The sequence below is a fragment of the Glycine max genome, chromosome 10 (assembly GCF_000004515.6).
Source record: "Glycine max cultivar Williams 82 chromosome 10, Glycine_max_v4.0, whole genome shotgun sequence".
Taxonomy (NCBI): Eukaryota; Viridiplantae; Streptophyta; class Magnoliopsida; order Fabales; family Fabaceae; genus Glycine; species Glycine max.
Window position 1 is genome coordinate 32,558,224 of NC_038246.2, and position 72,089 is coordinate 32,630,312.

The following is a 72,089-nucleotide window of genomic DNA, read 5'->3' on the forward strand; positions in this document are numbered from 1 at the left end:
ACGAAGGGAAATAAAAGAAAGTGTGTCTTCTAAAAAATAAAACGCGTGGAGTCACCACCAATGTTTATTTAAGGGAAAACGTCAGAAAAAAAAGAGTCATTAAGGCGTTTGGACCTTGAAACAACGTTTTAAATTGTGAAAAGCAGATGGAGTCGTTAAGGCGTTGGACCTTGAACGATCTCAAGTGATATTTGATAAAAATAAGTTTGGTTTTGAATTGATTTCCTTTATTTGTTTATTAGTCTCTAGTCCTACAAAAGAAAAGAAAACGATTTCGCGACACTTGTGGTCGGCTAGAATTAAACCTTACAAATAAAAATGAAATTACCAACGATAAAGGGGAGAAGATGAATACATACATAATATCAGAGAGGACTCATAAGGGTACATGGATTACATTCAACTCTTAAGAAAAGAAAAGAAAAGGAAGAAGAACTAACTAGCTGTTGCACAGGGTACAAGGCTAGCAAGAGAAGTGATGTAGGGAATGATCCTCGGTTGCGATTCGGTAGCGCCTCGGCTTCGCTTTTCTTCTTTTTTTCTTCCTCTCCCTTCGTTTTTCTTCCTCTCTAAACTTCTTGAACCCCCAAAACCCTTCCCCTACATGGCTATTTATAGAAAAAGCCATTTAAGGCAGGGGCAAATGTAATCCTGAAGGTATTAGCTCGCCCAAGTGAGCTAGTTACTTAGGGTTGAAGGAATTTCATGGCCTAGGCAAGCCAGATGCTAGCTTGGGCGAGCTTGGGCCTTGAAAATTCCATAAAATGACTATTTTGCCTATTTCCTTGTGGTTTTCGTTCCTAGACCCAACAATCGATTTGAGTGATCCCTCGACCTTGCGTTGCAATTGGTGTCAAACAATAAAAGCATTATGTGAACGAAATTAGGGTCTGACAGGGGCATACCTTCTTTTTCAAATGTTTTCTTTAGTCTCCTCTGATACAATTGATCATGGCATATCACATTCAACATTTTCTTCTCAAGGAGATTCAATTGATCGAATCACATTTGGGCCCATTCTGCTTCTTGTAACTCGACCTCAATTAATACTCATAAGGAAGGGATTTTGAGCTCAATTGGAAGGATTGCCTCCATCCCATACACCAAGGAAAATGGGTTACACCAATTGAGGCACGAACAAATGTATGATATCCATGTAAGGAAAATGGGAGCGTGTCGTGCCAATCTTTGTATGTCACCACCATCTTCTAAATGATATTTTTTATTTTCTTATTGGCCGCTTCAACTGTCCCATTCATCTTTGGATGATATAGGGTAGAATTATGATGTTGAATCTTGAAGTCAGCATACAACTTTGTCATCATCTTATTGTTCAAATTAGTTGCATTGTCGGTGATGAGTTTGCTTGGTATGGCATAGCAAAAATCAATTCTCTCTTGATGAATTTCACTATCACATTTCGAGTTATGCTAGCATATGAAGCGGCTTCGACCCATTTAGTGAAATAATCAATTGTTACTAGAATGAAGTGAAGTCCATTTGATGCTTTGGGTTCTATGGGCCCAATGACATATATTCCCCACATAGAAAAAGGTCAAGGATATGATAGTACATTCAACGACATTGGTGGAGCATTGATGTTATCAGCATATGCCTGGCACTTGTGACATTTCCTCACTTAATTATAGCAGTTTGTCTCCATGGTTAACCAGTAATATCTAGCCTTCAAGATCTTTCTTGCCATAGTGTACCCATTGGTATGAGTGCCAAAGGACCCTTCATGAACTTCTCTGAAGATCTTTTGCACTTCAATGACATCTACACATCTAAGCAACACCATATCATGATTTTTCTTATACAACACATCCTTGTTTAGAAAAAAAGCTCATTGCTAGTCTTCTCAATGTTCTTTTGTCATTCTCTAAGGAATTTGGAGGATACTCATGACTCTTGTTATACTCTTTGATGTCAAAGTACCCTGGTTTCCCATTAGATACCTCTTCTACCAAGTGGAAATATGTAGGTTGATCATGATGTTGGATCCTTATAAGTGGCATGTCCTTATCCTTGCTCAATTTGAACATGGATGATAAAGTTGCTAGTGCATCTGCCAATTGGTTATCTTCACAAGGAATGAGCTCAAACGTGATTTCATCAAATTGTTTCACCAATTCCTTGATGCGGGTTTGGTAAGGAATTAGCTTTGCATCTCGAGTTTCCCATTCACCTTTTAACTGATGGATCATCAGTGCTAAGTCACCATAAACCTCTTTTTCTTTTTATTCCACAGTCGCCTGTAACCCCAAAGTACATGTCGCATACTCTGCTATATTGCTAGTAGAATTAAAGCATAGCCTAATCGTGATTGGGATATACTGCTTCTTTGGGGAGAGTAATATAACTCCTATCCCATGGCCCATGATGTTGGAAGCACCATCAAACCACATGATCCATCTTCTTTCTTTTGACAAATCTTTGTTGCCAAACATTTCCATTATGCCTTCATCGGGGAATTCACATTGCATTGACTGATAATCTTCAATAGGTTGGTGTGCTAAATAATCTTCCAGAGCTCTACCTTTAACTGCTTTTGTGTCACATATACAATGTCATATTATGATAAAAAGAACTTGCCAATGAGCAATCCTTCCTTTAAGAGCAGGCTTCTAAAAAATATACTTGATTGAATCCATTTTAAACACCAACCAAGTTGTAAGACTCAACATATACTACCTAAAGTGATGACTTGCCTATGCTAAAGCATAACAAGTTTGCTCTAAAAATGAATATCTGGTCTCACAACCAATGAACTTCTTGCTCAAATAGTGTATAGCATGCTCTTTCCTTCCACAACCATCATGTTGCCCTAATACACAACCCATAGATCCATCAAGCATTGTTAGATACATTATGAGGGGTCTTCCAGCAACTGGGGGGACTAAGATTGGGGAACTTCACAAGTATTTCTTTATTTTCTCAAATGCTTCCTGACAATCATTATTCCACTCCAAAGGATGATTTTTGTGCAGCAATTTGAAGATAGGTTCGCATGTTGCCATTAGTTGGGATATAAATCGGGCAATATAATTCAACCTTCCCAGGAAACCTCGAATCTCCTTTTCTGTGTAAGGGGGCGGCATTTCCAACATTGCACGGACATTGTCAGTATCCACTTCAATTCCTCTTTGGTTGACGATGAAACCTAACAATTTTCCAGATTTGATGCCAAAAGTGTATTTGGCTGGATTTAGTCTTAGTTTGATCTTCCTTAGCCGCTCAAACAATTTCTGTATATGGACTACATGATCTTCTGCCTTTTTTAACTTAGTGATCATGTCATCCATGTAAACCTTGACCTCCTTATGTATCATGTCATGGAATAAAGTCACCATCGTCCTTTGATATGTTGCCCCAATGTTCTTTAGCCCAAATGACATGACTTTATAGCAAAAGGTGCCCCAAGGCGTGATGAATGTGGTTTTCTCCTCATCCTCTTTAGTCATTTTCATTTGGTTGTATCCCGAGTATCCATCCATGAAGGAAAAGAAAAATGATGTGTTATATTATCTACTAACACATCGATATGAGGTAATGAGAAATCATCTTTTGGGCTGGCTCTATTTAGATCTCAGTAGTCAACACACTTTTGAACTTATCCATCTTTCTTAGGAACTGGAACTATGTTGGCAACTCATTATGGGTATTTGGAAACAACTATAAATCCCACTTCAAGTTTCTTGTTAACCTTTTCCCTAATCTTTAGGGATAACTCTAGTTTCATTTGCCTTAACTTCTATTTGACTGGAGAACATTCTGGCTCCAATGGCAACTTATGCTCCACTTTGTTGACATCAAGTCCTGGCATATCTCAGTATGACCAAGCAAAGACATCAGCATATTCATGTAAGAGCTTTATCAACTTATTGCACTCATTTTCACTTATTAATGTGCCAACTTTAACCTTTTTTTTTCCTCATCTTTAGTCCCCAAATTAATTATATCAACTGGTTCTTCATTGGGGTGAATCTTTTTCGTTTCTTGCTCTACCAACCTTAATAACTCCGAAGAAATACCCTTTTCATCTTCGCTTTCTTCATTTGATTGATTATCGGGACAATAAAAAATGCTGGATGTGATACTAGCATTTTCAATTTCAAGCGTGTCATTTTTAAATCTCCATCATTAAAGTTTAAACAAGAATAACAAAGAGATTAAATGAGGTTTAAAGATGAGAGAAGAGAAACTGAAGAGAAGAAAGAAGAAATGCTCTTTTCTTAATATACTGAAAGGAAACACATGAGCCCTTATTCAATAAAGAAAATATCCTAAAGCCTTGGGCATGTAGAAGTAAGCTTCATGATGATGATGAATCAAGATTGATTCAAGTTGTTTTGATGATAACAAAGATGATGACAAAAACCCAAGAGAATGATTTTAAGATTGAGTCAAGAACAATTACCAAGAGAATGATTTCAAGATTGAGTCAAGAATCAAGAGAAATTTGATTTTAAGATTCAAGAATCAAGTTTCAAGTTTCAAGTTTCAAGAATCAAGAATCAAGAATACTCAAGATCAAGAAAAGACTCAATCAAGATAAGTACTAAAAAGTTTTTCAAAACATTGAGTAGCACATGAAGTTTTCACAAAATCCTTTACCAAAGAGTTTTTACTCTCTTGTAATCGATTACCAGTAGCAAAGTTAGTTTTCAAAAGCTTTCAAACTGAATTTACAACGTTCCAATTAATTTCAAAATGGTGTAATCGATTACAAGATTTTGGTAATTGATTACCTGTGTGTTTGAATGTTGAAATTCAAATTCAATTGTGAAGAGTCACATCCTTTTCACAAAAATGCTTTGTTTAATCGATTACAATGATTTGGTAATAGATTACCAGTGATAAGTTTTGAATAAAAATCAAAAGATGTAACTCTTCCAATGGTTTTCAAGTTTTTCTAAAGGTTATAACTTTTCTAATGGTTTTCTTGACCAGACTTAAAAAGTCTATAAAATCAAGACCTTGACTTGCATTTTTATAACTTTTGAAAAATTATTACAATCTTTTACAACCTTTGAATCTCTTTGAACATCTTCTTGAATCTCTTCTTCTTTTTCATCCTTTGCCAAAAGCTTTCTAAAGTTTTCTGGTTTTCTAAACCTTGAAAACAAAAGCGTGCTATTCATCTTTTTCATTCCCTTCTCCCTTTGCCAAAAAGAATTCGCCAAGGACTAACCGCCTGAATTCTTTTTGTGTCTCTCTTCTCCCTTTTCCAAAAGAACGAAGGACTAACCGCCTGAATTCTTTTGTGTCTCCCTTCTCCCTAGTCAAAGAATTCAAAACGACACAGTCTGAGAATTCTTTTTGATTTTTCCCTTTCCCATAAACAAAAGATTTCAAAGGACTAACTGCCTGAGAATTCTTTTGTTTCGCCATTCACAAAGTTTCAAAGGACTAACCGCCTGAGAACTTTGTCTTAACACATTGGAGGGTACATCCTTTGTGGTACAAGTAGAGGGTACATATACTTGGGTTGTTGTGACTGAGAACAAGAGAGGGTACATCTCTTCTGGATCAGTTCTAGTGGAGGGTACATCCGCTAGGTTGTTCAAAGAAAACAAGGAAGGGTACATCCCTTATGGATCTTTGCTTTTAAAGGATTTTACAAGGTTGAAAAGAAATTTCAAGGACCACAAGTCGCTTGGAGACTGGATGTAGGCACGGGTTGTTGCCGAACCAGTATAAAACTCTTGTGTTTGTTTTCTTCTTCCCTACACTCTTTATTTTCCGCTGTGCACTTTAGTTATCACTTTTACTTTTGGTTAAGTTTTATTTCTATTCTTTACTTTCTTAACAACATAGTAAAAGCCAAAGAAGGGTAAATTTTTAATTAGTAAAGGTTCAGTAATAATTAATTCAACCCCCTCTTCTTAATTATTCCGAGGCCACTTGATCCAACAGGGCAGAACAATAAGATTAACATTACAAAATTACTTTAAACTTGAATTCACAACTATAGGGAGCTCGATAATCTTCCAATTGTTGAGCTTGACTTTTGGTGGACAAGTGTGAACTAAGTTGAAAGACTTGTCTTCAGAAATGTCTTCCTCTGCAACAGTTATTGAGTCACGAAACTCAAACCCAACATTCCATAAGCTCTCTCATAAATCGTAGATGGGGAACCCCTTAATTCTAGGCTCTTTGTTTTTCAATTGGGCTAGTCTTCTTTCTCTCTTTTTAAGCATAACCCGCCTTTTATCAGCTTTTGATGGTTTATAGCCCAGACCAAATCAGTCTTTATTTTCCATCAAATCAAGCGATTGTGTAGGACCCTGCCTATGTCTTCCTAGTCCATGGCCATATCTATACCCATTCTCTAGCATAACTTTTTCTACTATCATGGAAGCACTTGACGGTTAGGTAGTCGCCTTCCCTTCCTTCGCATAAATAGCATTCGCAATTTCAAGCCCTTGGAATGAGGTCTCCAAGGCTTCCTTAGTAGCTTCAATATAAGGAATGGATGATGGCTTACTGGCTAGTAGATCCTCCTCAACAAAAATAATGACTAGTTTGTCATCAACAATGAATATCAGTTTCTAGTGCAAAGTAGATGGCATCGCTCTTACACCATGAATCCAAGGCCTTCCTAGAAGACAACTATGCATTGGCGCAATGTCCATCATATGAAATACTACCTCAAAGGTAATTAGACCAATCTGGATAGGCAGACTTATTTCCCCAATCACTTCTCTATGAGACCTATCAAAAGCACGTACTACCATAGTGCTTGGCTTCATGTATTACTCATTAGACGGTAATTTTGCCAATGTTGTCTTTGGCATGACATTCTACGAGGAACCGTTATCAAATAGAACTCTTGCCAAGACATGGTCCATGCATTTCATTGATATATGTAGGGCTTTATTATGCCCTGCTTCTTCTACTGGCATCTCTTCATTAGTGAATGTTAGGTAATTGCTTGCACTAACATTACCTACAATACCTTCAAATTTCTCCTTAGAGATGTCATGAATGACATGAGCGTCATTCAATATCTTCAACAATACCTTCTTCCTATGGGGTTCAGAGTTCAACATCAGGGACAAAAATGATATTTTGGTAGGGGTGCGATTAAGTTGGTCCATCACTATGTATTCATTTTGTTTTATAAGCTTTAGGAATTCGCAAGCCTCTTCATCAGAAATTTCTTTCCTTTGTTCCTCTGAACTCCTCACAACTTCTTCACCATTTGTTTCTTTATATGGTTTGGTCCTTGATTCACTAGGATAGTAGATTCGGCCGCTCCGAGTCATACTACCAATCCCAACAACATTTCTAATATTGGTAGCTTCTGAGCTGGCATTCTTGGATTGTTTTTCATCAGAACCATCAACACACACTTTGACTTCATATCTCCAAGGCACTGCTTTATTATCCTTGTAAGGAAAAGCTTTCAGAACTTGTATAGTGATGATCTTTGGTCCACTAAAGGCTAAGCTAGTAGTGCATTTTGCATAATGTACCACTAAGGATTTTGGAAAGTTCAAAATGGAGTCAACTACCGATACATCACTTTCGAAATAACCAATTTGCATCAATTGCCTATCCATCAAGTCATACAGGATCTGCTTGAAGTCTTAGCTTGCTTTAGGGTGTAAGTTATACCCTAATTTTTGTTCAAGGTGTCTTCAATCATTCCAAATTTTCTCATTTCCTAAAAAAAGTCATCCATTGGAGTTTTCACATCTTCTACTCTCATTGTTCTAAGTTGCTCTCCACCCTCTTCAATAACACTAACTAATGGCTCTCTATGCCCTGACAAAGGATTATTTCCTATGTTAGGGTTATCCTCCTTGAAGTTTAACCATCCTTCTTTAATTAAACTCCGCACTTTGAACTTCAAAGTTTTACAATTTTCCATGGAGTGGCCAATAAAACTTGGATGATAGTCATATTTGGCATTGGCATCGTATCCCTTGGGATATGGCGATTCTTGAGGTTGCATCGGGATTGGAACCACCAATGAGTTTTGAAGTAAAAGGGGCAATAAGTCAGTGTAAGGCATTGGGATAGGGTCAAATTGAATTAGTGCTCGATCTTGGGTGTTTTATGGTTTGGTTGGGGTAGAATTTTGGTTCCATGACTGATTGGTAAAAGATGGTCTTGCTGATGGTGTACTGGATGAAACTGGGTGATGGATTTGTGAGATGGCGGTAATTTGAGGAGTTTTGTATTTTTGGTGCCCCAGGAGAATGAAACATCATTACATTGGTGTTCCCTTCTTTTTTCTTCCTCGACCCGTGTTCGCAACCGGCAAGTATATCGGATCGCACAAGTAGTATAAAACGGTAAGAACCGAGTATCGAACTCTCGGGGAACTTATGTTATCTGGCAAACTATTTCGATAAATAGGTGTTTGGTATGAAAATATGACTGTGGTTATGAACAGGTATTTAAACTATCTAGGCAAAAAGAAAGAAAATCACGCAAGAGAAATATTGTGTAAAAACAAGTAGAGAAAGCGTTGGTCTTCCTCATAGGTTCCTGATGCTAAAAAGGATGTTCTCTATTTAACAATGCTCATGTGTTCCTATGTGGTCTCCTGGACTGCTAGACCCCGATTCCTCATGATAGCCTAGCCTAGTCCTGATCAAGCCTCGTCTGCAAATTCCTCTTGTAAGACTAAACTCACCCAAGACCACATTAAGACACACATACACAGCTAAGTTCTTGTACCCCGATTCCTCGTGATAGCACAACAACTTAGTCCTGTACTATCAAGGACTTTAGAATTTGACCAGTTCCCACTGTTGAATGACCCTAACAAAGCATGCATCTATGTGATCAAGGTAAAAGCATACTGGAATGAAAAGTAGATAGTACAGAGAACACACAAAGCATCATTACATAGATTGAAATATATTTACATCAGGTACCTACAAGGAAGATCCAACAGAGGATTTAGCTTTCCATAGTCCGGAAACCTCCTTTACAACAAAGAGAAGAACAAAATGAAAGACTGCAAAAACACAAGTGGTGAGGATGTCTCCTTCACCTCAAGGATCTCATAATCACTCACATGTTGGACCTTGTGGCCTCAATAACTTACGAATGGGTGAATTAATTTTCCATAGATATGATTGGCCTATTGTGAGCCAACTCTTGCAGGCTGTGCATGATAATAAACTGTCCTCAGAATAAGCTTTGTAGCATAGGAACTAGAGTTGGTGAGCTTTGGACGTCCTTTCCTCCAGTTATTGATGGAGGAGCTTGAGTGGATGATGAAGGGATGTCCTCCGTTCTAGCTCTTTTTCTTGGTTCCATCTTTAACTAAAAAGAACTCAAAATTCCTTATCCCAAAATCATTCAAGTTAAACAACAACAATAAAGGCTAAAATTAACAATAGGCGCTTAGCGGGATAAAGCTCGCTCAGCGCGCCCTGAGAAACATAACATGTCGGCTTAGCCTAAAAGTTGCCGTGATGAAATGCGCTTAGCTCAGGTAAACTTGGCTTAGCGCAAGGCTTACAACACAAAATTTGGTTGAGTTACCTGGGCTTAGCGATTCAGCCTCGCTTAGCCACAGGTAGTTCAACAAGGGGATGAGTGTTCATCTTCAAAAGATGAACTCGCTTAGTGAGTTCTTCAGATAACGCTTATATACAATGAGTATTGATGAACTCGCTTAGTGCAGCATTCTCGCTTAGCGAGTTCATCGCGTTTTCCAGTAAACGCATAAAACATAGCTTGTTTTCTCGCACTTTTCAAGCCTCTAAAAGACATATCAGACATACAATGTGTGCGTCATACTCAATTCAATATACAAGCGTACATAGCCCTAATCTTAAACTAATTCTAACAAAACATAAAAACCCTAAAAATCTAAAGCTACAGTTAAAGTTTCTACCCTTGAGTTAAGACGTGAAAAAGAGAAAAAAGATCAAGGAACTTACTTGGATGGTGTATGATTGATGCTTCAAAGTCTAAAATGCACAAAGAGGGTACAGATGCAAAATGTGCAAATTTTTGGAGAGAGAGAATGCAGAGGTGAGGTTTCTGTAATCTGGCAATTGTGAGTGTAACTGCTGTCACACTCACTTAAGCAGTTTTTCAATACCTTCGCTTAGCGGACCGTTGCGCTAAGCGAGTAAGAGAGACGTTTGGTTTCTCAACCAGGCTCGCTTAGCGAACGTGCGCTTAGCTGACATTTCAAATTCGAAAACAATTTCTTTTTTGAACAGAAACTCGACTTAGTGCGAGAGTACGTCCGCTTAGCGAGACCTATAGATTAGAAAAGTTGCAACTCTCGCTATGCTTGGCCCTGGCCAGCTTAGCTAAAATGATGCATCTTAAGTATAGAGGAGCATGCGCTTAGCTGAGAGGTACTCGCTTAGCACTCATATTGTCGCAAAGAATCTCGCTTAGTTGCCATGACTGACGCTTAGCATCATGGACCTCAATTAAGGCCATAAGGAATTGCGTTTGGCGACAATAGGTCCTGCTTAGCCACTGATAAATTGTCGCTTAGCGATCAGGCTGAAGCTTAGCTGAATTCATATCGAATTGAAGTTAGCTTAGCTCAACCTTTGATCGAGGCCGTACCCGAATCAAATAAACATTAAAATGCAGTATCTAGGAAGTGATCCTAGGTCGTCTCCCAGTGAGCAATGATCAACCAAATATTCATAACATATAATAATAAAACAGTAACGAAATGGGGGGGGTTGTTTATTTTTGTAATTTAAACAGCAAGAGAACTTGAATTAAAGAAATAACAGAACTAAAACATGTTGTTTCCCCTTGATTCAAAAGCAAGTCTCTTATCCTAGGTTACAAGAAATTTATCCTTAATCAGTTCAACCACTTAATCCAACCCGAAATTAATTTACTAAGCGAAAATTAACACAAGGCTGTCATTATATGATTAAGCAACACATACACCAATTAATCCCTCTCACATGTCCATTAAGCATCAACGTTAATTAAGCACAGAGACAATTAATCAAGCATTAAGCATGCATGGATTAATATCAGCAACAAATACATAATAATTGGTGAAGGGAAAAAACTGATCAGAATTTAATGTTAATAACAAAACCTCAAAGAGAGCTATGCTTAATCCTCAAGAGAAAACAACACTAGAGATTCAGTCTTCCATTAACAACAGAAACGAAATAGGAAATCAAAAGCAGAAAATGAAACTGGAATTTGAAGCAGAAATCGAAATCGAACTGGAATTTGAAAGCAGAAAATGAAACTGGAATTGCTACGTGAATAGTACCATGCGTGTGAACAGTACCATGCGCGTGAACAGTAACCCGAAAACTGGAAAATGAAACCTTACAATCTCCTCTTTCTCCGTGAACAGTAACCAGCCCCCTTAAAACCCTAGCAGCTGGCTCACTAAAGGTCCCAGGCCCCCAAAGCTTACAAATCTAATTTTAGGGCCCAATAAGGTCTGGTGGCCTAATTACAAAAATACAGCCCAAAAATGAAATAAAATAAAACTGGACGACAAATAAAATTGTCTGCTCTCTTCAAGTTCAAGCCGGTTCATCAATTCCGGATCCAAACCCAATTGCTTATAATTCTCCTCAAATTAAATTAAAACATAGAATTAGTCAAGTAAGCCCAAATGATAAAACTGCATAATTAATTTGACAATTAATGCTAATCAGTAATTAAAATGGTGAAAAAAATGGGTAAGAAATAAGAGAAAATAATGACACATCAACCTTGGCCAGCTTAGTTGACCAATTCAGCCTCAGATGCAAGGGTTGGGCGCTAAGCACTTGAGACTCGCAGCTTAGCGCATGAACAGAGATGTGCTTAGCGCGAGGCTTGCGCTTAGCGAAAGGACTGTTTTTTTTTTTTTTCCAGAAAATATTTTTCTTACTTATTTTTTTCAGTCCTTTTTCCAAGAAATTGAAACCATTATGTTAAACATCCAAAGATTGGCTGATATACTCCTATGTACAGACTATATAGCAAGTTCCAAATGACTTAAATGCATGAAAACAAAGATAACAAAATTTAAAACTGGGTTGCCTCCCAGGAAGCGCTTCTTTAACGTCATTAGCTTGACGAATAGCTTACTACCTTCAAGGTGGCATGAAAGTCACAAAGAACATATCTTCCTTGAAGTTTCACCTTTTAGCTAGAAATTTCATGAACTTCATATAATCTGGAAGGACATTCCAAATCATTTCAAGAAAGGTGTTAATTATTAAAGAAAGAATGGCACTTAAGGTTTCCTTATGTTCTCCTTGCCTTCCTTTCTTGTCAATCAGTTGATGAGGAAGGTTATTGGTTTGGAGAATATTTTCTTGTTGGTTTTCTACAGTTGAGTATTTCTCCCATTGTTGTTGTGCTTGTTCCTCATCTTTCTCCTCATCTTTTTCTCTTGACTCATGCTCTTTTACAGGGCTTTTCTTTTGAGCTTCAACCTCTACAAAGGATTTTTCTTGTCTGACCACAAATTGAGTCATTGCTTTTGCCAGCTCACCAACCTGGATTTCTACACTTTGGAGTGCTTGTTGAGTTGATTTAGTTGTTTCCATGAATTGCATCAACAATTTATCTAGATTGGATCCTCTTTCTGCTTCATTTTGATGGTAAGGTTGTAACTTTGGTCCCCCGTGAAAGTTTTCTATTGAGTAGCTCTTACCAAAATGAATTTCATGATTTTTCATTGAGTTTTGATTAGCTTTTGAGCTGGTATGGTATGCCATGAATTCCTCAAACACACTTTCAAGATTAGGAGTTCTTTCTTCTTCATATTGATTGTAAGGACTTAACTCCTGTTCCCACTCTTGATTGTGTGCCATCAAGATATTCATTTCACCCCTTAAAAAGCTCCAAATCTCATGGACTAAATCATCTGCAAAATATTTGCTATGTATACAAAGCACTAACAAGAGCAGCAGTCACCAAGTCAAGAGAAAAACAAACATAAACAAAAATAGAAATTCACAAAAACAATACAAAAAATAACAAATAAAGAATAGACACCTAAAAACGTGCTAACTTCCCAAATAAAAAGAAGTTCCCCGGCAACGGCGCCAAAAACTTGTTTGCAACCGGCAAGTATACCGAATCGCACAAGTAGTATAAAATGGTAAGAACCGAGTATCGAACTCTCGGGGAACTTGTGTTATCTGGCAAGCTATTTCGATAAATAGGCGTCTGGTATGAAAATATGACTGTGGTTATGAACATGTATTTAAACTATCTAGGCAAAAAGAAAGAAAATCACGCAAGAGAAATACTGTGTAAAAACAAGTAGAGAAAGCGTTGGTCTTCCTCATAGGTTCCCGATGCTAAAAAGGATGTTCTTTATTTAACAATGCTCATGTGTTCCTATGTTGTCTCCTGGACTGCTAGACCCTGATTCCTCATGATAGCCTAGCCTAGTCCTGATCAAGCCTTGTCCGCAGATTCCTCTTGTAAGACAAAACTCAACCAAGACCGCATTAAGACACACATACATAATTAAGTTCTTGTACCCCGATTCCTCGTGATAGCACAACAACTTAGTCCCACACTATCAAGGACTTTAGAATCAGACCAGTTCCCACTGTTGAATGACCCTAACAAAGCATGCATCTACGTGATCAAGGTAAAAGCACACTGCAATGAAAAGCAGATAGGACAGAGAACACACAAAGCATCATTATATAGATAGAAATATATTCACATCAGGTACCTACAGGGAAGATCCAACAGAGGATTTAGCTTTCCATAGTCCGAAAACCTCCTTTACAACAAAGAGAAGAACAAAATGAAAGACTGCAAAAACATAAGTGGTGAGGATGTCTCCTTCACCTCTAGGATCTCACAATCTCTCACGAACACATCTCAAGCTCTCAGAACTGCTTTCGCTTAGAACTCGCGTCTCTGCAGATCTTCACACAACAAAATCTCTCAAAACTCTTTGGAACTTAGACCTTTTTCTCTCTAGAACCTTTGTGCATGCAGAGCTTCTCAAGAAAAGTGCCAAACTCCCTTTGCAAATCTGATTTCAGGCTTAAATAGGTGGCCTTGTTCGTGCTCGTGCGCTTAGCTCAGATCTGAATCGCTTAGCGCGCATAAGTGGATTTTGGCTTAGCGCGCATAAGTGGATTTTGGCTTAGCGCGCATAAGTGGATTTTGGCTTAGCGCGCTTGTTTTGCTTAGCGGATGAGCTGAATCGGTGCACTTGATGACCTGGATCGGTGCGCTTAGCAAACTTAACAACTCATCTTCTTTTGGATTCTTCCTCACGCTTAGCCACTGAAGGTTGCGCTTAGCGAATTCTCGCTAAGCCAATAGCTTGGCTTAGCGAAAGAATGAAAAATAGCACTTTGCCAAAGTTGCCTATTTAACCTAAAATTGAGAGAAAATGATTATTAAACGCACAAAATAAAAGTATAAATTATCTATTACCTATATTTAACAAAAAGTACTTATAGTATTACAAAACAACCATAAATTGGGAAATTTTGATACAATATACACAGGTTTTATACACAAAAGTTAGTCGTATTCATCAACTAACAACACGCTTGGATTTGAATTGGCTACTCTAGGGGAATCAATCCTCCATTTCCTCATGTTGTTCTCCACTCTCTCCGCTATGATGACTTTATCAGAAAAGTTTCATGAGGTACACCCAATCATCTTGTCATAAAATGGATCACGCAAGGTATCGATAAACAATGTTGTGTTTTCTTTCCCCGATAAAGGGGGTTGCACTTAAGTTGCCATTGCTCGCCATCTTTGGGAATACTCCTTGAATGTTTCACATTCCTTCTTTGACATGTTCTGCAACTCAAATCTGTCAGGAGTCAAGTCGATGTTGTAGTTGTACTGCCTGATGAAAGCTTCACCTAAATCTTTCCATGAGCAAGTATGGGCTCATTTAAGCTGCACGTACAATTTTCAGGGCTGCTCTAGTTAGATTGTCCTGAAAGCAATGGATAAGTAGCTTATCATCTTTGGTGTGTGCCGCCATCTTCCTACAATAAATAGTTAGGTGACTTTTTATGCAACTAATTCCTTTGTATTTATCAAACTATGGTGCTTTAAACTTCAGAGGAATGATTACATCGAGAACCAAACAAAGATCTGCCGCTTCCGTCCTGCCATAATTACTACCCTCAACAACTTTGAACCTCTCCTCCAACATCTATAGTTGCTCATTTGAACAGACCACTGAGACTCCTTTTGTGACCTGTGTCATGTTATGGTTGATTGGAGGCGTGGAATGAACTGGTTAGTTAGTCAGGATTGAAACCTCAACCATTGGCTGAGTGGGTTCTATTGTGTCTGCAACGAGGGGCATATGATCATGTAGGAGACCATACAGGTGAGATTGAGCAAGGTCAGCATGTTGTCCAAGCGTATTAAGGTGCAAAGTGATAGGTTGTGCTTGAGTAAGGGTCCCCTCTGAAGCCTTCATTTTGAGAGCTTGTAATATCTCTAGAATCCACATCATTTATTGCTTCAATTGATCAGTGTCACTCCTTAGCTCTTCATTACAATCTTCAAACTCATCCATGGTCTTGGCTTGGGAGCGTGTTCTATAAGAATGTCAGGGAAAAAATTTTCCTTTTTGGTGTTTTACTTACTCTGTCAAGAGAAAACATGGTGAGCATAAAAAAGGAAAAAGAGACAAGTCACTAGTTAGAGAGATTTGATCGGAGTGTTCAATATGGAAGAAAATTCCCCATATTTTGGCACTAAAGGTATAATAATCTCTTTTAGATCACAAAGTTGTTGACTCTCATCCTAAGGAAGCATTTACTTCTCAGTAAAGGAGGTCATATGTACTAGCAATGTGATGCATCACCCACATTTTGCACAAGGATCAAAACATCTCGAGAATAAAATCTGGTTGACATTTATCCAAGAAAAGATATTCTCCTCAATAGATAATGTCTAAAATGTAAGCTTAAAAGTTGAGTAAAGCAAATCCTTTTATTTCATTCAAATTGCAAAGTACATCATTTATTCCAAAATGGATTAGATCTAGGCAATACTTCAAGAGTTTATAAATCTTCCAAGGAAGCTTTATTTCAGGATTTGCATTAAATTCTTTTATGGTAGCCACAAGATCTAGGTTAGGCAACTTGAAGCAACATGGTGATCCTTATGTTTCTAGTGAACGTTGACGCATTGCTAGTATGATTCTCCTCCATATTGAACATTGCTCAAATCTTTTTCTCTACCAACATAGCTACAATATGAGATATATAAAAGTGCCAAATGTATGCATGTATCTTTTATTTTGGGAGCGATGCATGTATACATGAATCCTTTTTTCTTTATTCTTTTTATTTTATTTTTTTATGAATGCATGACATTTTGTTTTATGCTGAATGATATTTTGTGCAAAATAAGAAATGCATGTGATGCATGAAACATATTACTATGTTTCTACACTAAATGTTAGGATGAAAAATGAGAAAAAGAAGAAAGGTATGTTCCCTATGTGTCCTATCAAGGTAGAAATCTAAGGTAAGGGATTTCTTGGCCATAACCCTAACTTGGTTGGTCACTAAGCTCATCTAGAAGCACAAGGTTCCATTGATGGATCTAGAATCCTAAAGATTTGTTGGTCTCCAGATTGCCTTTGTCCTTAGACTAAGATCCAGCCCATGACTTAGCCGCAAGTAGGGAAATTCCCTTTCAATATGACTAACCCATAGTACTAGTAACAATCTAAACGGTAACTGAACAACCGCCAAGTGAGCATGGAGCCCCTCAATAACAATCGTCAAGACGCCTTCTAGTCCTAGGCTTGCACAGGCTCGGGTATAAAGCCCAAAAATGTGTGAGGTCAAAGTGACCATGAAGTGTGTGTGGGGAACATACAAATCTCATAATCCTAAAACTACTCAAATTTGCAAAAGGAACAAACACAACAAACAAAACAAATATATTCGAAAAGTTTTCTATCCTAGAGTGACATATAATATTTATAAAATAAAAGGATAACCAAAATATATAAATAAAAGAACTCATACAATAAAGACACAAAATATACACGAAAAAAGGGTATCATAAATATTTATAAAATTATAATTTTGTGCAATTAATAATTTTAGGCCCGACTCTAAACAAAAAAGTTCCCAATGGAGTCGCCATCTATACTGGGATCACAGTGAGACGACATAAAATTTTTATTTAAAATGGAGTCATTACAAACATTTTACATTGAGGAAAAACATTAGAAAACCCTTGAAAAATCTCTGAAACCAGAAATGAGTTCGGGAGTCTATTACACATAGAGAAGGTATTAACACTCTACAGTGCCTACAGAAAACGATATCTCTAATTAATTGTGCAACATCATTAATTTTATAAATATTTACTTTAGCCTAAAAACCATATTCTTGAATCTTATTATAAAAAGTTCCTTTTTTATACTCTATTAAAACTTATCACAAGGATTTAAGCTAGCAAATGGTTAATCATCAAATTCTCACAATTCACAACGTTAAAGATAGACTCGTTATTCAATTAACGTCATAAATTGTTATTTAATAAAGTATTGTTTTTTTTTTATTATTTTTTAAATTTACTCTAGCACAAGAGTTTATGATAGCAAATGACTATTCTATAAACTCTTATGATTTGAAAACATTAAAGGTAGAATTGCTATCCATTAATATTATCAAACCATTGCAAGAAGTAAAAAGATATTTTTTTTTATTTGATATTGCAAATATTATAAGCAATATGAATTAATCAAAAGGCAGAAAATAAGAATATCTTTTTATTTTGCAATGAACGAATGAAACATAATGGCTACATCCTAGACCCTAACCTTATGTACAGTACTACATACATACAAAAATCCAAATAAAATAGTGTACACAATTTTGATCATTTCTTTGTTATTTCATAAATGAGCAAGCTAAAAATCAAAGTAGAACTCCTAAACATTGAGGTCCTGGATAAGCAACACGTCATGCAGATATCAAAGCACAAAATGAAACAAATATTAAAAAAAGAATAAAAGAGAGAAAAAAAATCTTAAAACTAAAACTAGCATTCCTAATATCCTATTTTCTAGTCCTATGCACACAAACAAATAGTGTCACATTACACCCGCTGACCCACATCACGTTACATATAAGAAAAAAAATGAATTGAAAAAAAAATGAATGATGGACACAAAACTTTGATTGCAGAAACACAAATTTAAGAGAGAGTGAGAGAATTGTGTATCTTCATCGGCAAATGCCACATACATTTCTATTTCTATGTGTTACAAAAGAAAAAGGATAAAATAAATGAAATGGTACAAAACCTCTAAAGATGACTTTTCATTTGTCTAGAGCTTATAGAATTTTGCCAATGTATAATAGGTTTGTGCAAAAAGAAATTTTTGCTTCGCTTGTGAGAGTATTTTTTTTGTTATGTAAGTGTGATTTTTATAGACCTATTCGATATTTTTGTTGTGACTACTTAATCCCACTCATCCCGTATTCCTCTCCACCATCCACTACTACGCAACTAACTTTGACTCTGTCTTCTCTTCTTAACTGACCATTATTTCCTAGAAAATCTTCTTTTTGTATTTGAAGATATCTTCTCATGACCTAATCTTCTCTTGTAACTATCTCTTATTTTTTATATTTATTTCATATCTTAATAATATTAAAATATTCTTCTAGATAAAATTAGTTATTCACAATTAATTATATATATATATATATATATATATATATATATATATATATCATTAATGTAAAAAAATTATAAAAGTATTAGTATATAGCTTTTGAAATTTTATTATAATTTTTTTTAGCAAACTTAATTCAATACATTCTAATTAGAGAAAAAAAAGAAGATCGTGTACTTACATAGTTAATTAGTCATAAATTATCATGTATGATATATTTATTAACTTTTAAAAAATTATTTTAAAAGTCATATTAAGTACAATCATTTTACACAGTTATCAAATTCTTTAAATTAAACTCTTAAATGGGTTATTATAAAATCAACAATTTTTTTAACTATTTCATAATTTATAAATGATTAAAAATACAAAAAAAAATTACACTGTTACATAAATTCTTTATAAAAGAAGTTAATTGTACAATTGGTTGCATTCGATTCTCATGATAATTAAAATTTTCTTTAACCAGCTGCACGTGGCAGAGCATGAGACATATGTGATCTCTTACGTAGGATAAAAATAATTATGCAATTGGTCTATTAAATATAACTAAAAGTTCAATTAAGTTCTTTAATTATTTAAAACACTTCAATTGAGTCACTTAATTATTTAAAGGTTCAATTAAATTCTTTATTTGTTTAAAGTACTATAATTAAATTTTTAATTATAATTAAGGGGTTAAATATATAATTGAGTTTTTTCTAATTGGGTGGGTTAGAAACTTCTTTTACATGGTCTCACAAAAACATGGGATGACCACCCATCTTTGAGACCTTGACTCGACGATATTCTTTACTTTCACCCGCAACTATTTTTCTTTTCTTTTCTAACTGTCCCTCACTTTTGGTCTTGTATCCCTTTTTAGCTAAACCATTGCAACACAAACAAGTTCCCCTTTCTTTGCTTATTGTGGTGGGGTTTTTCTCTTTCCTTGATCCCTTGCTTTGTTATTCTTTTCTTCACTTTTTCTCTTTATTAACAAAAAAAAAAAAAGCAAAATTGAATTTAATATTCTAAAGGTTATTTTTTTATTCTAGAATTTTTGTTTCACGCAACCACATGCATGTTCTTTTCGTGTTTGTCTGATCTGGATTGGATCACTAGGATCTTTGCCATCTGCACTTTTTGTTTGGTACTTGAGGGGTAGTAGTGAGTGGTGTGGTGGGTTTGTGTTGTGAGTAACACATGATATGAATCCCTGAACTCTTGGGCAATCATATTCATAGGACAAAGCAAACCACTGAAGAAAGGAACAAGGTTAGTGTGTTAACTTAGCATCTTCCACACCCCCTTTTGAAATATGCTTGATCTGGGATCCCACAAAATGCTTTTCTTTGATTTCTGATTTTCTCTTGTGCTTATGTGGATCTGATTCAAAATGGGTCTTTTTTAATTTCCGATTTTGATAGGGACCCTTTTGCTGTGTTCTAGAGGGGAATTGTGAATAAGGGTCTGTTTCATTTGTTGCATCCAACGTTGTGGTTTGAGTGCTGGTTGGTGGGTTGAATTGGGGCAAGTGGGGGGTGGGGTACCCAATTGAGAAAAGTTTTGATCTTTGATGGTGGCATGTGTTATGCTTGTGAATTGTGATTGATAGTGTGGGTTGGTGGTGTGTTGCTGTGTCCCTTGTGCTGTTGAGGAATGGCGGGGATTGATGCTACAAAGTATGGTCATAGTCCTGTGCACAAGGCCATAGTTTTGAAGGATTATGGTGAACTCAGGAGGATACTTGCTGGCCTCCCACGACTGTGTAGCACGGCCGAGATTTGCACTGAAGCGGTTTCGATTTTAGAGGAAGAGAAGGCTGATGCCATCGCTGCTGTGATTGACCGGCGTGATGTGCCGAACCGGGATACCCCTCTTCACTTGGCTGTGAAATTCGGGGATGAGGTGGCCACCGAGTTGCTTATGGTTGCTGGGGCAGATTGGAGTTTGCAGAATGAGCTAGGGTGGAGTGCTCTTCAGGAAGCTATTTGCAGTAGAGAAGAGGGTATTGCCAAGATAATAATTAAGTATTACCAGCCTCTGGCTTGGGCGAAATGGTGCAGACGGTTGCCTCGCTTGGTAGGGACTATGCGGAGGATGAGGGACTTCTACATGGAGATTACATTCCATTTTGAGAGTTCTGTGATTCCTTTCATCTCAAGGATCGCTCCTTCAGACACATACAAAATATGGAAGAGGGGTGCAAATCTAAGGGCAGACATGACTTTGGCTGGTTTTGATGGTTTTAGAATTCAGAGGTCAGATCAGAGCATTCTTTTCCTTGGTGATGGTTCGGAAGATGGGAAAGTCCCACCTGGGTCACTCTGCATGATCTCGCATAAGGAAAAGGAGGTACTCAATGCTCTAGACGATGCCGGCTTTCCAGCAAACGATGAGGAGGTTCAGCAAGAAGTGGTTGCAATGTCTAAAACAAATATATTTAGGCCCGGGATTGATGTTACACAGGCAGTTCTTTTGCCTCAGTTGACTTGGAGGCGACAGGAGAAAACAGAAATGGTAGGGCCTTGGAAAGCTAAGGTGTATGATATGCACAATGTAGTTGTGAGCATAAAATCTAGAGGAGTTCCTGGAGCCATGACAGATGATGAGCTCTTTTCTTCTTGCAATGAAAATGAAACAGAGAGTGAAGAGCTCAATGATATTTTGACCGAGGATGAAAGAAGGCAATTGGAAGATGCACTAAGGTTGGAGTCGACAGACTTGAACAATGAGAGTGATGAGGTGATCATTGGGCATCGTCACAGCTGTTATGAAGAAAGAGAAATTCCTATTGAAGATGGAAATTGTAACAAAAGTGGAGAAAATAAGCAAGAAAAGAAAGGATGGTTTGGTGGATGGAGGAAAAAGGATTCTAAACCTGAAGCATCAAAGAAGATTGCTCCACCGAGAAGTTCTCTCTGCGTAGAAGAAAAGGTGAGTGATTTATTGGGGGATTCTCCTTCAAGAAATCAGAGTAAGCCAGGAAGACATTCTGTTGAGATAGCTGTGAGGGGTGATGAGTCACGGAGGAGAAAAGATGCCAAAGCTTCTTCTGCAAATCCTGATAGCAGAAGTCGTCAAAAGGATGGAAATCGTGAAAATGAATATAAGAAAGGGTTGAGACCTATTCTCTGGCTTTCCCCTTACTTTCCACTAAAAACTGAAGAACTCTTGCCATTGCTTGACATTGTTGCAAGCAAAGTTAAAGCAATTCGACGTTTAAGAGAACTCCTTACAACGAAACTTCCAATGGGAACTTTTCCTGTTAAGGTCTGTGCTCATCTTCTTTAATTTAAGATCTATTACTAGAAATATGAATATTCTGGGCATATGCCAAATTCTTAATTTGCTTCCATTTTATTTTCTTCTGCATCACTCACTAGGATGAATTTTACACTTGCTTGTTTACTCTACTTATGCTGCTGTGTGCTGCACATCATGTATTGGTCTATGGATGTGGAACACGTAAGGAAAAGAGAAAGAAGGGAGGAAATTGAGGGATAAATGGTTAAGGGAGAAAAATCGGAGTAGCAGTGAAAGGAGTGGCAGAATAGGAGTCAGGAATAGATCCAAGCTAGAAATAAATCACATCAATATTCACTATATAGCTATGTTTAAAGGGAAACCTAACTTGATAACCAAGCAATCATAAATGAATCAAAACCTAATTTCCTAAATAGAACTAGTTTTTTTTTTTTTTTTAAATACCCCACATCATGAAAGTGTGAGATAGTGATTCTTTGTAAACTGATAGTGTTGATGATGATGTCTCTGTCAATGATAGCTTAGATGTCACTGCTGTCATTATTATTGTTGTTATAAAGTATAAAAAATGTTTATGCTAGCTAATTATATATCAATTGTTTTTGTGACAATTAGTAATGTTTTACACATTACAGTTGAATTTCCAACTAGTGAGCTTGAATGTTCAAGTATCTTGATTAGTTGACTGCATTGTCATACTGTTTTTCTTGGGAATTAGGATTAGGTTGGAACATAAACAAACTACAGCACTTTACTATTCATGGTGGTTGCTTACAACTACTTTCCCTGCATTTCTTTTTTTTTTTTCCTTTCCCTTTTGTTTTTGGGGTACAAAAGAAATCATGTTTTACTTAATTCCAGACTTTCCACTGTCCACATCTATTTAGTTTTAGATTAATGGGATGTCTGTATGATCTGCAGAGAGATTAGACTTCATTGTTTTAATATAGATAGTATGCTGAGTTAATCTTATGTCTTGCTGTTTCTATTTTGCTTTGATGCCTTATCTTCTATCCACGAAGGTTAAAACATAATTGATTGGTTATGAAGACAACATTCATTGTAGCTCATGATGCACCCTGGCATGGACACATTGTTTAAGACCACTGATTTCTTTATGTTTGGGTTGTGGTACTAATATGTAATATATGCTTTTGGGAGGATTTTTAGGTTGTTTATATTGCTTTCTTAGAGGTTTATTGCTGTGCCAGTGAGGGACTGAACACCAGTGTTGGACAGTGGGTTTGTTTTGGGCTGTCTCTTACCTGCAACCTTCTTTTTTTTCTTTTTCATTGACTCTTCTGGTTTTGCATAATGGGCAAAGACATCAGTTCTTTCAAAATGTGGCCAAGTCATAAACAAGTTACTAGTGCATCTGATTCAACATGTTAACCGGAGCTGTTATTTGGTCAATTCACCAGATCACCACTTGAGCCATCCAGTCCGGTTCCAGTTTTCTAAAATTGCTCGCTATAAAGAAATTCTATAGTTGACATATCCGAACTTGTTTTATGTTAATGATCGGATCAGAATACTTGTTGGAAATTGCTGTCCAGGTCCTCTAAACATTCTGAATTTGACTTACTGTGGTAGCAGACATTCCCTTCTCTCTAGACTTATGATCCTTGGGAATAGAATTCTCATTCAGTTTCATGGGTTTGATTAATCTGGATGGGTTGGCCTGAACTGATTCATTATCCTCGTCACTGGTGCTTGCCTATCTGTCTTTTTTTTCTAATTAATAAAAACTGAACTATTTATCTAGCTTCTTCAGAAAAGGGAATTGTAATCCCTCTTCTAATATGATGTCAAACCTGTTCGCTGAAGTCCTGAGTTATTAATTCTTTGACTAGAAAAATCTAGCCGCAGAACTTGGATTGGATCTTGGATCATTGCTTATTTTTGTTGCTATGACCATGGATCTTGTTGGAAGCCACCTTAATTGCAGTCACCCCCAGCCTGCCTTAGCTATGGCTTCTTTGGGGGCTGCCTCAATTGCAGCCTGCCTTAATAAGATGAGATAGGCCATAAGACCAAATTCTAAGAGATCTTTTTATCAACCTTTTCTTCACTTGTAGTTAGTTTAGATTTTAGAAGCACTAATAATGAACTACTGCCTTAAGGTTTGCTATTCAACTCTTGAATTCAGTATTGACTGATATGATAAAGAATCTTTTGAATTCGTTACATGCATCTTTGTGGTTGTGGGTAGGTCCTTTGATCCCTAAATCTAGGCTGATCATATTGAAGGATATTCCTTTGGACTGAAACCCAATTATGTTAATCCTAGCTTGTCACTTAATTGCATCTCTATTGTACATCACTGGATTACTATCTTTGTTGGCTTTTCTTTTTCTCTTGCATGTTTTCTTTCTCTTTGTATATGATGTTAAATCCATTTCCCCTTGTATATCCAGGTTGCCATCCCTGTGGTTCCCACCATCAGAGTATTGGTTACTTTTACCAAATTTGAAGAACTAGAACCAGTAGATGAATTTGCAACGCCACCATCGAGCCCATCTGCAGCTGGGCAAGAGAGCCCTGCAGCATCTCACTTCTCGGCATCGTCTTGGTTTCAATGGATAAAGGCTCCTTATCGCTCTAGTACTTCTGCTCCAGGATCCAGCAGTCGGATAGAAAATATTCAAGACCCTTTTGCAATTCCATCTGATTATACTTGGGTGACTGCTGAAGCAAAGAAAAAGAAGATGCAAGAGAAGAACAAGTCAAAGAAAGGAAAAAGTCATAACTGATTATGCCACTTCATAAGTAAGCTCCACACTTGGAAGGACTTTGGTTGTTTAGAGAACTTGGGCCATTTGTCTGGAAATTGAATTCGAAGCTATCTTTCATGTAGGAGTGAGTGAGTGATTCTCCAAGGAGTTGTGCGTTGACCATTTGGGGCTTGTGGCATAAGGAAAAGACACATTGTGATTCTTGCAATAATTGCTGGAGTTTTCAACTTTGCACCAAAGAATTTGTTGATTGTGTTTCAATATATGTGGAAAACCATTATCTCTTGATAGTTGCAATCACAGTGAGCAACTTTTATATTCATGATTGCAGTTTAAATTCACCTATGTTTGGTTATATAATTCTTTCCCATGATTTTATTCATGTAAATAAATTGAAGAATTTGTTTACTAGCTTTGGGGGCTTTATCATAGTACGTTCTATTATATTTTTCAGTAATGATATTGATGAAATTTGGTATAATTTATCATTGAACTTGCCTTATGCTCTTGACGTGCAATTGGGCTTGTGGAAAAAAGAGGCATGTCAAATGTTTAAGGTGCATTTGGGCTTCACCCTTATTTTGTGGTAATTGCTTCTTGTGCCTTTTTAGGGATTTTCCCAGCATTTTTGAAATTCTACACCCAGCATTTTTTCATTAATTCTAAGTTTATCCTTTTTTCATTCTTATTCATTTGTTCCTGTTTGGTTTTGTTGTTACACCATTCACCGGTTTGTTGGAAGTTGAGGTCATTGTTCCGTTGTGGCTGATTTTGTCGATGTGCATTGTTGCGATGGTTGATTACCTGCTGCATTGAAGTTGTGGTTGTCGTGGTGGTGGGTGTAGTGATGAAAACGACAAAGAAAAGGTAAGTTTTTTACATCTGCGACAAATTTGTATACGGATTGGTAATAATAATTTATATATAGATTGGTAAGTATACCCTTTCTTTAACATTGAAGTTTTTTAAAATAAATAGATTTATTTATAAATAATTAGAATTAATTAAAAGTAATAACAATTCATATATTTTATTAAGAGATAAATTATTATTATATGTATATAGAGGTATGAATTATTATATGTCAATTCGTATAGGCTATACTATGAAATTTCATTAATTGTCGTTAGTTTGTCATTGAATTTTTTTTAATGTTTTGTTAAGATGGACAAAGATCAGTTGATATATGAGAGCATTATGTCTGAAGAAATTAATATGAATGAAGAAAATGGAGAGGAACCTATTGTGCTTAAAAATATTGATTGTTCTTATATCTTTAATACTTCTCATGTATTTATATGATTTTGTATTTGATTAAAGTAAATGAATGTCCTAAGAAGACTAAACATGTATTATCTCTTTTGTAGGTGTTTGCTACCTGTGAGGATGTATTGCAATGGATATTGATTGTGTGACTAGGATAATGAGGTCAGACACATCAACTAGAAATAGAGGAAAGATTTCATTTGTTTTAATTAGTTATGAAAAGAGTGAAAATTATAGAACATACAAGAAAAATTTAGTACGAACTATGACTAGTCTTAGAAAATGTGGGTGTCCCTTTAAGCTCCAAGCAAAACTAGTCTTGGGAGGTGAAGGTGGATGGTTAACTTAATATGTGGAAATCATAATCATGCATTGACTAAGTCATTCACTGGACATCCATATGTTGGTGTACTAATAGAGGATGAGAAAATTATTATTGGTAATACGACTAAGTCAATGGTCAAACCAAAGAATATTTTTCTTACTTTGAAGGAGCTCAATGTCAACAATTATACAACAATGAAGCAAGTCTACAATGCAAGATATACATACCGTTCTTCTATAAGAGGCAATAGTAGTGAAATGCAACAATTAATGAAGCTACTTGAATGTGATCAGTATATTCATCGACATAGATTGACAGATGAAGATGTTGTACGTGATATATTTTGGACATATCCAGATGAAATGAAATTAAGCAATGTCTGCCATTTGGTATTCCTCATAGATAGTACATACAAAACAAACAAATGCAGACTAGCTTTACTTGACATTGTTGGTGTGACACCTACTGAATGATATTTTCAGTTGCATTTGTCTATTTGGAAGGCGAGCATGTAAACAATGTTGTCTGGGCTCTTGAAACGTTTAGATCTATTTTTATGAGACGTGATGCAATTCCTCAAATTATTGTTAGTGACAAAGATTCAGCATTGATAATTGTAGCCAAAACTGTGTTTCTTGAGGCAACTAACTTGTTGTGTCGATTTCATATTGATAATAATGTGAAGGCAAAATGTAAAACCTTTGTGGGTTAAAAAACACATGAGAATATGTGATGGAAGCATGGGGGAGTCTTGTGAATTGTCCTACTGAGATAGAGTATGATGACCACCTTATGAAGTTTGAAATTGTTTGCTCACCATGACCAATGTTTGTTGATTATGTGAAACAAACATGATTGATTCCCCACAGACAAAGATTTGTTAAAACAAGAACGAATAAAGTGATGCATCTAAGAAACACAACAACTAACATGTATGAAAATTGTAAATGTATATTAGTTTTAATATGAACGCAGTAATGGATAAAAATAATTGTTTGTGTTTTTCAAATACTGGGTTGAGTCTGCACATTGGGCCTTAAAGATATTACTATAGAATAGCTTTGAAGACATATGTAGTGTTTGGAAAGCCATGAACAACAAGATCACTTTGCAACACACTGAAATTAAAGCATCTTTTGAGACAAGCACACATGTGGTCGAACATATCTTTAAAGTTACCTTATATAAGAGACTAATTGACATGGTATCAAGATATGCGTTAAACCAAATTACTGCTGAGTTTGAGCAAGTTAATTATGTTGGCATTGACACAATCCATATGTTTTGGAGAAGGTTAAGTTTTTCAAACAAAGGTTTATCTGAACCCAAAGTCTACATAACCGAAGAGATGGAAGTCATATACAAGCGGTTTGAAGATCTTGATATATGTGGCAAAGTGACTCTAAAGAGTAAACTTCGGGAAATTGCATACCCTGATCAAAACTCAATGTGTGCTCCTCCTAAAAAGGTCAAAACAAAATGTGCTCAAAAGAAATAGATGACCAAACAAGAAAAATCAACAAAGCGTGATCCGTCTTACTGGGAGTATGCAGATGAATTACATTTGGTGCAAAATAGTTCATCCACACTAAAACGTTCTGCATCATCATCTAAACAAACAAAACCGAAAGGAAGATGCCAATGTTGGATCAATTTCTTCCATGCATTCAGGATCTTATTGAAAATAGTATCCATGTCGAAGCTAATAGTAATTGTGGATATTGTGTAATTGTTGCCTTATTAGGTATTGGCGAAGATTCATGGTCTTTGGTTCATAATCATTTGCTGAAAGAACTTGGACAATGGTCTGATAAGTATATAGACTTGTTTGGGGGCATAGATAGACATGAGCAGTCCCTACTTGTTGATGGATTATCCATGGTATATAAGTTTTTTTGTTATGTATTCATGAATAAATGTTTTTTAATGATACTAATTAAAATTGTTACATGCAAGTAACCATGAATAAGTGGATGAATATTACCAATATGGGTTATGTGATTGCATCAAAGTATAGTGTTATTCTTGTTTCTCTTTCTCTCCAACAAAGCATGTTATTTTTCCCTCTTAGAAGTCAACCATCGAGAGATAGTTTTGTTCGTCACATTATATGTATTAGTCATGTGTAGGATAATCATTTTTTTCCAGGTAAAACAATGTTAACGACATTCATTGATTTTTGTATTATAACATGTGTTATGAACATTTGAATGTGTATTTGTCATTGTAATAGATATTTCTAAGAGATGGTTGTCTCATGCCGCCAACAGCTTTGTTATGGTCAACAACACATTGTCATTATCAAGCAAAACAATGATCTACTCCTTATATTAGTTGAATGCACCAATATATTAATTATATAAGGTTGACCACACAACATGTTGATTTAGGAGAAGATTGAACATTTTGTTATTGTTTACTTGTTTGCAACTTACATAGTTGTAATGCCATGGATAATGCATGTAACACTTTCTAATCATATTTGTTTAATGAACACAGTGTTTGTTTTCAATCGAACATAATAGTCAAATACAAAATAAAGGCATATGTTAACCATACTCATATACATATTCAATCAAATAATACAAATATTAAACAATGTTCAGTCATAGTGTGTACAAATATTAAATAGTACTCAGTCAATCCCAACTATCATGATTCTAGTCCACCACGAGCTCTGTCCTGTGTATCCCTCCTTCATCTTGAGCGAACGTAAACATTTCCTTGCTCAATGACAGCCCTAGCTAATGTTAAACAGTTCTTAGTTATAGCGTATGCATCAGTTCTAGTAGTGGTCATCCTCATATTTATCATGTGTTCCAAGCTTTCTGCTATCTTTTGGCAAATTGCCTACTGTTGAACAAATGGCCTCAATAACTTAAGACGGGGATGAATTAAGTCTTACAAAATTCTCACTAACAAACTTTTAAACCCCTTTTAAATGATAGACTCAGAATGTAGAAGAAGAAGCAACAATCAATTTAATAATGTTCTTTTTAAACATGCAAGACAAAATTGATTGCAATAACATAAATGAGATAAGGGAAGAGAGAAATGCAAACTCGATTTATATTGGTTCGACCACTTCCCGTGCCTATATCCAGTCCTCAAGCAACCCACTTGAGATTTTCTACTATCTCTGTAAATCCTTTACAGACTTTGAACACACATTGGGATCCTTCACCCTTGTGTTCAAAGATTCTCCAAGAGACAACCCGTCTCTTGATTACAATTGACTTTTTGAGATGAACAGAAAGATTTCTCTCCTTTAGAGTGGATGATACACACTGAAGTTCCTAGAGGAATTTCTCTCTTTTAGAGATGATAATACAATTTGAAATTCTTAGAAGAATTCTCAATAGATTTGCAAGTGTTTGCCCAAGAGTTGTTGAGAGAGCATTTGGCGATGAATTTTTCTTAGAATATCTCTCTCTTGCTTTTCGAAGTCAGACACACATATATATAGGTCCTTTGTGCCTTTTCAAAATGGTTTGAAGAGATGCGTCTTTTCAAAAAGCTTTTTTTGAAATTCTTCATTGGTAATCGATTACAGGTTTCTGGTAATCAATTACACAGTTATATTTTGAAGGGTCATGTCTATTCAAAGTGTTTTCTGAAGTGTCGTTGTTGGTAATCGATTACAAACATCTGATAATCGATTACATGATTCAAAATTCAAATTCAAAACCCTTTTTAAAAGTTGTTTTTCAAAATTGTCTTCTGGTAATCAATTACACTACTTGGTAATCGATTACCAGAGCCTTGATTTCTTGGAAACACTTGTTTTAAGGCAAAAGCTTGATCTTGAATTAATCTTGAAGCAATGCTTGTTTGTTGAAGCAACCTTGTATTAATCATGAAGCAATGCTTAACCTTTGAATATTTGTTGAAGTAATCTTGAAAGCAGCCTTGTTTGATTATTCTTTGGCATCATCAAAACCATGTATTCACACATTCATATTCTCCCCCTTTTTGATGATGACAATCATTATCAAGTGAATTCTTTTCAGCATCATCAAAACCTGAAACTTACATGATTCACAATTACAACATTAACAACAACTTCAATATAATTACCTGAATTATGTAACAAAAAAGTATATTAGTGGAATTGTAAATATATTACACCATTGCAAGTCGAGGCATATTTGTATCAATAGCTACAGTTGTAGTTGGTTATGGCATAGCTATTGTGTGAACGAGCAACACAAATCGATCTGTATAATATATGTATCATCACGCACCATGGGTGGATGTCTAGGAGGCTCCCCAAGTTGTGGCGGACTCATGAATGAGTGAGATATCATATAAAACCACTCTATGTAGCTTGTTGCACATCAACCAGAAAAACTACAAAACTCTCCAACCGGTGCAAGGTATTGAGAAAACTGAAGCCATCTATAGTCAATTTCCTTTGTGGATAGAGATGGAGTAGTAGGGAGTGGAGGAATGGACTGAACATAACCAAATTGTCGTAATACCCTCTCCGGTTGGTGTTTAATAATAGATAAATCCCATTTGATATGTCTAGAAAATAGTGAAATGAGCTCAAATTCTTTGAAGGCATAGTGATCACCATAAGGTACGCAGTAAACAACATTTGGTGTCAGCCTATCCAAGTACTTACGATAGGTCGTCACTAGTAATGCCTTCCTACACTTCCAACGACAAGCATGTGATTTCCTCTCATGGTAATCCTTATCAGTAATAATATTTGCAATTGTAGGGAAATGCTCGTAGACTACACATATTTAAAAATACCAATAAGAATTATAATCAATAGTACATATAAAGTTTAAAACAAATAACAATGATAAAAACTAATATAATTTACCTGCAAGAGAGTGATATATCCTACAAGATGTTTAGTCAAATGCTTGGACGCTGCATTTAGATTCTTATACATATGGACTAGTGCAGCCACTTCCCATGAAAACCCTCCAAATTGATTAAGGTCATGAAATGCATCCAAGAATACCACACTGATATGTGTAGCACTCTTGTTAGCAAATAGTGTGCAACCTATAAGATGCAACAAATATATTTGAGCTGCTAGTGTCCATTGTCTTCATCACATTTGTTATGATAAATGTTTTGCAACGAAGCTAGGCGAACATATGCCCCTCTACCTTGCTCAGTCTTATCTTTTGCGTCTTTTCTACTCACTTCAAGCAACTCAACTAACAAGTCAACAACCTACTCTACATTAATTGCATTAAAGGTAGGAAGGCACCTATAATGGGTAGATGTAATAAGGATGCCACATCATCAAGGATTATAGCCAGCTCTTTAATGGGTAGATAGAAATTGCTAGTTTCCTCGTGCCACCTTTCCGCAAAAGCATATAAAAGTCCCCTGTCACCTGTCACCAACAAACATGCAATAAAAGAACTTAATCCTGTAACAGTCATTATGCCTTCAATCTCAAGTGCAGGCCTTCCAAATTTCTCCACCTTCCTCCCATGAGAGGCCAACTTCAACTCAGTACGTTCCTGAAAATAATTAAAATTATTTACATAAATTAAAATGAAAAATGCTTATTTAAATAAGTTTTAATTTAAACAAATAACTACCTCTTATGCACATACTTTGGATGCCACATGATAAGCATAATTCGTCAACACTAATGTATCTTGGGATCTGTCTGAAAAACATGTGAATCACCACCTAAATCCTCTGTAACTGGATCGTAAGGCTCCTCATGAGACTCATTAGCATCATTATCCACATTCTCAACATCCTCTACAGTAGTAGTAGTTAGCTATTTGTTGTCTATGTGCCAATGTTGTTGGCCTTCAACGCTGAGGGACTTCTTCCTCATCACCACTAGCTTGTCTACCAAGGCTTTTCCTAAAACTCTGCCTAAAGCTCAACACACTCCTCTTATTATAATCATAATTTACAAATTTAAACAGTAATAACAATTAATGTCATCATTCAAATAATAGTTGAGTTTCATATTTCATAACAAAAATGTTATCATTTTGTTACTCAAAAACTAACTAAAAAAGTAACTAATAAATATTCTAAAATCCTACAGTATTATTAAATGTAGTATATTTTAACAAATGTAATAAATAAAATTTAAATTAAATTTAAATGATTAATCTAGCAAACTAAAATATATCATTAAAATAAAACTACAATTTTATTTTAAATATTTTATAAATTACTATTTAATAATTCATAAATAAGTATTTAATTATTTTATAAATAACTATTTTAATACTTTTATATATTCATAAATCAATGTAAAAATTCATTTTTTTTTATTTTTATACTTCAAATCACTATTTCTAGCAAACTAAAATATATGATCAAAATCAAAGTACAATTTTATTTTTAATTTTTTATGAATGAATATTTAATTATTTTGTAAATAACTATTTTAGTAAGCTTCTATATTTATAAATGAATGAAGAAATTATTTTTATACTTCAAATCACTATTTATATAAATATTTAATAGTATTAATGTAATATTATTTATACAAATATATTAATAAAAAAAATTTCTTATACAATATTACAATTTTTGTTTAAATAAATTTTAAAATAAATACATTATAAAAATTTGGAATTTTTTTTTTAATTATTTTATAAATAGTTATTTTAAATATACAAAAGTATTAAAATAGTTATTTATAAAATAATTAAATAACAACAAAATTTATACATGGATTTTTAAATAAACAAAATTATTATTTAAATTATTTATTAAATAAATAAAGTATTTAAAATTAACAAACATACAGATTCATACGGATTGCAATTTTGCATGTTGCATACGGATTGTCAATCCCTATGGAATTAACGGAGTCCAAAAAGTAAAAACTCACCATCGATGACAAAATGCTACTCACGGCGGTAGAAGAGAGGAGACTCGCGAAGGAAGCACAGAGGAGGAGAAGAGGCAAAAATATGAAAATATTGGGTGTACAGTAGCAGCTGGTGTATATAAGCTTTTAAGTGAAGGCCAAATTTGGAATTTCACATAAAATGTTGGATTTAGAAGAAAAATAAATGGTGCAAAAAAAATATCCTGCCCTTTTAAGCTTCTAAAAAAAGGGTTAGGTGCCTTTTTAAGCTTCTGATAAAAGGATCAGGTGCAGGAAACAATTGCCTTATTTTGATTGAGTCATTATTAAAATATAGATATTTCGCCCATTTGATATAACTATTGTGGGCGTTGCTAGGTGCACCTAGCACTATTGTTGGTGCACCCAACACTTTTTAAAAATATCAATTCGACCCCTTCTTGTTTTTTATTTAAATTGGCACTGCTTTCATTTGCGTTTAAAGCTTTGTATTTTTCATTGCGGTGTGGTTTCTGTTGTTGGTGGTGGTTTTTGCAAGTGTTGAGAGAGGCAGTGGTTCTTTGAAGGTGAAACTGTTACCAGTGGTGTTTTTGTTTCGGCGGAGGTACACATTTTATGGCTTTTTTGGGTAACTGGTATTCTAGTAGATCTGTTAAATTCGTAAGTTGTAACATATGGAAGAAGTTCTTTCGTATTTAGTAATTTACACTTATGGAAGAACTTCTTTCATAAGTGTAAATTACTAAATACAGAAGAACTTCTTCCGTAAGCTTTTTTATTTTAATTTTTTTAAGATTATTTTTAAATTTTTGAATAATTTATATTTAATAATATTATTAATATGTTATATTTTTTATTACATATTTTTGAGATTGTGGATAATTGCTTTATTACAAATGATTTATAATGAATGTAAAAGATTAAATAATTTAGGTATAATAATTATATTTTGTTGTAGTAGTAAAATTTTAAATTAGTTGTTAGTTATAGTTTTATATATTTTTATTGTTAATTAGGTGCAAAATTTGTATTTATTTGAAGTATTTTTTTGACAAATTAGATGTTTCGTAAAATTTATTATTATTGAGTTTTTGTAGTCCGTATTGTGTAATTTGTTGTAGAAATTAAAAATTAGTTAGTTATTACAAATTAAATATAGTATAAGTCAAAATTGAAATTATTTAGGTTCAAAATTTCTATTTAGTTTAAGTAAATTATTTAGTTATAAATTTTGAATGTAGTTGTATTAGTTGGTAATATGTATGTAGTTATTATTTTTTATGATATTTATCATATTATGATGTTAAGGGCTAAATAAAAAGTACTACGAGGGACTAATTTTAGTTTTGCTAATATTGTGTGCACTAAAAGATTATGTAGACTTGTGTATGATGTATAATTTTGATTTGTTGTTAAGATGGACGAAGATCAATGGACGTATGACAATACAATGTCTGAAGAAATTGATATGGATTATGAAAATAAACAAGAATGTGGTGTGAATGAATCACATGTTAATTGTTCAAATGCTTTTAATACTTCTCAGGTAATCATGTTCATTAGTATGAGTCATTTGGTTGAATGTATGTTTTGTATAAAAAATAAATTGTCGGGGTTGCGTTGTAGGTCTTTGGTGCCTGAGATGATGTTCTGCCATGGGCTCGATCGGTTGCCCATGAAAACGGATTTGTTGCAGTCATTATGAGGTCTGACACACATACTGGTAGTAGAGGAAGAAGTTCATTTGTGTTAATTGGTTGTGAAAGGAGCGGTCAGTATATGTGTAGGAATAAAAAATTTGTTAGAAGAGACACTGGGAGTAGGAAATGTGGTTGTCCCTTCAAGCTTCGTGGGAAACCAGTGATTGGAGGGGAAGGTTGGATGGTGAAGTTGATCTGTGGGATTCACAATCATGAATTGGCCAAGTCCTTAGTTGGACATCCATAAGCTGGGCGATTGACTAAGGAGGAGAAGAATATTATTGCTGATATGACAAAGTCGATGGTGAAACCAAGAAACATTCTGCTAATGTTGAAGGAGCACAATGTCAACAGTTGCACCACAATCAAACAAATATATAATGCAAGAAGTGCATATCGTTCTTCCATTAGAGGAAGTGATACTGAAATGCAACATCTAATGAAGCTTCTTGAACGTGATCAATATATTCATTGGCATAGATTAAAGGATGAATTTGTGGTATGTGATCTGTTTTGGTGTCACCCAGATGTAGTGAAGTTATGCAATGCATGTCATTTGATGTTTTTCATAGACAGTACCTACAAAACAAAACAAACAGGTACAGACTCCCACTACTTGACTTTGTTGGGGTGACACCAACGAGGATGACATTCTCTGTTGGGTTTGCATGGGTTTTCAAAAAAAAATGCTTGGGAGTATGTCATGGATGCCTGGGGTAGTCTAGTTGATTGTCCTTCCGAACAACAGTTTGTTGAGTATCTTCAGAAGTTTCAAATGGCTTGTTCACCTTGGTCAATGTTCGTTGACTATGTTAACGAAACATGGATAATCCCACACAAGGAAAAATTTATTACAGTCTGGACGAATAAGGTGATGCACCTAGGCAACACAACAACAAACAGGTATTAAAATGTTTCAGTTTTTCTAGTAATGTTTATTAATTCATGGTATATAATTGTTGTATATTTTTACTGTTTTTTGTGTATTTCAAATGTAGGGTTGAATCTGTTCATTGAGCTTTAAAAAGAGTATTGCATAATAGCCTTGGAGACCTGTGTAGTGTTTGGGATGCGATGACAACATGATCACGCTACAACACACTCAAATTAAAGCATCCTTTGAAACAAGTACACATGTGGTAGGACATGTATTTAAAAAAACCTTATACAAGAGGCTTCTTGGAATGATTTCTAGGTACGCTTTAAATTAGATTGCTGCTGAGTTTGAGCGTGTACATTATGCTGGCAAGAATCCCTCTTCTTGTGGTTATGTGATGAGAACCACGCATGGTCTTCCTTGTGCATGCAAGCTATCTAGGTATGCTGTTGGCAACATCCCACTTGATTCAATCCATATGTTTTGGAGGAGACTTAGTTTTTCAGATCAAGGGTTATGTGAAGCCGAAGTCACCATCAAGGAAGAGATCGAGACCATATCTAAAAGATTTTAGGAACTTGATGTTTGTGGTAAAGTTACTCTCAAGAGTAAACTTCGAGAAATTGCATACCTTGATCAAAACTCTATGGGTGCTCCTCCGTCAAAGGTCAACACTAAAGGTGCACCGAAGAAATCGATGAACAGAAACTAAAGATCCACAAAGTTTGATCCATCTTATTGGGAGTATGTTGATGCTTTTCATTATGTTCAAAACAACAACTCTTCAGTGAAACGTAGTGCATCATCTTTTGACCTGTCGAAGCCAACAAGGATCATCCCGATGTTGGATCAATTTGACCCATTTATATAGGGTTTCATTGACCACATTGTGGATGTGAAAGCAGACGATAACTGTGGATATCGGTCCATTGCCGCTTTGTTAGGTATGGGTGAAGATTCTTGGTCGTTGGTGCGCAACGAATTGATTAAAGAACTTGGCAAATGGTCGCATGACTACATCAACCTCTTCGGTGGCACAGAGAGATTTGAAGAATTAAGGTTATCCCTACTTGTTGATGGGTTTTCCAAGAAATGTTGTTTAGGTTTTTTTTAAGAACAAACTTTAAATAACTTATATTTGTATGTTTGTTTCATTCAGGTTAGTGTGGACAAGTGGATGGATATAACGAAGATGGGATATGTCATTGCATCAAGGTATAATGTAATCCTTGTATCATTGTCTCGACAACAAAGCATAGCATTTTTTCTCTTAGAAGTCAACCACCACCAGATTCTTCTGTCCACCGCATCATATGTGTCGGTCACGTGTTTGGAAATCATTTTGTTTAGGTACACTGAAGATAGTTAGTCTAATTTTTAGATTTATGCAATCATTTGTGTTCATTTGAGTTAATAAAGTTTGTTCACGTACAACAGGTTTATTTGAAAGACAATTGTCCTTTACTCTCTCGAACATTGTTGTGGTCTAGGAATTATCATCCTCAGGCAAAGCAGTAGCCAACTCCATATATTAGTAGAATGCAACAGTACAGAAGCTTCATGATGTTGAAAAGAGACTATGTCGACCTAAATGAAGACTGAACATGCATCATTGTTATGGACTGTGACACTTGTTTATCTCATTTTATTCATTATGTGATATAATTTGTTGTCAGACGTTTATCCATTATTATTAAGTAATTGTTGCGTTAAGAAATAAATTTTTTGGTGCAACTAAAATGAATTATGTGTGTATGATACATCGTTCTCAGAATTGACAAGACATAGTCAAATGCATGCGTATCAAAGTTTGAGCGTGACACGACATTGACTGACTTGGCAACACATTCTGATGCACGATATAGCTTGACACCACATTGGTTTAGTTGGAAACACAAAGACGAAACATCTACACGTGTCTCTATTTTTTTTAAAAAAAGTGAAGCAATGTTAGTGAAAACCATCTATATATATGAGACACGGCAACACGGTAATAAATCACACATTCTCTCCAAATTTTTACAACAAAATATGACATTTTTAGGAGAAACTAGCAGTCAGATGATTGTGAACTCAAGGTTAGGTTTCATTTTTCCAAATGGATCGATTATTCACAACGATAGTGGTGTTTACTTTCAAACTTCCACTCTAGTACCCATTCGAGTACCAAACACTTGTGATTTGGCAATGCTAAAAATCAGAATACACAATACCCTTCAGCTAACCGACAAATAATTTTTGGATGAAATTTACTACCGGCATCCATTCACAGATACAGGTAACCAATTTCGCTTTCAATGTATGCAATTGAAAAATGATGACGATGTTAACACAATGTTAATATGTAATCATCAATTTTCGTGTGTTGGTCCGATTGAGTTATTATGAACCATTGGTAGAACACTAGATGGAATATTAAACTTACTTGAACGCACTATGACCCCTACTCATGATGCCCTTCTATATTACAACGAGAGGTGGAACATGCCACGCCAAAACAACTTTGTAGGCTACGCGTTCACAAGAAAAAATCCAAAAAGAATTGACATTCCTTCAGGATGTACCATCGATGAACTGAAGGATTTGATAAAGCAAGTTGCACCTCAAGGGATTCCCCCTCATGGTATTCATGAATCACAAATGGAAAGGCAATTGTTTTTTTTACAACTAGTTCATTTTGAATATCCAGACAAAGTTATCAAAATTGAAATTATTGAGCTGAAAACTAACAATGACATGTTGAAGGTCTTAGTAGAGTGTAACTATTGGAAACAATTTGGGCCAATAGAAATTTTAGTTGTTTTTGGTAAACAAGTAATGGAAATGGAAGACGACGCGTCTATGTCATGATATGATTGAATGCAAGTTTTATTTCTGAGTTTTTCATGCAAATTTTATTTCTTTCCATTATGTTGAAGTTAATGTAATGTTTGAATTCGAGAAGTTCTTCACTAGTTTTTCAACTAAGTAGTTCACTATTTCTTCGGTACTTGTTCAGTAATTATTTCCATTATTTGGTTTACCCATGACTATTGCTTGTGATTTTAGGAGTAAAAATAACATGACATGGGGACCACAAAAAGTGTTATGGGAACCAAAAACATGATTAAGAAATTCATATAAAAAACCTGTACTCAAGATGCTCTAAGCTTAAAACAAAAAGTCCTATGGAGTAGGGGCATGATGTAAAAATGGAAACGAAAAAAGAAAAAGAACAGAGACAAGGAATAGGACAGTTTAACTTCAACATTTGGTACAAAGTTCTGCGATTTGTAACCATGATTCCTCATGAGTGCATTAAGCTTGCATGTTTCACATGAACTTGCATTTAAGAAATGTATTTAATATCATGTTAGGTGGCATTTAATAATTTAGTCACCACGAGAAAATGTAACCAAAGAAAAGTAATGATACATAAACACTTTAAAGGTGAATGTTTTGCATGTACATGTTTAAGATTTTTAAGGTTTAAGATGTAGGGAAGATCCCAATACCAGTGGGCGGCAAAACACATAATTTAACTATTTTTTGTTAAATGAAACCAAATGATGTAATGAATAGTGAAATTTCCAACTTGCCCAAATTATACCATGGATTGGATTAGATCATAAATGTTTGAGAAATTGACCACCTAAAAAAAAGGGGCTTTGATTAACCTAACATTTATTTTGACCACCAAATTACACCTTTTTATTTTATTTTATTTCTATTATATACTTTTTTACGTTTTATTTTTTAAGATAATTTTATCATCATATTATTATTTATTAAATTTATCAATTCTGGAAGGTGTGTGATATACAGTGCACAAAAATTAAAATAATGTAACAAATACTTTCAATAAACATTATAACCAAAATAATGTAACAAATACAAAAGTTTTGTCAAATACAAGACATAAAAATGATCTATGAATGATTTGTGCATCGTCTTCGTCGCGCCCTAACATACACATTTCCATCTGAGGTGACCATCCTTAGGTTGAGCACACGCTCCAATCTTTCTGCGATTGCTTCACAAGCATCCTATGACATTCATAAAAGCATATTTATTACAACATTTAAAATAAATAAATTTTATAAAACATTAAAGCAACTAATCTTACCATTGCATGTCTAGGGGGATCAGATGCCTGTGACGGTCCACCTTTTGCTACCATTGGTCCGACTCCACGTATGCCTCATGTTGTGGGATAGATAGATGTCTGGGCTGATCACCTGCCTGTGTGGGTGTGATGAACGGATAAGATATCAGGAAGAACCACTCCATGTAGTCTCTTGAAACCTGCCTAGGCACAAGACAAATCTGACCAATGAGTGCTAGATGGTCCGAGAAGTGCATCCACCTGTCGTCAATATCCTCATATGACAAGGTCACACTAATAGGCAGTGGAAGGATGGTTTGAACGTAGCCGAACTGTCGCACCACCCTCTCTGGTCAAAGTGTGAGCATAATAGGACCCCATCTAAGCTAACCCTGGAAGCATGAAATGAAGTCAAACGCCCTAACTCCTTGGTGATCACCATAAGGCATCCAGCACACGTCAGTGATCCTCAAAGCATCTATACGTGTCTGGTACGGTGATGCTGGTAATCCCTTCATATAAGCCTTCGTAGTAAGCCACTGGCAGGCACGTGGGGACGTCTCATTGTAGCCATCATCAGTGACACAGTCATGCACACTGGGAAAGTGCTCGTATATCCAACACTACAAACATGAGATGAACATAAAATCAATATCAAATACACATAAAAAAAACATATTTACATCATAATCCAATTTAACATATTACAAACACAAAATTTATCTGTAATAAAGTAAGGTACCCAGCAATTTGTCGTGTAGTGCTCTGAGAAGCTTCATTTAACTGGTCATACATAGGCACTAGCGCGACAGCTCCCCAAGCATAGCTCCCACAATGAGCCAAGTCTCGAAAAGCGTCCAAATGCACTACATGAACATGTGTTGCACTTTTGTTAGCAAAAAGAGTGCAACCAACCAAGTGTAGAAGATAAGCACGAGCTGCAACAATCCATTGTCGGGCCTCGCATCTCCTCTGATAGATATCTCGTAGCCATGACAGACATACATATGCCCCATGACACCGTACAGTCTCATCTCTAGCCTCCTCACCCGAGACCTCAAGCAACTCCACCAACATGATGACCGCCTCGTCCACAAGTAGAGTCTCAAAGCTGTGGAAGGCGCCTATGATCGGTAAATGGAGGAGTGACGCCACATCATCCAGTGTGACAGTTAGCTCTCCTACTGGAAGATGGAAGCTGCCAGTCTCCCTATGGCACCTCTCAACAAAAGCAAATATAACTCCCAGATCGCCAGTCACTACTGAACACGCGATCAAAGGAGTTAATCTTGAGGCAGCGACTAGCCCTTCAATCTCGGGCCCTAGACTCAAAAATTTCTCAACCTTCCTTCCGTGGGAGACCAACTTCAATTCAGGACGTTCCTGAACTGAAGCACAGATGATTCCAAATAACAGTATATCAAAAATTAATTATCACAAACAACTCAACAATAACAAATAATTAACAAATAAATTTACGTAAAAATTATAATACCTGTCCAATCCATATGTTATGTGCAACATGCTAAGCAAACGAAGTCAGCACTGATGGGTCACATGGCCCACCTGGGAATCCCTCAGCATCATCAGCAGCTGATCCCTCAGCACCATCACCAGCTAAGCCCTCTGCACCAAGGTCAGGTACGTCCGCAGTCATCTGAGGAACATCCTCAGCAACAGGGGCAGCTACCCGTTGCCTACGTGCGGATGCAGTAGGCCTACGCCGCTGGGGAACATCATCTGCATGATGATCATCCTGTCTACCCAGGGCTCTGCCTATAACCCTACCTAATGCATGACCTAAACCTCTAGTTCTAACCTTAATCTGTAAATTATGACGAACATCTATTTTTTTGGTCAATTTCACTATTCAAATAATTATAAACCTACATAACCCTAAGTCCTCATCCATAGATTATAAACCCTAATCACACTACCCTAAACACTAACGCCTACGCACTACATAAACTAAACCCTAAGCACTACCTGATGGAAGCTTGCTTGTGGAGCTTCTATGGAGGCTGGATCTTTGGAGCTTCAATGAGGTCCTTTAATGGTGATTTTCCATCATGGAGATGCAGTGGAAGACAAAGGAGAAGAGGTAAGAGGCGGCGCCATCCACTAGGGAATAAGCCATGGAAGAAGGAGCTTCACCACCAAGATGAGCCTTGGATAAGAAGCTTGGAGAGGATGCTTCAATGGAGGAAAAGAAAGAGGGAGAGAAAGAGAGAGGGGGGAGCACGAAATTGAAGGAAGAAAAAGGGAGAGAAGTTGAACTTTGAGTTGTGTCTCACAAGACTCTCATTCATCAAAGTTACAACAAGTGTTACACATGCTTCTATTTATAGACTAGGTAGCTTCCTTGAGAAGATTTCTTGAGAAAACTTCCTTGAGAAGCTTCTTTGAGAAAACTTCCTTGAGAAGCTAGAGCTTAGCTACACACACCCCTCTCATAACTAAGCTCACCTCCTTGAGAAGCTTCCTTAAGAAGATTCCTAAAGAAGCTAGAGCTTAGCAACACACACCTCTCTAATAGCTAAGCTCAGCTCCTTGAGATGAGAAGCTAAAGCTTAGCTACACATCCCCTATAATAGCTAAGCTCACCCCCATGACAAAATACATGAAAATACAAAAAAAAGTCCCTACTACAAAGACTACTCAAAATGCCCTAAAATACAAGGCTAAAACCCTATACTACTAGAATGGCCAAAATACAAGGTCCAAAAGAAGGAAAAAACCTATTCTAATATTTACAAAGAAAAGTGGATCCAACCTTGACCCATGGGCTAAAAAATCTACCCTAAGGTTCATGAGAATCCTAGGGCCTTCTTTAGTAGCTCTAGCCCAAGCCTCTTAAAGTCTTCTATCCAATACCCTTAGGGGATAGGATTGCATCACTACCTAGCTATAATTTCTAAACCTACCAATAACAAACAAACAAACATATATATATATATATATATATATATATATATATATATATATATTAAACCCTAACATCTAAACTAACCCCTAACCTAATCCCTAATCAGTAAACTAACCCTAACCGCTAAAAAAATCCCTAACAACTAAACTAAACCAGAGCCTCAACCCTAACCACTACATATCTACCATTTCTAAAACTTAATAACATACCACCATATATATATATATATATATATATATATATATATTAAAACCTAACAAGTAAACTAAACCATAACCTATCTCTAACAAATAAAATACACCCTAACAACTAAAATAAGCCTAAAGCTCAGCCCTAGCCACTAGAATAAACCCTAACCACTAACCATACCCATACACATCTACCATTTCTAAAACTCTCAATAACATAACAACATATATATTAAACCCTAACGACTAAACTAAACCATTAGCTCAACCATAACCACTAAAATAAACCCTAAACCAAACCCCAAGCTCAACCCTAGGCACTAGAATAAACCCTAACCACCAACCCCACCCCTTTACATATCTACCATTTCTAAAACTACCTACCAACAACATACCACAACATATATTAAACCCTAAGCCCCACACCAAACCCTAATGCCACCCCTAAGCCCTAAACTAAACCCTAACTACATACCCTCATAAATATTAAACCCTACGCTCAACCCTAATCCCTAACATAAACATTAACCTCTACCCCCTAACCCATACGCCCTACGCCCTAACCACATACAATCAGTCCTAGGCCCTTAACTAAACCCTAGCCACTAACCCTAATATCTATTTTGATGCAAATATATTAAACATCAAAAACAAAAATGTTACCTAAAATATAGTATTAAACTTTAAATTTTTTTCCATACCACCATGCAATCATACATATTTTTTTTATTAAAAAACAAAACATACCTATTTTTAATACAAAACAAACAAATACAACTAAATTTATAAAAAAATTAACGAAATTGATAAAAAAAAATTGCAAACCTTCTTACGGAAGAAGTTCTTCCGTATTAACAACCCTAACGCCATTCCTCCATGGATGCAATCCTAAGCTCTAAGTCATCTACCCTATAACAATAATCATAGAAAAAGCAATTAAAGGGTAAGAAAAGGAAGCTAACCTCGATGCCGGAGAATGTATAAGGAAATGCAAGTGGAAATGGCTGTGCAGAAGACGAAAACGGAGAAGACGAAAGGGGAGAAGCTGCAGAAGAAGAGGAACGAGCAAGAAGATGCGGAAGAAGGTAGTGACGTTGGGTGTGGGTCTCGCTTTTTTATTTAAAATTAACCAAGGACAATTTTGTCCATTCATTAAAGTGTTGGTGCACCTAGCAACACCCAACTATTGTTTGAGGTTGAATTGTAGCATTTAATGGATTTGTTGCATTTCTTGCCACTACATTGTAATCAAGAGTGAGAGGTTATCATGTTTGTCTTAAAAAGTAGTGTCATGAATTTATTTATTATTTTTTTTTACAGTAAATTTGTTCTTCTTTGGTGAATTTTGATGAAGTAATTTTTGGCATGGGTGGCAACTTAAATTGGAGTTCCTGATTAAAACAACATATCTTGATTTTTTTATTTTTTTTCATTTTCCTTTGCCGTATTTGTTAAGCTCATAGAGAAATTATGACCAAACAAATTAGATATCAAATAGAGATGGTTTTCAACTTTTGGATTGCAATCAAGGATATCTCCCAATCAATAGATTAAGATGAATTCTTTTTGAGATATAAAGATTACCAAAATGAGAAGGTTTTTTTTCACATGCACAATAAAAAAATTGAATTTCTACTCGCATACTTTAGGAACTTAATTATTTAGTAATTATGTTGTACAGGTAAAGAGAATAAATCAATTTTTCATTACATCAAATCTATATGAAGTGTGACTATTAATCGAAGGTATCTGGGTTCAAACCTGACACTTGTTATATCAAGATGAAAAGCAAATATTAAAAATGAAACTAAATAATATTAAAAGTCTCTTTGAGAGACACCTACCTTATGGGTTTTTAGTCCATAGCTTTTATTCATTATGCCAAAATGGAATCAACAAGTTATTCAATAGCCTGACCTGATTTAATTTAGTATGGCCGTGCAATGGAGCAATGTCTTGTCACCTATTCTCTCTTTTGATTACACTCCCAGCTAAGTTTTCACTTTTGATTATACTTAACTTTTGTAAAAACTGTGCTAACAGAATCCATTCTAGTTTCTACACTTTTGACTTGATCTCTTACTACAAATTTTCATAATTTTATAATAAATTATTAGGCTTAAATATGTTTAAGGTCTCTAATAAATAATCAAATTTTATTTTAAGTCACTAATAATTTTTTTCGTTGTTTTGAGTCTACGATATATTAAAATTTTTGTTTTAAATTCTATCATCAATTAAGTGATTATGTGTCCTTAAAGTAAGAACTTAGATATATTAGACCTTAAATATAGTTAAGCCTAATTATTAAATCAGAAAGAGAAACTACACTATCTTAGTCCATTGATTTTAACCGTTGAACGTTAAATTTTAAATGATTAGAAAGTTGACTAATATAGTTAAAAAAAAATACTTAACGAGGGATTAGAACCATGGTTCTTAAAATAAGAAGTACACTCTTTTATCATTATACTCAAGTGTTCATTTGAATATTTGGTGCAAAATATAATATTAATATAAGTTTTATACAAAAATAATTCACAATTCAAATTTTATTCTTTTATAATTTATCATATTTTTATAATCTTATATATTATCTTTTAAAATATAATATATATGATTAAATTCTATTTTAACATAAATTAGAATATGCATACTTATATAAGTTTTATTTTAATTTTATATATTATATTTTTATAATCTTATGTATTTTTATCACATTATTCAAAAATTATTTTATAAATTAAATATATAATATAGATTTTATCTTTAATGTATCTTTTTTTACATAAATTATAATTTCATAAAATGACAGTATTTTATTATCTTTTTAATATTTATATATGTAATTTAATGATAGTATTTTTTTACCTATATTAAGATATTCTTGTTATTTATTATAATAGTATTTTTATTTATATTTAACTTCATTTAATCAAGTATGAAATATTTTTAAAAAATTAAATTATATAGTAAAGATACATAATTAAATAAAATGATAGTATTTTTAATTTTTTAAAATATTATGTATGTAACTTATTGAAATTATTTTTTAATATATATTATAATAAATAACATGAATATCTTAATACAGATAAAAATAAATTTATTATTGAATCAAAAGTATTATTTTAAAAGATAAATATAATATATAAAATTAAAACTTATATAAATATACATAATCTAATTTATCTGAAAATAGAAATTTATCTTATACATTATATTTTAAAAGATAATATATAAGATTATAAAATATAGTAAATTAAAAATGAATCAAATTTAAATTTTGAACTATTTTCACTTAAAACTTATACTAATACTATATTTTGTATCAAATATTCAAATGATTACTTGAATGTAATGATAAATAAAGTGTTTTTTTATTTTTATTTCAAGGATCATGGTTCTAGGTTGTCTTTCAATATTTTTTAAGTTCTTACTATGATAGTATATTTTGAAATATAGAAAAACTCAAATAATAAATTAAAAAATAGAAAGATCAATTTAGTGTAATAAATAAAATAAGGAAATAAATTTTACAATTAAGCCTAAATTATAAGAGAATATATGAAGATAGAGTATAGGAAAAGAGAATTGTTAACTTCAAAAGTTTTTTTTATAAGATCTTTGTCATCAGTCTCTCTGTCCAATAAATGTGTCCAATAAATGTGATAATGTATTTGTTAGTTGGACATGTCAATAATATATTTGCCGAAATTAATCACATGGCGTGTCACCTAGGATTTTTTATTTTTATATTTAATTTCTTAAAAAAATGCCAACACCCATTTTTATTTTATTTCTCTCCCTTCCTTCTTCCCCTCTTCTTTTCTTTTCTCGTTCTTCCTCCTTCTCTCATGATCCCAAAACCGCAAACACCACCTTACTCCAAGCTTACCCATCCTTTGTGAAAGCCAACCACAACCACTCAACAACAGCAGCTAGAAATCTAAAACCTATACAATCCAAATCCGAAATCCTACACCACCACCAACAACAATATAGCTGAGTCAGAGATAATCTATTTATATAATTTTTATTTTGCTAACAGTTGAAGTTGGTGTAGAACAGGATCTCCAGATAAGAAATATTCCTGCACCACTCTCATGATCGAGATGTTAAAATTGTAATTATTGAAACATTAAATTGGCGGTATATATCTAGAAGTTGGGCATTAAAAAAAATGAAATATCAACCAAAAAAATGTCTGTACATTGAAAAGCATAAATTTTCTAATGGATCAAAAGGAAGAAATCGAACAACATTGGATGTGGAAGCTTTTGCAGTGAAGAGTGATGTAGTTTACTTGGTTTACTTCTTCATCTTCGTCAGAATCACCGCTCCTTGGCATCACCATTCATGTGGTTGGACTTCTAAGACGTGCTTCACAACAACTATGGGTACCGCCATGAGTGCACCGTGACTTAATGTCAGAGTATTTCCTCGTCAGACCATTGATGTAATGGTGGAGCAACTCAGATGGAGAGATGGAGGACATCTCAGATCTGAAAGGGGAGGAAGAAGAAGGGATAAAAAGAGAGAAAAAAAAAAAACCAGGGGAATGTCCGGAAAGGGGGGGAAAAAAAAAAGAGAAAAAGTAAAAGAAAAAAAAAGAATAAATTCACGGTACATGTCATGTCACTGATATCTTCTATGTGACTATATATACTTGTATCACTGACATTATGAGAAAAAAATAATTTAAAGATCAATTACGAAATTCATATATATTTTAAGAATTTTAACATTGAAGTCTTCTTTTGATTTGAGATGGACTAAATTTGATTTGTTTTTTAAACATAGCTTTCTTGTGTGATGTGGCGTGTTCCATAACTAAAAGTAGGGTTACAAAAAATAACCTAATCTAGAGTAAAAAGGGAAATAAAATCATAAAATAAAGACTAAAATATTTCATTCATTCATTGCTTTTGATTTCCCTGAAAGAGAGATACATTCCTATAGAATCAATGGATATATTTATCCATATATCAACATCTCATTATTTATAATAAAACTATAATAATTTATAATATCAATATCTAACTATATCCTATATACCATTTAATTTTGAGAGCATATATTTGAGCCTCCGTAGGCCATCCTAACATGGCCTATCAAAAATTAAAATTTAAGTTTGAATTTATGTAGTTTAAGCAATAGTATTTGGTAAGCATTAAAAATACAAAAGTTAAAAATTAAAGACTTAAATGAAAAAAATTGCATTTTTTAAAATGTTATCGTTACTCAAATTTTCAATACAAAATAGACAAGAGGAATGAAAATGATTAGTTTGGTGAACTTTTAAATTTTAAATTTTATCTTAAAAAAGATTAAAATAAAAAATGACATATTATCAATTTTTGTAATAAAAAAATACTTTGATAACAATTTATCTTTATTTTGTTTAACTTGTGCTTTGGTTAACAAGTGAGTGCCTGTTAGGTGAGAGAGTTGTCTCAGCATGTCAATATTCAGGATTTGTGGGAAAATGAATTCAGTAATTCTAAGGAGTGACTTTCCTTTATTTTAATCCATTAGATTAAATTAATAGCTTAGATTTTGCCACTTGTTTTATAAGATATTTTTATTAGTTTAATTATCAATTATGTTTTATTTTTATTTTTATTTTAAAATTTCCAGAAATTATCTGACAATTTCTAAATTGCCAGAAATTGTTTCTATAATAAAAAAAAAGTCTCTAAGTGATTTAGTAATCGTCAAAATATTCTTGGTGATTTTACACGCTTACAAAAATTTCTTTACAAGTACAAAAATCTTGACGGTGAGATTGATGTGATGACTTATAAAATGAGGAAAAGTCTTTTCTTATGGCATCACTCTATTTAAGGGAGTTATTTTGTGAACCAATAATATTTCTTGTGCATCCAACAACCTTTTGATTTGAAAATTTGGTAATAACCCCTCCCTTATAATTTATTCTTCTTCTTTTTTGTTTTGAAAATTCGGTAATTACCCCTCTCTTATAATTTCTTTTTCTTCTTTTTTGTTTTCCTTCTTCATGCAACATTTCTTTTTCTTTGTTTTCACCTTCATTCTCGTGAGAGGTACTCCTTCGTTGTTGTGTCTGCTTTGACCGAGGTGCATTAGTTACGGTGATTTGTCGATAAGTGGTGGTTGTAGTAATGATTGGTGTGACGGTTAACAACAGAGGTAGAGTCTACAACTCGATCTAATTTTTTTCCGTATAAACTTATGAATTGTTATTCTATAAGTTATATAAAATTTACATATTGATAATCCATAAGTTTTATTTAACTTACGGATTACCAATCCGTAAGTTTTTTTTTTTTTTTTACTTTTTAAAAATTTGTTTTATTCATTATTTAAATATAATTAGTATTATTATTTAAAATAATTTTAAATACGTATAATTTCATAATTCATTCATACCTTTTAGTTTTTATAGTTTAAAATGGTATTTTTTAAAAAACAATTTAGACTTTTATTTTATTTTAGTCGTTTTAAATTTGTTTTTTTAGTCCTTATAATTTTATGAATTACAATTAAGTATAAAAATATTAACAACACATTCGTAAGTAATTTATCACAATATAATTTGTAATAAAAAATTTAACATTTATAACTAATTTGTAGGTAATTTACTTATGTATATTAATTATGAAAGTCTAAATTTTAATATATATGGTTATGAATTTTAATGTATTATATTATTAAATGCAATAAAAAATTAAAAAATTGTGTAATGGTATATATATGGTGTGGTTAATGGTCATTTGTTTGTCATTGAACTTTTTTTAATGTTTTGTTAAGACGGATGAAGATCAGTGAATGCATGAGAACATAATGTCTGAAAAAGTTGATATGAATACCTAGTGTGTGTACACAAAGGATCAAGTTGATGTTTTGATGATGCCAAAGGATTACATGTTTCACAAAGCTTTATTCAAGACCAAGAAATCAAAGATATTCAAGATGGATAATCAAGACAGTCTCTAGAATCTTAGAAAAGGTATATTAAATAGGAAGGAAATTCTAATTGAAGTAGCAAAAGGTTTGGCAAAAAAATTTTAAGTTAAAAAGTCTTTTTCAAAGAGATTTACTCTCTGGTAATCGATTACCAGAGGATGTAATCGATTACGAGTGGCCAAAACTGATTTACAACAGCTATTAAAATTTGAATTCAAAATTTGCACTGTGTAATCGATTACACATATATGGTAATCGATTACCAGCAGTTTCTGAACGTTTTAATTCAAATTTTAAAGCTTGTAATCGATTACACATATACTGTAATCGATATGTGTAATCGATTACCAGAGCAGATTTTCAGAAAATATTCTCAACAGTCACATCTTTTTATGTGGTTCTTGAATGGCTATCAAAGGCCTATATATATGTGACTTGAGACACGAATTTGCTAAGAGTTTTTCAGAACAAAAAGGTCTTATCCTCTTAAAAAGCAAAATCGTTTTATCCTCTTACAAATTCCTTGGCCAAAATACTTGTGATTCAATAAGGAATTATTTGAGTGCTCAAATTGTTCAATCTATCTCTTTCAAGAGAGATTTCTTCTTCTCTTCTTCTTTATTCTGAAAAGGGATTAAGAGACCGAGGGTCTCTTGTTGTGAAAGAATTCTAAACACAAAGGAAGGATTGTCCTTGTGTGTTTAGAACTTGTAAAAGGAATTTACAAGATAGTGGAACTCTCAAGCGGGTTGCTTGGGGACTGGACGTAGGCACAAGGGTGTGGCCGAACCAGTATAAATCTGAGTTTGCACTTTCTCTTCCCTTAAAATCCTTTATTTATCATTGGTTTATATTCATATTCAAATTGTTCTATTTGAATCAATATTTAAGAAATTCATCATTAAGGGAATTTATAACTTGAATAGAAAGTTAAATAGAATTTTTAATTGGGGAAATAACTTATAATATCTTAATTCAACCCCCCCTTCTTAAGATATCTGAGGCCACTTGTCCAACAAGTGATATCAGAGCTTCATTCTTGTATAAAGTTTAGAAGCTTCAAGAAATATGGCCTCATCAAACTACTTGTTTCCCGAGGGAAATTCTATAAATAGACCTCCTATCTTTAATGGAGTGGGTTACCACTACTGGAAAACCCGCATGCAAATCTTTATAGAGGCAATAGATTTAAATATTTGGGAAGCCATAGAACAAGGACCTTATGTTCCCTCTATAATGGCCGGAAGTGCAACAATAGAAAAACCTAGAGCATATTGGACTGAGGAAGAAAGAAGATTAGTACAATATAATTTAAAGGCCAAAAATATTATTACATCTACCCTAGGAATAGATGAATACTTTAGGGTTTCAAATTGTAAAAGTGCTAAGGATATGTGGGATACACTACAAGTAACACATGAAGGCACAACAGATGTTAAAAGATCTAGGATAAACACTTTAACTCGTGAATATGAACTTTTTAGGATGAATGTAAATGAAAGTATACAAGACATGCAAAAGAGGTTCACACACATAGTTAATCATCTTGCATCTCTAGGAAAAACTTTTCAAAATGAAGATCTAGTAAATAAAGTTTTAAGATGTCTTAATAGAGAATGGCAACCAAAGGTAACAACCATCACAAAATCTCAAGATTTGTCTAGTATGTCTCTTGCTACGCTATTTGGAAAATTGCAGGAGCATGAAATGGAATTATTGAGATTAAATCAGCATGAAGAAACTGATAAGAAGAAGAAGGGAATCGCTCTTAAAGCCTCATCTGCAATCCAAGAAAACAGTGATAAAGAAGATTCAATTGACTTGGATAATGATGAAGATATTAGTCTTTTTGTAAAAAGATTTAACAAGTTCCTGAGAGTTAGAGGAAATAAAAAACGACCCAATTTTAAACCTAAAAGAAGGACAAAAACTTCATCCTCTACTCTAAAATGCTTTGAGTGCAATCAACCTGGACATCTGAGGGTTGATTGTCCCATCTTCAAGAAAAAGATGGAGAAGTCTAAAAAGAAAAATATTAATGAAAAGAAATTGAAGAAAGCATACATTACATGGGATGAAAATGATATGGAATCTTCTGAAGATTCAGAAAATGAAGAAATAAACCTCTGCTTTATGGCTAAAAGTTATGAAAGTGATGAAGAGGTAACATCTTCAAACAACTTATCTATTTCTTTTGATGAATTGCAAGATGCATTTGCTGATCTGCATAAAGAGTCAATTAAACTTGCAAAGTTAGTTTCATCTTCAAAGAAAACAATTTCAAATTTAGAAAATGAAATTTCAAAATTAAACAAAGAATTAGATCATCTTAGAAATGAAGTCTCAATTTCTAAACCAAATGAAAAAGTTCATATTTCTACTATTTCTGACAAGAAAATGTCAAATTCTTGTAGTTGTTGTGAAAAGTATGAAAAAGAAATCAAAGAGTTGAAAAACTCACTTGCAAAATTTTCTTATAGTAAAAATAATTTAGATGTCATATTAGGAAAACAAAGACATGTCTCCAATAAGGCTGGACTAGGATATAAATCTGAAAAACAACAAAAATTTCATAAAAACTTCTCTACTTCCACACAAAAATATAATTCTAGTTCTATCACATGTTTTTACTGTGGAAGAAAAGGGCATGGCACATCTACATGCTATTTTAGAAGAAATTGCAACAATATTAAAATGATTTGGGTCCCAAAAGGATCCTTTATTCATACTAACACACAAGGACCCAATAAAGTTTGGGTACCTAAGTCACAACCTTGATTTTGTAGGAACCTTTGAGGAAAAAGTGGTACATAGATAGCGGATGCTCAAAACATATGACGGGAGACACATCAAAATTCACACATATCTCTCCTAAGAAAAGCGGACATGTAACTTATGGTGGCAACAACAAAGGTAGAATTCTTGGAGTTGGAAAAATAGGTACAAATTTTTCAACCTCCATTGAAAATGTTCTACTTGTTGAAGGTCTTAAACATAGTCTGCTTAGTGTGAGTCAATTATGTGACAAAGGCTATCTGGTATCATTTGATTCTAAAAAATGTGTCATTGAACATAAACATGATACGAATATAAAGCATATAGGGTTTAGAGTCAACAATGTTTACATGATAGACTTAAGTCAAAAATTAGATAATAATCAATGTTTTCTTAGTAAAGATGATGATCCATGGTTGTGGCATAAACGGATTGCACATATAAACATGGAACACTTAAATAGATTAATATCAAAAGATTTAGTTGTTGGTTTGCCAAAACTAAGATTTGAAAAAGATAGGCTATGTGATGCATGTCAAAAGGGAAAACAAACTAGAGTTTCTTTCAAATCTAAAAACATTGTTTCAACTACTCAACCCTTACAATTACTTCATATGGATTTGTTTGGTCCTTCCAGAATCATGAGTTTTGGAGGAAGTTACTATGCTCTCGTTATAGTTGATGATTATTCTAGATTCACATGGACTCTTTTTTATCACTCATAAGAATGATGCATTTCAAGCATTTAGAAAACTTGCAAAAATCATTCAAAATAAGAAAAATCTCAAGATTATATCAATTAGGAGTGATCATGGGGGTGAGTTTGAAAATAAAGAATTTGAATTATTTTGTATAAGCATGGGATTGAGCATAACTTTTCTGCACCAAGAACCCCTCAACAAAATGGTGTTGTTGAAAGGAAAAATAGATCTTTGGAAGAGATTGCTAGAACTTTATTAAATGATACTCCTCTTCCAAAATACTTTTGGGCTGAAGTCGTTAACACTGCATGCTACATTTTAAATAGGGCTTTAATAAGACCCATTTTAAAGAAAACTCCATATGAATTGTTCAATGGCAGAAAACCAAACATCTCACACTTCATATCTTTGGTTGTAAATGTTTTGTATTGAATAATGGAAAAGATAACTTAGGAAAATTTGATGCTAAGTCAGATGAAGGTATTTTCCTTGGATATTCTCTGCATAGTAAAGCTTATAGAATATATAATAAAAGAACAATGACAATTGAAGAGTCTATACATGTTTCCTTTGATGAGTCTAATGCCATTTTCCAAGGAAGGATTTTTTAGATGATATTTCAGATTCCTTAGAAGATACACATATTCATGGAAATGATCTAAAGAAAAAGATGAAGGAAGCAATGAGGATTCTCAAGATAATGGGGCTAGAGGAAATAATGAACTTCCAAGAGAATGGAAAGCCTCAAGAGATCATCCCCTCACAACATTATTGGTGATATATCAAAAGGGGTAACAACTAGACATTCTCTTAAAGATTTATGCAATAATATGGCTTTTGTATCTATGATTGAACCTAAAAATATAAAAGAAGCCATAGTGATGATAACTGGATCATTGCCATGCAAGAAGAACTGAATCAATTTGAAAGAAATAATGTGTGGAAATTAGTAGAAAAACCTGAAAATTATCCTGTCATAGGAACAAAATGGGTTTTTAGAAATAAATTAGATGAACATGGCATAATTATTAGAAATAAGGCTAGGTTAGTAGCAAAAGGGTATAATCAAGAAGAGGGAATAGACTATGAAGAAACATATGCTCCAGTTGCAAGATTAGAAGCCATTAGAATGCTCTTAGCATATGCATCATAATGAATTTTAAACTCTATCAAATGGATGTTAAAAGTGCTTTTCTAAATGGTTTAATTCAAGAAGAAGTATATGTTGAACAACCCCCAGGCTTTGATATCCCGGATAAACCAAATCATGTTTATAAATTCAAAAGGCTCTTTATGGTTTGAAACAAGCCCCTAGGGCGTGGTATGAACGTTTAAGTAATTTTCTTCTAGAAAAAGAATTTTCTAGAGGAAAAGTGGATACCACATTGTTCATAAAGAGAAAGCATAATGATATTTTGTTGGTTCAAATATATGTTGATGATATAATTTTTGGATCCACTAATGATTCATTGTGCAAGGAGTTTTCCCTTGATATGCAAAGTGAATTTGAAATGTCAATGATGGGAGAACTAAAGTACTTCCTAGGATTACAAATCAAGCAAACTCAAGAAGGTATATTCATCAATCAATCCAAGTACTGCAAGGAATTGATCAAAAGATTTGGGATGGAAAGTGCAAAACAATGGCTACACCGATGAGCACTAGCTGTTACTTAGATAAAGATGAATCTGGTCAATCTATAGACATGAAATAGTATCGAGGTATGATCGGATCTCTTCTCTATTTTCTGCTAGTAGACCTGATATTATGTTTAGTGTATGCATGTGTGCTAGGTTTCAATCCAACCCCAAACAATCACATTTGAGTGCAGTTAAGAGAATCATGAGATATCTATTAGGTACAATAAATTTAGGATTATGGTATCCTAAGAACTCAACTGTAACTTAATAGGATATTCTGATTCTAACTTTGCCGGATCTAAGACTGATAGAAAAAGCACAAGTGGAACTTGTCAATTCATTGGATCCGCTCTTGTCTCATGGCATAGTAAGAAACAAAACAGTGTTGCTTATCCACTGCTGAATGGAATATATTTCTGCCGACAGTTGTTGTGCACAGATTTTATGGATGAAGCAACAATTATCTGACTATGGTATCCTTCTTGATCGTATACCTATTAGGTGTGATAATACTAGTGCCATAAATCTATCCAAAAACCCTGTTCAACACTCTAGAACCAAACATATAGAAATTAGACACCATTTTCTTAGAGATCATGTCCTAAAGGGAGATTGTATATTAGAGTTTGTTGATACAAAGAATCAGCTTGCTGATATCTTTACAAAACCTCTCCCAAAAGAAATATTCTTTTCAATAAGAAGAGAATTAGGCCTTTTAGACCTTAGTGATTTGGATAGGTAATTTTTATGAATGATTGATTGTGTTTTGATTAAGTATGACGCTTGTTTTGTTTAATTTAGTTTACTTTTCTTGTTAGTATAATTAATCTTAAGATAGTATAAGTTTTTCTTTTAGGAAAAGGCTATTTTTTTGTTTTGGTAATCGATTACATGAATACTGTAATCGATTACACTAGAACAGATGCCTGTAATCGATTACAGTATTCATGTAATCGATTACCAGTAGGCTGCTCCTCCTGTAATCGATTACCATTACTTGTAATCGATTACACGCGTCCTCTCTATAAATATCACATTTTCCAGAATCCTGTGCAGCCCTTCCTCCTTGCGACGTTCCTCCATTCCTAAACCTCCAAACCTTCTATCTCACTCATTTCTTCATCAAATCACTCCCGTAAATTGCAATCTTCTTCTTTTTCATTTTCTTTTGATTTCACCGATTGAAATCTGCAAAAACTCCTTCAAATGGAGAATCGTCAAAGAAACGTAAGGGTTCATCCGCCTCCGCTTCGGCTTCAGAGCTCATCGTTCCGGAGCCACTAGCGCATCCACAGCACCAATTCACCCTCATTATCCTCTTCCACATTGTTTTCTTCCGAAGAACAGCAGAAACGGTATTCAATCTTTCTCATCTCATTCATTATCGACCCTAAGTTTATTGATATGAATTCTTTTGCTGAAACTTTGATTGCATTCAAGCTTTCAAACTAGGTCTTATACCTTTCATGTCATTACAATTGCCTGTTTATCCTGAATTGGTTAAAGCTTTTTATTGTAATCTTGAAATTCAGGACACACTTTATTTCTGAGGTTTTGGATAAAAATGGTCATTGACCAATCCTTTTCCATGACTTAACCAATTGTCCAGTGAGGTGTACCTTTGAAGGTACACTGAATGATGATGGAAATTTGATTTTCTGCACATGATGCTCGCCAGTTGGTTTGCACCAACAATGCGATATGACCGAAGCTTCTTGCCGGTTCATTGGCTTTTGATAAGCCGCATCCTCATTATCTGATTGTGCGGATTTTGCTTCCACGATCTTCCAATCTTGCCAAGTTCTGAGGAGATCTTATTATCATGTGGGCTTTCATACCGGCGTCAACTTGACTGGGCACATCTTGTAAGATATCGCATGCATAAGGCATTGCGATTAAATGCACCTTGCCATATCCACATCTTGTAACTCTTTTTCGCCATTTTCAAATTCCTCTTGATTCTGAACCTTATGTTCCAATCAAGAGATCTTTTTAATTGGTGCTGTGTGATTGCTTCTTTTGGTTACCGCAAAGACATGATGGCTCTTGGGTCAAAAAGGGCGCTCACCCGCTGATGAGAAGGCAACCTACCAGTTGAAGAAATTCCACTCTTCTTCGAAGGCTTATGGACAAGTTTGATGGACTTCAGACTTTTGTTGGTGACAAGTTTGATGCCATGGAATTGCAAGTCGACATGCGGTTCGATGCCATGGAATCAAGGATCACCAAGTTGAAGAAGATGTCTCCTTCATCCGTACTTGCTTTGATCCACCACCACCGCCTCCATCATCTCTTAGCTTAAGTATTATGACTAAGTTTATTAGTAATTAAGTATTATTAGTACTTTGTTTATCGCCGTGTATTTGGCTTTTTGTTGCTTAGTTATCGTAATCTTGCACTATATTATATTTCTGACTTTGCTTTGGTTGGTTATGACAATGTATGGATTTATTTTGGTTTATTGTTTGCTCTGTTTGGATTTGATTGTTTGCTTAGTTCTTTTTGATGTTGCCAAAGGGGGAGAGAACTTGAGAGAACTTGGGTTAGAAATCAATTAGAAATTTATCATTAGGCATACATGCCAAAAGATAGGGGGAGTAAGGGTTGTGTGAACGTGCTATCATCTTGTATATAGCTTGTCTTGATTTCAGGATTGTCATCATCAAAAAGGGGGAGATTGTAGACAAAGGATCAAGCTGATGTTTTGATGATGCCAAAGGATCACATGCGTCTCAAAGCTTTATTCAAGACAAGAAATTAAGATATTCAAGATGGATGATCAAGACAGTCTCTAGAGTCTTAGAAAGGGTATATTAAATAGGAAGGGAATTCCAATTGAAGTAGCAAAAGGTTTGGCCAAGAATTTTAAGTTAAAAAGTCTTTTTCAACAAATTTACTCTCTGGTAATCGATTACCAGAGGATGTAATCGATTACCAGTGGCCAAAACTGATTTACAACAGCTATTAAAATTTGAATTCAAAATTTGCACTGTGTAATCGATTACACATATATGGTAATCGATTACCAGCAGTTTCTGAACGTTTTAATTCAAATTTTAAAGCTTGTAATCGATTACACACATACTGTAATCGATTACCAGAGAGATTTTCAGAAAATATTCTCAACAGTCACATCTTTTTATGTGGTTCTTGAATGGCTATCAAAGGCCTATATATATGTGACTTGAGACACGAATTTGCTAAGAGTTTTTCAGAACAAAAAGGTCTTATCCTCTTAAAAAGCAAAATCGTTTTATCCTCTTACAAATTCCTTGGCCAAATACTTGTGATTCAATAAGGAATTATTTGAGTGCTCAAATTGTTCAATCTATCTCTTTCAAGAGAGATTTCTTCTTCTCTTCTTCTTTATTCTGAAAAGGGATTAAGAGACCGATGGTCTCTTGTTGTGAAAGAATTCTAAACACAAAGGAAGGATTGTCCTTGTGTGTTTAGAACTTGTAAAAGGAATTTACAAGATAGTGGAACTCTCAAGCGGGTTGCTTGGGGACTGGACGTAGGCACAAGGGTGTGGCCGAACCAGTATAAATCTGAGTTTGCACTTTCTCTTCCCTTAAACTCCTTTATTTATCATTGGTTTATATTCATATTCAAATTGTTCTATTTGAATCAATATTTAAGAAATTCATCATTAAGGGAATTTATAACTTGAATAGAAAGTTAAATAGAATTTTTAATTGGGGAAATAACTTATAATATCTTAATTCAACCACCCCTTCTTAAGATATTTGAGGCCACTTGGCCAATAGTGTTAATGAAGAAAATGGAGAGGAACTTGGTGTGCATCAACATGTTGATTGTTCTTATGCCTTCAATACTTCCTAAGTATTAATATGATTGTTTGTTGTTAAAGTAAGTAAATGAATGTCCATTGAAGACTAAACATGAATGGACTACAATGTAGGTGTTTGCTACCCGTAATGATATTTTTCATTGGGTTCGATCTGTTGTGTATGATATTAGTTTTGTGGCAGTGATTATGAGGTCAAACACAAATACTGAATTTAGGGGAAGAACCTGATTTGTTTTAATTGGTTGTGAAATGAGTGATCAGTATATGGCCAGGAAGAAAGATTTGGTACGAACACTTACTGGCAATACAAAATGTGGGTGCCCTTTTAAGCTGCGAGTGAAACCGGTGATGGGAGGTGAATGATGGATGATGAAGTTAATGTGTGGGAGTCACAATCATGCATTGGCTAAGTCATTAGTTAGACATCCATAGGCTGGTCAATTGACTAAGGATGAGAAAATTATTGTTATTGATATGACAAAGTCAATGGTCAAACCAAGAAATATTTTTCTAACATTGAAGGAGCACAATGTCAACAGTTATACAACAATCAAGTAAGTATACAATGAAAGATATGCATATTGTTCTTCCATAAGAGATAGTAAAACTAAAATGCAACTACTAATGAAGCTTCTTGAATGGGATCAATATATTCGTTGGTATAGAATGAAGGATCAAGATGTTGTACGCGATATATTTTGAAGTCATCCTGATGCAGTCAAATTATCCAATGCCTGTAATTTGGTATTTCTCATCAATAGTACCCACAAAACAAATAGGTATAATTTGTCGTTACTTGACGTTGTTGGTGTGACACCAACAGGATGACATTTGCTGCTACTTTTGCCTATTTAGAGGGAGAACGTCTAAATAATGATGTTTGGGCTCTAGAACGATTTTCGAGGTATTTTTCTCATATGTGATGCACTCCTTAGAGTTATTGTTACCGACAAAGATCTAGCATTGATAAATGCAGTAAAAATTGTTTTCCCTGACTCAACCAATTTGTTGTGTCGGTTTCACATTGATAAGAATGTGAAGGCAAATGTAAAACCCTGGTTGGTAAAAAAAATGCATGGGATTATGTCATGAAAGTCTGGGGGAGTTTGGTGGATTGTCCTTTTGAGCAAGAGTTTGATGAGTGCCTTATGAAGTTTGAAATTGTTTGCTCACTATGGCCAATGTTTGTTGATTCTGTCAAGCAAACATGGTTAATTCCCCATAAAGAAAGATTTGTTAAAGGCTAGACGAATAAGGTGATGAGTTTAGAAAACACAACAACTAACAGGTATGAAAGTTGTAAATATTTGTTGTTGTTAGGGTTTAGAATTTAATAGATAAAAATAATTGTTTTTGTTTACTTGTTTGTGTATTTCATATGCAGGGTTAAGTCTAGTCATTGGTCCTTAAAGAGACTACTACAGAATAGTCTTGGAGACCTACGTAGTGTTTGAAAAGCCATGATCAACATGATCATGGTGTAACACACATAAATTAAGGCATCTTTTGAGACAAGTACACATGTGATTGGACATGTTTTTAAAGTTACCTTATACAAGAAACTACTTGGCATGGTGTTAACCGATTGACAAGTGTATAAATTTTATCATAAGTAGTAAATATTAAAATGGAAGTCTGAGTGTCGAATCCACAGGGACTTTGGTTGTACTTAGGTGATGCAAACTCAATTATTAAGTAATGAGAGGAAAGAGAACAAGAAAGAGATAAAAAAAATTGTAAGTGTGAAATTTAGAGTAAAAGAAAAGAAGAAAGATAGCAAGAAAAATAAATAGTAATTTAAATGTGAAAAGATGGAAACAGAATGCAATGATGTTAGGGCCTAGTATGCCAAAACTACTTATGATGTAATGTAAAAGATTTTCTCTTTTTTTCTTTTTTTTTTGTTTTGTTTCTTTATGAACTAACAATGGCACTATAGCAATTGACCACATGCTGTAATTTACCTTTGGTTGTGTGTTGTTATTAATGTCCTTGCAACAAAAATCACCCAAGAATCCTCCCCCAAATTAGGGGCAAATTTTCCTTAACCCATGCTTTCTTACAACCTAAGATAAGGTAGTTATTAATTTCATTTGGCACGGGTTTCAAAGCAATTTATTCATTGTAGGGTCAACAAGGTGCAAGGGATGTATTAATTCTTTTCAGGGTGGCTATTTGGCTAAGTGGCTGAAACAATTTAATGCAAACAAGGCCTTGATCATTTCCACATTCTGTATATACTCAAACAAACTAAGAATCATGCAAAATTAGGAAGTTTAAAGACAATCTTTCTCTCAAAGATTCGCACAACTCATCGGACATTTATGAAGTACTGGCTTATCCAACCATGATTTTCGTTCATACATGCTAACCTCTTTACTCTTGTGCTTTCGATTCATACTTCATCACTCACAATGACACTTGCTCACACAAGAATCAGAACAATTATCTCATCAGTACACAGTATCTCATGCATCAATTCATCCAGAACAAGTCACAGCCAATTACTAATTTCCTATGTCTCTATCCTACAATTTTTTATTCAATGAATGAAATTAAACTACTGAAATTGAAAGAAAACTAAAGAAAAAGAAAAGTGAAAGACGAGAAAAATAAAGAAAAGAAAAAAAATTCCTAGTAAAAAATGGGCCTCAATCCTGTGTGGGCCCCGAATCCCAAGCTCTGTGAGCATCACTGATGTCTACAACATAATCATCATCAACTTCAACATCTGCGGCATCATCATCAGCAACACCAAAGGTGTCACCCCCCTAACAGAAGGAAGTTAGACTCCTGGCCAAGCAACTTGGGCTAGGAATGCCTCTGGTGTCATCACCGGCTGTTGGAGGAAGAGATGGTGGAGGCTCTGCATTAGTAGGTATTGGTTGTGGTGGAGGCTATGCAGCATAGAGAGAAGCTGCTTTGGCTAAGAAAAAAGGCAGAGAACGGCCAGTAGGTGGAAGAGAGAGGCCTGGAGGAGGGACCGCTAGTGGAATGTCTGGAGTGCCTCGGGTCTTGGCCTGTTTTGGCCCCAGCATGACACTAGAAGAGTCTATAGGATTCACATCTGGCTTGGCTTCATCTTCTTCTAGAAACACATAATTCAGGTGCCCCCCAACAAGGTTAGTTTTTTGCTCAATTTCCTCCACCTTAAAAGAAGTCTTGCTATCAATGGGATGCTTACTTCCCTCAAACAAGTTGAAGGTGGCTTTCTGGTCTTCCACACTCATCTCTAAGTTGCCCTTTCCCATGTCCACAACACACTTTGCGGTCACCATGAATGGCCGACCCAGAATCAAGGGGATCTCAACATCTTCTTCAATGTCCATGATTACAAAGTCCACTGGAAAAGTGAGTTGGTGGACTTTGATCAGGACGTCTTCAACTACCCCGAACAGTCTTGTGATGGAACGGTCTGCCAGCTAGAGTGTCATCCTTGTAGGAGCTATCTTTAGATTTCCAATTCTTTGGCACATGGACAAAGGCATCAAGTTGATGCTTGCTCCCAAGGCAAGGAAAGCCTTCCCTACAGACACATTCCTAATGGAGCATGGGATAGTCACATTTCATGAATCTTTGAGCTTGTGTGGTAGCTTCCTTTGGATCACTGCATTGCAATTGCCCTCTACCACTATGTTCTCATTGTTGACATATTTCCCTTTGGGGAAGTCCTTTATGAATTTGGTATATAAAGGCATCTTCTGTAAAGCCTCTTTAAAGGGAATGGTGATCCCCAGCTTATTGAAGATGTCAAGAAAATGAGCAAAGCATTGCTCCCTGCTATGCTTGGATGACACTAAGGGATATGGAGATTTCTTCACTCAGACTGAAGGTATCTTCTTTCTTCTAGCCTCCCGAGCTAACTGGCTCTTGGTCTTGGTCGTAATGGTTGAGACCTCATCACCACTCTCCTTATTCTTATTTTTTCTCCTTTTTTTTTCTTTTCTCATTCCTCATCACGCACATCCTCTCTGATAAAATCCTGGTGGTCCTCCTTGATGGAATCCTTAATGATTCTGACTACCCATGTAGTTAACTTCATTGGATGCGTCATCTTGGACCATGCATGAGCCTGACTCGTGAGTGCCACCATAGTTGTTGCATCTCCCGATGTGCATGACTGAAGATGGAGGAGGTTACACTACATGCAGTTGTTGAAGGAGATTACTCAGAGTTACTGTGAGGGTCTCTAAGGTCTTGGCCAGAAGCTTGTTTTGAGCCAACATAGCATCTTGAGAAGTGAGCTCAAGAAGACTTTTCTTTGTGAGTATGTAGGCTCAATCACGGAGGATGGTGTGATCACTGACTACCATATTCTCTATCAGCTCCATGGCTTCTTCTGGAGTCTTCAGCTTGATCTTCCCACCAACTGAGGCATCGAGGTGTTACTTGGACTAGGGTCGCAAGCCATCAATGAAGATGTTGAGCTGGACTGGCTCGCTAAACCTGTTTGTAGGAGTCTTCCAGAGCAACCCATGGAAGCGGTCAAGAGCTTCACTCAACAATTCGTTGGGGTGTTGGTGGAAGGATGAGATTTCCACCTTACCCTCAGCAGTCTTAGACTCCGGGAAGTACTTCTTCGGTGACTTTTCCACCACCTCGTCCTATGTCCGTAGGCTATTCCACTTGAACAAGTGAAGCCATCTTTTTGCTTCACTGGCCAAAGAGAAAGAAAATAGATTGAGGCGAATGGCGTCTTCTGGCACTCCTATTATCTTCACCGTGTTGCAAATCTCGATCTATGTGGCTAGATGGGCGTACGGATCTTCACTCGGTAGGCCGTGAAACAGATTCCCCTAGATCAGTTGGATGAGGGAATGTGGATATAAGATGTTGGCTGCTTGCACGTTCGGTTTGGCTATGTTGGTGAAGTACTGAGGTGTAGCAGAGCTAGAGTATTCCTCTAGCGTCATCCTCTATAGATGGTCTTCTGCCATGATGCATTCTTCAAGGAAAGGATGTGGACTGGTCAAAGGAGAGAGAGAGGATAATTCGGATGATGAAGGTCCTCTCTCTCCTTGATTAATCTGCACCTCTTGTTGCTCTCTCCTTTTTCTTGTAACGTTGTTCTTTTTGAGGTTGCTTCAATTTCCAGATCCAAAGGAACAAGTTTGTTTCCTCGCATACACAAAAGAAACAACTACCGTGCAGGTTATCAAAGAAAAAAATTAAAGTTAATTTTAAAAAAATAGAATAAAATAAGAGTGAATAAAGAAAAATTGAAAATAGTTTTTTTTTTAAAAAAATAAAAAGAATAAAAAATGAAACATAATTTAAAAATAAAGAATGATTGCTCTCAAATTGGGATTTGTAACAACCAAGTACGAAAACCAAAGTCCCCGGCAATAGCACCAAAAACTTGTTAACAGATGGACAAGTAAATCAATTTTATCACAAGTAGTAAAGATTAGAATGGAATTCCAAGTGTTGAATCCCAATTGTGAAAAGAAATTGAAGAAAGATAGCAAGAAAAATAAACAATAATGTAAATGTGAAAAGATGGAATCAAAATGCAATGATGTTAGGGGCCTAGTATGCCAAAATTACTTATGATATAATGTAAAAGATTTTTTCTATTTAATGATATCTTCGTTTCCACCCGCATCTACTGAATCACCCTATCTTTGGTTTCCCGCATGAAGGGCCTAGTTTATTTCTCATTTCCCACCAAATTTCTTTGTAGAGATAAAATAACAAAGTGCATTAAGATAATAGATGCAAAAATTCTTGGGTAAAATAAATGTTAATCTATTTCTATCAATGAATTTATTCAGATACCCTTCCGCAGTTCTTTAGAAAATAATCATTTTTCAGTACATTATCCTCTAAACATTATATGGGTGATCAAACCATAGTAACAGAAAAGCACAGAGAAGAATAATAGAAATAGAATTACATTAAATAGATAATAGGGAAGAATTACATTACAAGATTTTGGCCTCCAGGCTCCCAACAAAAGGGGTTTAGCCTCTCATAGCCATGAGAGACTTTACACTTCAGGTGCTAATGGAAGAAAAGGTTGGATGACTAATAACAAGAAAAAGGGGAATGGCTAAAAGAGATAGGGGTTTCCCCTAAGCGATAAGCCCAAGCTTTGGATAGCTTTGAGACTTGATGTCTTTTCCTTCTGCTTCCTACTAATTTTATAGGCCCAAGGTAGCTAACTTTTCATGCTAACCTTGTGCTTAGTGAGAGCTTTCGCGCTAAGCGCACATTTGGGCTTCCTCATGGGCCTTCTCGCGCTAAGCCTGCGTTGCGCATTGAGCAAGATTGCACGCTAAGCCTGAACTTGCCCACTAAGCGAAAGTACACGCTGGGCCTAGATTGCACACTGAGCAAGCTGTCCAATCCTTCTTCAATACTTTTTCTTCCATATTTTTCATCAATTTCCTCTAAAGTGCTTGGAATCTTCTTCTTTTGACTTCTACTAATAAAAAATTGCAAAGATGTTAATTTCTTCGTTATTTCATTAAAATCAATAATAAAGTGAAGAAATTATTATCATTATTAGCCAAAATTGACTATCAAATTAGCTCAGATTTTGCAGTTATCACATGGTATCAAGGTATGCTTTAAACCAGATTGTTACTGAGTTTGAGTGTGTAAGTTATGTTGGTATTGACAATTCTAATTGTTGATGTGTAATGAGAACTACTCACAGTCTTTCTTATCCATGTGAGTTATCTAGATTTGTTGTCGGTAGCATACCTCTCGGCGCAATCCATATGTTTTGGTGGAGGCTAAGTTTTTCAGACCAAGGGTTATCTAAGCCTAAAATCAGCATAAACGAAGAGATGGAAAGCATATCCAAGCGATTTCAAGAGCTTGATGTTTGTGGCAAAATTACTCTAAAGAGTAAACTTCGAGAAATTGCCTACCTTGATGTAAACTCTATGAGTGCTCCTTCAGAAAAGGTCAAAACATAATATGCTTTGAAGAAACAATGACCAAACATCAAAGATCAACAAAGTGTGATCCGTCTTACTAGGAGTATGTTGATGCATTATATTCTGTGCAAAATAGCAAGTTTTAGGTCAAATGTAGTGCATCATCATTTGAATAACCAAAACCATGAAGGACCATGCTAATGTTGGATCAATTTCATCCATGCATTCATGATTCCATTGAAAACATTGTTGATGTCAAACCTAATGGTAACTGTGGATATCATGCAATTGATGCCTTATTAGGTATGGTGAAGATTCATGGTCTTTGGTTTGTAACCATTTGCTTAAAGAACTTGCAAAATGGTCTAATAAGTATATCAACCTGCTTGGTGGCATAGACAAATTTGAGGAATTAAAGTGATCCCTACTTGTTGATGGATTATCCTTGGTATATGAGTTTTTTTTTTACGTTTTGATGGATTAATTTTGCTTTAAATAAATGTAATTAAAACTGTTTTATGCAGGTTATCATGGATAAGTGGATGAATATAATGGTTATGGGATATGTGATTCAAAAAATTGAATCCATCTATCATCAATATTGTTTATAGAGAAAGTTGGAGCAGCAAGGTGTGGAGAATGGTCTGCATATAATCAAACTGTCGTACAACCCTCTCTGGTCGGTGTATGACAATAGATGGACCCCATCTGATATGTCCAAAAAATAATGAGACCAGCTCAAATTCTCTGGATGCATGGTGGTCACCATAAGGAATCTAGCACACAGCTTCATACGTCAATCTATCCAACCGCTTACAATACGTCAGCACTAGTAATGCCTTTCCATACTTTCAACGGCAAGAACATGATTTCCTCTCATGTTAATCTTCAGCAGCAATTGAAGAAGCAACAGTAGGAAAATGCATGTAGATCCAACACTGCACATATTTAAAAAACAAAAAAAATTCAAAATAATACTCAATACAAACTACAAAACTAAAAATTAAATTTAAAATAAATTATAAATACATGTAAAAGTGTGATATATCCTACAAGTTGCTTAGCGCTTCTCTTTGACGCATTATTCAAATTCTCATACATACTGACCAATGCAGCAGCTCTCCATGCGTAGCTTCCAGTTTGGCTGAGGTCACGAAATGCATCCAAGAATACCACATGCACAAGTGTGGTACTCTTGTTAGCAAAAAGTGTGCAACTTACCAGATGCAAAAGATATGCTTGAGCTGCTACGGTCCACTGTCCTGCATCACATTTGCTATAATAAATGTCTTGCAGCCAGGATAGCCGAACATATGCCCCATGGCATTGCAATGTCTCATCTCTTGCTGCTTGTGAATTGACTTCAAGCAAGTCAACTAACAAGTCCATGATTTTGTCTACATGAAGAGCCTCAAAGCTATGAAAGGCGCTTGTAATGGGTAGATGTAGCAACGATACCACATCATCGAGGGTGATAGTCACCTCTCCTACCGAAAGATGGAAACTACTAGTTTCCTTATGCCACCTCTTTGCAAAACCAGATATAAGTCCCATGTCACCAGTGTCCAAGAAACATTCAATCAGAGAACTTAATCATAACTATGCCTTCAATCTTTGGAGCAGGCCTTTCAAATTTTTCTACCTTTCTTCCATGGGAGGACAACTTCAACTCATGATGTTCTTGAAAATAAAAATTTAAACCATTTCAACTTGAATAAAAAATAGTTATGGAAATATTATATATTTTTAAAAATAAATATATCTCCATTCCAAACTATGATTGCCACATGATGAACATAGTCCATCAAAATTATGATATCGTGGGGCCTGTCTGGAAAACCCTGGGATTCACCATGTACATCATCAGCAACTGCCTCCTGAGGCTGGTCATGGACCTCATCGGCTGCGTGATCCACGGGCTCAATATCCTTAGCAACATGTGTAGTTGTTTGTTGCCTACGTTGAGATATTGTCAACCTTCGCCGTTGAGGGGCTTCATCCGCATCACCACTAACTTATGTCCCTAAGGCTCTTCCTATAATCCTGCCTAAAGCCTAACACAATCCTCTGGTTTTAACCATAACATGCACATTTAAATAGTAATAACAATTAATGTCATCATTCAAATAATAGTTAAGTTTCATAAACTAACTAACAAATTCACTAATAAATAAATTTAATTATAAATGTTGAATCAATTAGTATTTAATAATTAACATATAAATATTTAATAATTTTTTAATTAACTTTTTAAATACTTTATATATTCATAAATCAATATAGAAATTCTTTTTAAATATTTATAGACTTCACATCACTAATTCTAGTAAACTTAAATATATGATAAAAATCTAAAAGCAATTTTGTTTTTTATTTCTAATAAATGAGTATTTCATTTTTAACAAATTAGTATCTGAATACTTTTAAATATTTATAAACAAATGAAGAAATTCTAATTTTATACTTCCAAAGACCATTTATATAAATATTTAATACTATTAGTGTAATAATATTTATATGACTATATCAATAGAAAAAATTGTTATTCACAAATTTAGATTTTCTAGTTAAACTAACTTCTAGAATATATACTTATAAAAATTCGGAATTAATGATATTTTAAAATATATAAATAAATTTTTCAAATATCAAATATAATTAAATTGCTTATATTTTAAAAAAATAAATAAAATAAATATTTATACATTCATTTTTTAATAAAGTAATTTCTTAAATTTTTTACGTATTGAAAAAATTAATTATTAAAAACCAACTTAAAAAGTAAATATAATTAATTAAATAAAAACACATTAAAATAAACAACATTATTATTTAAAAATTAATAAATTAAAAAAATTAAATATACATATTAGAAATCTGTATAATCCATACGGATTAACATATACGGATAGCTAATCCGTATACACCATTGTCAAAAGCGAAAACAAGAGAGGCGTGACAAAGGGACTTACGGTGGAGATGATGCCAAAGTCAACATCCACCGCAGGGGCACAAACTAACTGCACGACACGGACGGAGGGAGGCACGAACGGGGGCACGAATGGCTACACGGCGCATAAACGGAAGATGAACATTAGATGTGTGAGGGAAGGGAGAGGGAGAGGGAAAGCTTTTTAAAATTTTAAGTGAAGGAAGGTTTGGCCACTCCACTTAAAATGTTGGATGCCTCAACAATTTTGCTAGGTGCACTAAGAAAATGTCCCTATTTAACTGGGTTGAATTTTAACTGCTTTTCCTTTGTATGTATCCCAATAATAAAATACAAAGTTCTAAGAAAAAAAAATTAAAATATTTTCTGAAAATCAGCTAAATAATATGAAAAGCAAAAATTCTCCCCCTCATTCTCTATGGCTTAATTTGGGAGAGTTGAATTTTCTCTACGATCCACACATCCTGATCTAAAATAATCTTTTCCATTTTAAGATTTTTGCTTCTAAGTGTGTGTATCTACCGCTCACTTATAGTTTCCATTATAAGTAATTATTTCTTCTTTTTTTTTCTTTTCTGTTTTGCTGTTTTCTCAATGAAATCTTCCCCTCTTCATGATCTGTCTCAGCTATATATTGATTTTGCTGTTTGTTTGTTTGTGATCAAAATTGGGTTGATTCCATTCATGATTTCCACCAAATTTTTCCTTTATTGTCAATGGATCTGTTTCATTTCTTGAGTTCCTCCTTATTCAGATCGTACAGTTTTATGAAATCATATGCTATAGCTCGAATTGGCGGTCAACCCGATTTCCGGGGTAGGTAGGAGCAGTTAACAATTGAATCGAATTTTCCCCATAATTTTGGTATCCGTAATAATTGTGTGGAAAGAAAGCCTGTTTTGGATGTGATAATTGGCTAGTGTGGGTTGTTACCCTCTAATTTGTGAGGCATGGCAGGGCTTAATGTCTCAGAATATGGTCATAGTTGTGTGCACAAGGCTATAATATTGAAGGATCATGTTGGCCTTAAGGAGATACTTGGAGTTCTCCCAAAACTAGGTAACCCCTTTGAGATAAAAACTGAGGCTGCTTCAATAGCTGAGGATGAGAAAGCTGCAGCCATCTCAGTTGTGGTGGATAGGAGGGATGTGCCACATGGTGACACCCCTCTTCACTTGGCTGCAAAACTTGGTGACATTGTTGCAACTGAAATGCTCATGGATGCTGGGGCAAATGGTAGGTTGAAGAACACGGAAGGATGGACCGCTCTTAGAGAAGCTATTATTAACAAACAGGATAAAATAGCAATGATTATGATCAAGTACTATTGGAATGACTATGACAAAAAATATTATAGAAGGTTGCCTAGGTATATAGGGACTGTGAGAAGGATGAAGGACTTCTACATGGAGATTACATTCCATTTTGAGAGTTCTGTGATACCTTTCATCTCGAGGATTGCGCCTTCGGATACTTACAAGATTTGGAAAAAGGGTGGGAATATGAGGGCAGATATGACTTTGGCTGGATTTGATGGTTTGAAGATCAAGAGGTCTAATCAGAGCATTCTTTTCCTTGGCGATGGTACTTCAGACGATGAGCGGAAATTCCCCGGATCGCTGTTCAAAGTCTTGCACAAAGAGAAGGAGGTAATTGTGGCTTCACCTCGTAAAGTTGCCCCCACTGATAGACAGGTTAAGAACACATTGGCTAGGAAGTCTAGGTCTGAATCAGTGAGGGTAGGGATTGATGTGAGTCAGGCACTTCTTGTTCCCCAGTTAACATGGAGGAGAAAGGAGAGAAAAGAAATGGTGGGGCCATGGAAAGCTAAGGTCTATGACATGCAAAATGTGGTTCTTAGTGTCAAATCCAGAAGGATCCCTGGAGCTCCACCACCCGAGGCCAAGCCAGCTCCCAAGCAAGCTAATATGAAGGACAACGAAAAAATTGAAGACATTTTGACAGATGAAGAAAGGAAGCAATTGGAAGCTGCAATGAATTCATCAGATGATAATGGCCACACTCACAAAAGTAAACATGCAAAGAAAGAAAAGAAAGGAAGGTCTGGTGGACATAGAGACCACAACAAGGACAAAAACACCACCAGTGCACAATCTGCTGAGATTTCTGTTAACCAAAAGGGTGAAAGCCAGTTTAAGAGAGGGATGATGCCTTCTCTTTGGCTTTCCCAAAACTTTCCACTAAAAATTGATGAATTGCTACCTATGCTTGACATTCTTGCTGAAAAACTTAAAGCGGTTCGTCGGTTAAGAGAACTCCTTACAACAAAACTTCCAAAGGAATCCTTTCCAATCAAGGTATGTCCTCTCTCTGTTCTTTGATTTGAGCATTTCACTAGACATCTAAAATATTTTGGCACAAGTCAATGGAATATGAAAATTCCATTTAATTATATGTTTACTTAGTTTTTTTCCCTCTTGTTTTCCTTGATGCAGTACTCACTAGGGAAAATTACTATTATTATTTATGATTTATGATGTCTCATCACGAGTTGGTTATGGTAGATAATACGTTTTTCTATACTTAAAAGGTGTATTATACTACTTTTGCTGTGCATTTTTAAGCTTGAATGCTTCTGATAGAAGCTGATATCTGAACTCATCTATGATTGTTGGTGGCTAGTTGTCTCTTCAAGAGAGTATTTCTAGAAAATTATCAGAAAGCTTTAGAGTTCAATCATAAAGACTGAAGATTATTTTAGTCTGCATGTAGAAATGTCTTTTCATGATTGAATTGTTATATATATATATATAGACAGATAGATATAACTTGTCATCTAGGCATTAGATAGAAGTTAGTTACATTCTTTTGCAGCTACCAGTGCCTTTATACAAATAACACACACACTTTGTTAATCTTAAAGACTAATGATATGCTTGGTAGGATGAACATGAAAATATTGAAGAGGGAAGGAGTGAACTTTGAGAATGTATCCAACCATAAATCATAATTTGGAGCATTCATTCTAGCCCTTATCCATTTCATGTTTCACATCTATCAAGCAAGCCTTAAAATTGTGGTACGAGAAGCCCAAAAAAAGTTTTTAGAACCTTCCCAAGAAAAAATTTCTAATTGGATGGAAAATGAGAACTCTATTTTCTTGGCTTTCTATATAAATAGAATGAAAGGATAATAAACTTGTTCACACATGACAGTGATGTTTAAAAAAGAAGAATTCAACTAAACCAAGAGTTCATCAGGTCTCCAGAACATAGATTTCAACATGAATTTGGCTTGAGAAATCTAGACTTGCTGTTGAATGATATTAGTATGAGAACAATTAATTATTATGTATTATGATACAATTTGCATGTAGATGGATTATTTTCACAATTTCCACTGTTTAGGTGTATATGTCTGCAATTGATAGTTGTGTGCTCACCACTAAAAGTTGCAAATGGTGTTTTGACACCAAAATGAGTTATTTAAAACCTTGACATCATGCTGTGCTAATATTTGCGCCTAACCTGTAATTCTATCAAGCTCTAGTCTTATCTTCTGAAACAAATTGGATCTTAATGGTTTAGGTATTTCACAGACTATGCACAATAGAATTCTTAA

The 72,089-nt window shown here is 34.8% G+C and overlaps 3 protein-coding genes across 4 annotated transcripts in view; 2 read left to right on the forward strand and 1 right to left on the reverse strand.

The window, feature by feature from the left end:
- Nucleotides 1–1,814: 1,814 nt before the first annotated feature.
- On the reverse strand, nucleotides 1,815–2,207 carry LOC112998185 (uncharacterized). Its single transcript, XM_026124239.1, has one exon. It carries the CDS (start codon nucleotides 2,205–2,207, stop codon nucleotides 1,815–1,817), a length of 393 nt encoding a protein of 130 aa, XP_025980024.1.
- Nucleotides 2,208–19,459: 17,252 nt separating this feature from the next.
- Nucleotides 19,460–25,023, forward strand: LOC100780762 (uncharacterized). Of its 2 annotated transcripts, XM_003535908.5 has the most exons (3): nucleotides 19,460–19,885; nucleotides 20,038–21,883; nucleotides 24,295–25,023. In XM_003535908.5, exons 2-3 carry the CDS (start codon nucleotides 20,270–20,272, stop codon nucleotides 24,628–24,630), a joined length of 1,950 nt encoding a protein of 649 aa, XP_003535956.1. In that variant the 5' UTR covers nucleotides 19,460–19,885; nucleotides 20,038–20,269; the 3' UTR covers nucleotides 24,631–25,023. The 2 variants fall into 2 exon arrangements, with proteins under 2 accessions (XP_003535956.1, XP_014618608.1); XM_014763122.2 differs by lacking the exon at nucleotides 19,460–19,885 and having other exon boundaries at nucleotides 19,892–21,883.
- Nucleotides 25,024–68,907: 43,884 nt separating this feature from the next.
- Nucleotides 68,908–72,089, forward strand: part of LOC100789298 (ankyrin repeat domain-containing protein 13B) — a 4,323-nt gene continuing 1,141 nt past the window's right edge. Inside the window, exon 1 of the mRNA XM_003535172.5 lies at nucleotides 68,908–70,825. Within this exon, the coding sequence (XP_003535220.1) occupies nucleotides 69,458–70,825 (1,368 nt within the window). The 5' untranslated portion in view covers nucleotides 68,908–69,457. The remainder of the gene's footprint in view (nucleotides 70,826–72,089) is intronic.

Bases quoted from the DNA above. Each gene is read 5' to 3' on its own strand.
- LOC112998185 (XM_026124239.1), bottom strand. From the start codon at position 2,207: ATGATCCATCAGTTAAAAGGTGAATGGGAAACTCGAGATGCAAAGCTA.
- LOC100780762 (XM_003535908.5), top strand. From the start codon at position 20,270: ATGGCGGGGATTGATGCTACAAAGTATGGTCATAGTCCTGTGCACAAG. The intron at 21,884-24,294 runs GTCTGTGCTCAT...TTGTATATCCAG, and splicing joins TGGGAACTTTTCCTGTTAAG to GTTGCCATCCCTGTGGTTCC.